The sequence below is a fragment of the Oncorhynchus mykiss genome, chromosome 4 (assembly GCF_057628025.1).
Source record: "Oncorhynchus mykiss isolate SJ-2025 chromosome 4, ASM5762802v1, whole genome shotgun sequence".
NCBI classification, from domain to species: Eukaryota; Metazoa; Chordata; class Actinopteri; order Salmoniformes; family Salmonidae; genus Oncorhynchus; species Oncorhynchus mykiss.
In genome coordinates this window covers 4,062,113-4,134,201 of record NC_143025.1, presented here as the reverse complement: position 1 = coordinate 4,134,201, position 72,089 = coordinate 4,062,113, and the positions used below count along the sequence as shown (strand labels likewise).

Sequence of the window (72,089 nt, the reverse complement as noted above, 5' to 3'; positions counted from 1 at the left end):
ACATACAGTATCTGTATTGATAGTCCATACTGGTCTTTACTATGGTTCTACATACAGTATCTGTATTGATAGTCCATACTGGTCTTTACTATGGTTCTACATACAGTATCTGTATTGATAGTCCATACTGGTCTTTACTATGGTTCTACATACAGTACCTGTATTGATAGTCCATACTGGTCTTTACTATGGTTCTACATACAGTACCTGTATTGATAGTCCATACTGGTCTTTACTATGGTTCTACATACAGTACCTGTATTGATAGTCCATACTGGTCTTTACTATGGTTCTACATACAGTATCTGTATTGATAGTCCATACTGGTCTTTACTATGGTTCTACATACAGTACCTGTATTGATAGTCCATACTGGTCTTTACTATGGTTCTACATACAGTACCTGTATTGATAGTCCATACTGGTCTTTACTATGGTTCTACATACAGTATCTGTATTGATAGTCCATACTGGTCTTTACTATGGTTCTACTACAGTACCTGTATTGATAGTCCATACTGGTCTTTACTATGGTTCTACATACAGTACCTGTATTGATAGTCCATACTGGTCTTTACTATGGTTCTACATACAGTACCTGTATTGATAGTCCATACTGGTCTTTACTATGGTTCTACATACAGTACCTGTATTGATAGTCCATACTGGTCTTTACTATGGTTCTACATACAGTATCTGTATTGATAGTCCATACTGGTCTTTACTATGGTTCTACATACAGTATCTGTATTGATAGTCCATACTGGTCTTTACTATGGTTCTACATACAGTATCTGTATTGATAGTCCATACTGGTCTTTACTATGGTTCTACATACAGTACCTGTATTGATAGTCCATACTGGTCTTTACTATGGTTCTACATACAGTATCTGTATTGATAGTCCATACTGGTCTTTACTATGGTTCTACATACAGTACCTGTATTGATAGTCCATACTGGTCTTTACTATGGTTCTACATACAGTATCTGTATTGATAGTCCATACTGGTCTTTACTATGGTTCTACATACAGTATCTGTATTGATAGTCCATACTGGTCTTTACTATGGTTCTACATACAGTACCTGTATTGATAGTCCATACTGGTCTTTACTATGGTTCTACATACAGTATCTGTATTGATAGTCCATACTGGTCTTTACTATGGTTCTACATACAGTACCTGTATTGATAGTCCATACTGGTCTTTACTATGGTTCTACATACAGTACCTGTATTGATAGTCCATACTGGTCTTTACTATGGTTCTACATACAGTATCTGTATTGATAGTCCATACTGGTCTTTACTATGGTTCTACATACAGTATCTGTATTGATAGTCCATACTGGTCTTTACTATGGTTCTACATACAGTACCTGTATTGATAGTCCATACTGGTCTTTACTATGGTTCTACATACAGTATCTGTATTGATAGTCCATACTGGTCTTTACTATGGTTCTACATACAGTACCTGTATTGATAGTCCATACTGGTCTTTACTATGGTTCTACATACAGTATCTGTATTGATAGTCCATACTGGTCTTTACTATGGTTCTACATACAGTACCTGTATTGATAGTCCATACTGGTCTTTACTATGGTTCTACATACAGTACCTGTATTGATAGTCCATACTGGTCTTTACTATGGTTCTACATACAGTACCTGTATTGATAGTCCATACTGGTCTTTACTATGGTTCTACATACAGTATCTGTATTGATAGTCCATACTGGTCTTTACTATGGTTCTACATACAGTACCTGTATTGATAGTCCATACTGGTCTTTACTATGGTTCTACATACAGTACCTGTATTGATAGTCCATACTGGTCTTTACTATGGTTCTACATACAGTATCTGTATTGATAGTCCATACTGGTCTTTACTATGGTTCTACATACAGTATCTGTATTGATAGTCCATACTGGTCTTTACTATGGTTCTACATACAGTACCTGTATTGATAGTCCATACTGGTCTTTACTATGGTTCTACATACAGTACCTGTATTGATAGTCCATACTGGTCTTTACTATGGTTCTACATACAGTACCTGTATTGATAGTCCATACTGGTCTTTACTATGGTTCTACATACAGTACCTGTATTGATAGTCCATACTGGTCTTTACTATGGTTCTACATACAGTACCTGTATTGATAGTCCATACTGGTCTTTACTATGGTTCTACATACAGTATCTGTATTGATAGTCCATACTGGTCTTTACTATGGTTCTACATACAGTATCTGTATTGATAGTCCATACTGGTCTTTACTATGGTTCTACATACAGTATCTGTATTGATAGTCCATACTGGTCTTTACTATGGTTCTACATACAGTACCTGTATTGATAGTCCATACTGGTCTTTACTATGGTTCTACATACAGTACCTGTATTGATAGTCCATACTGGTCTTTACTATGGTTCTACATACAGTACCTGTATTGATAGTCCATACTGGTCTTTACTATGGTTCTACATACAGTATCTGTATTGATAGTCCATACTGGTCTTTACTATGGTTCTACATACAGTACCTGTATTGATAGTCCATACTGGTCTTTACTATGGTTCTACATACAGTACCTGTATTGATAGTCCATACTGGTCTTTACTATGGTTCTACATACAGTATCTGTATTGATAGTCCATACTGGTCTTTACTATGGTTCTACTACAGTACCTGTATTGATAGTCCATACTGGTCTTTACTATGGTTCTACATACAGTACCTGTATTGATAGTCCATACTGGTCTTTACTATGGTTCTACATACAGTACCTGTATTGATAGTCCATACTGGTCTTTACTATGGTTCTACATACAGTACCTGTATTGATAGTCCATACTGGTCTTTACTATGGTTCTACATACAGTATCTGTATTGATAGTCCATACTGGTCTTTACTATGGTTCTACATACAGTATCTGTATTGATAGTCCATACTGGTCTTTACTATGGTTCTACATACAGTATCTGTATTGATAGTCCATACTGGTCTTTACTATGGTTCTACATACAGTACCTGTATTGATAGTCCATACTGGTCTTTACTATGGTTCTACATACAGTATCTGTATTGATAGTCCATACTGGTCTTTACTATGGTTCTACATACAGTACCTGTATTGATAGTCCATACTGGTCTTTACTATGGTTCTACATACAGTATCTGTATTGATAGTCCATACTGGTCTTTACTATGGTTCTACATACAGTATCTGTATTGATAGTCCATACTGGTCTTTACTATGGTTCTACATACAGTACCTGTATTGATAGTCCATACTGGTCTTTACTATGGTTCTACATACAGTATCTGTATTGATAGTCCATACTGGTCTTTACTATGGTTCTACATACAGTACCTGTATTGATAGTCCATACTGGTCTTTACTATGGTTCTACATACAGTACCTGTATTGATAGTCCATACTGGTCTTTACTATGGTTCTACATACAGTATCTGTATTGATAGTCCATACTGGTCTTTACTATGGTTCTACATACAGTATCTGTATTGATAGTCCATACTGGTCTTTACTATGGTTCTACATACAGTACCTGTATTGATAGTCCATACTGGTCTTTACTATGGTTCTACATACAGTATCTGTATTGATAGTCCATACTGGTCTTTACTATGGTTCTACATACAGTACCTGTATTGATAGTCCATACTGGTCTTTACTATGGTTCTACATACAGTATCTGTATTGATAGTCCATACTGGTCTTTACTATGGTTCTACATACAGTACCTGTATTGATAGTCCATACTGGTCTTTACTATGGTTCTACATACAGTACCTGTATTGATAGTCCATACTGGTCTTTACTATGGTTCTACATACAGTACCTGTATTGATAGTCCATACTGGTCTTTACTATGGTTCTACATACAGTATCTGTATTGATAGTCCATACTGGTCTTTACTATGGTTCTACATACAGTACCTGTATTGATAGTCCATACTGGTCTTTACTATGGTTCTACATACAGTACCTGTATTGATAGTCCATACTGGTCTTTACTATGGTTCTACATACAGTATCTGTATTGATAGTCCATACTGGTCTTTACTATGGTTCTACATACAGTATCTGTATTGATAGTCCATACTGGTCTTTACTATGGTTCTACATACAGTACCTGTATTGATAGTCCATACTGGTCTTTACTATGGTTCTACATACAGTATCTGTATTGATAGTCCATACTGGTCTTTACTATGGTTCTACATACAGTACCTGTATTGATAGTCCATACTGGTCTTTACTATGGTTCTACATACAGTATCTGTATTGATAGTCCATACTGGTCTTTACTATGGTTCTACATACAGTACCTGTATTGATAGTCCATACTGGTCTTTACTATGGTTCTACATACAGTACCTGTATTGATAGTCCATACTGGTCTTTACTATGGTTCTACATACAGTATCTGTATTGATAGTCCATACTGGTCTTTACTATGGTTCTACATACAGTACCTGTATTGATAGTCCATACTGGTCTTTACTATGGTTCTACATACAGTATCTGTATTGATAGTCCATACTGGTCTTTACTATGGTTCTACATACAGTACCTGTATTGATAGTCCATACTGGTCTTTACTATGGTTCTACATACAGTACCTGTATTGATAGTCCATACTGGTCTTTACTATGGTTCTACATACAGTACCTGTATTGATAGTCCATACTGGTCTTTACTATGGTTCTACATACAGTACCTGTATTGATAGTCCATACTGGTCTTTACTATGGTTCTACATACAGTATCTGTATTGATAGTCCATACTGGTCTTTACTATGGTTCTACATACAGTACCTGTATTGATAGTCCATACTGGTCTTTACTATGGTTCTACATACAGTACCTGTATTGATAGTCCATACTGGTCTTTACTATGGTTCTATATACAGTATCTGTATTGATAGTCCATACTGGTCTTTACTATGGTTCTACATACAGTATCTGTATTGATAGTCCATACTGGTCTTTACTATGGTTCTACATACAGTACCTGTATTGATAGTCCATACTGGTCTTTACTATGGTTCTACATACAGTATCTGTATTGATAGTCCATACTGGTCTTTACTATGGTTCTACATACAGTACCTGTATTGATAGTCCATACTGGTCTTTACTATGGTTCTACATACAGTATCTGTATTGATAGTCCATACTGGTCTTTACTATGGTTCTACATACAGTACCTGTATTGATAGTCCATACTGGTCTTTACTATGGTTCTACATACAGTACCTGTATTGATAGTCCATACTGGTCTTCACTATGGTTCTACATACAGTACACCAATTACATATTACATTAAAAACACAAACATCTTGACTAATAACAGCTGGCCTAAAAACAATAACACTCTTCTATGATATATACATCTGTAGTGAAATGCCAAATGGATCTCCCCCTTGCCCCCCTGGCCCCATTGTCCCCTTTACCAATAACCCAATCGGCATCAATGGAACTACCGGATTGGACTCAATCACCAGAAGATGGCGCCATCCAACCATCCACCCCAATAGACTGGTATCAACAAACACCAACCCCGCACACTGAGGATACTCCTGACGAATGGGAGAAGCTGTTAGAAACACTGCTATTAGAGTAAAGCTCTGCCTTAAGCAGAAGCGCTTATATGGACTGTTGTGTCATTGATGTCTTGTGTCTGACAGAGGGAACACTGACGCGATCTGGAGCAGAATCAAAAAGGTATATAAAGAGACATTTGCTTTTGACTTCTTGAATTCTGAATTCATTTAGACAACCATTTGACTTCGGGTAATTGCCACCTGACTCAAATGACTTAAAGATTCTGACTTGCTGGATCTTGGGCCGTTTAGCTATTGAACAGTTGTTCTAGTCGCCATCTGACCCGTTGTTTATCTTGATGCAATAATATCTTAACCGATTGAGCTCAACATGCCGGCCGGGACTTATAGCCACTGACACTGCGGTAGCTCAGCGTCGAATCTCTCGTCCCTCCAGACTAACTTGTTCTCTCTTTCTCTCTGTGTGTGTGTGTGTGTGTGTGTGTGTGTATAGAAAGCAGACAACCTCAATCTGGTTTCATTCCTGTAGTTATCAGAACACATGGGGTGTGTAACAATTATCTCTCCTTTCTAAGTGTGAACTTGTCCACTTCCCTTCATGGATTTAAAGGAAATGACTGGTTTATGTAAACTCCCTCTACCCCATGTCAACACCAATCCAATGCTTTTACATTTGTGAGGAGTAGAGAAGGAAAGCTACATTTCACAACTCTTAGTACAAACTCAAAACATGAAGCCCTCTCTAAGGAGCCCTCAGAGAGGTGGACATCAGAGAGATGGAGGCAGGCGGCAGGGAACTGTTGTATCTAATGAAGTCCGGTCCATCGTCGTTGATCATGTGGTCAACAGAGGTCTTACCATGACAGAGGCCGACACATTAGTTCACCCCAATCTGAAAAGATCAACTGGCAAATTCCATCATGAGAACATTTCACTAAGAAAAGCGGTAAGTCAGCAGGATGTGCACTATGCTTTACCTTTACAGGAAATGACATATTGTAATGCATGTCAACATGTTCCAGGATTGTTCCAGTAGGATCTATTGACAGTAAACTCTGTTCTACCCTCAGAATAGACAGAAGACCCCATGGTGGTGATCGTGTGCTGACTGACCAGCAGGAGAGGACAGTGGAGGAAATGGTGAGGGACAGGAATGATATACTGACCAGCAGGAGAGGACAGTGGAGGAAATGGTGAGGGACAGGAATGATATACTGACCAGCAGGAGAGGACAGTGGAGGAAATTTTGAGGGACAGGAATGATATACTGATCAGCGGGAGAGGACAGTGGAGGAAATGGTGAGGGACAGGAATGATATACTGACCAGCAGGAGAGGACAGTGGAGGAAATGCTGAGGGACAGGAATGATATACTGACCAGCAGGAGAGGACAGTGGAGGAAATGGTGAGGGACAGGAATGATATACTGACCAGCGGGAGAGGACAGTGGAGGAAATGGTGAGGGACAGGAATGACATACAGCTGTCTGAAATAAATCAGGCCAATGAGGAGAACGAAGACACCTTTGCCAACGTGGCGTCCATCAGTCTACCATCATCCTGCCTTTTGAAGAGGCATCAGGTGTCTATGAAACACATTTACCTGGTGCCTCTGAGAAACAACGACCAGGTGAAACAGCCAAGTATTTTATTATTATTGGGGTGGCAGGTAGCGTAGTGGTTAGAGCGTTGGGCAGGTAGCGTAGTGGTTAGAGTGTTGGGCAGGTAGCGTAGTGGTTAGAGCGTTGGGCAGGTAGCGTAGTGGTTAGAGTGTTGGGCAGGTAGCGTAGTGGTTAGAGCGTTGGGCAGGTAGCGTAGTGGTTAGAGTGTTGGGCAGGTAGCGTAGTGGTTAGAGCGTTGGGCCGTGGGGCAGGTAGCGTAGTAGTTAGTGTGTTGGGCAGGTAGCGTGGTGGTTAGAGCGTTGGGCCGTGGGGCAGGTAGCGTAGTGGTTAGAGTGTTGGGCAGGTAGCGTGGTGGTTAGAGCGTTGGGCCGTGCTGCAGGTAGCGTAGTGGTTAGAGTGTTGGGCCGTGTGGCAGGTAGCGTGGTGGTTAGAGCGTTGTTGTTTGATTGAATGTTGTTTGATCGAATCCCCGAGCTGACAAGGTAGACATCTGTTGTTCTTCCCCTGAACAAGGCAGTTAACCCACTGTTCCTCTGAACAAGGCAGTTAACCCACTGTTCCCTGAACAAGGCAGTTAACCCACTGTTCCCCTGAACAAGGCAGTTAACCCACTGTTCCCCTGAACAAGGCAGTTAACCCACTGTTCCCCTGAACAAGGCAGTTAACCCACTGTTCCCCTGAACAAGGCAGTTAACCCACTGTTCCCCTGAACAAGGCAGTTAACCCACTGTTCCTCTGAACAAGGCAGTTAACCCACTGTTCCCTGAACAAGGCAGTTAACCCACTGTTCCCCTGAACAAGGCAGTTAACCCACTGTTCCCCTGAACAAGGCAGTTAACCCACTGTTCCCCTGAACAAGGCAGTTAACCCACTGTTCCCCTGAGCAAGGCAGTTAACCCACTGTTCCCCTGAGCAAGGCAGTTAACCCACTGTTCCCCTGAGCAAGGCAGTTAACCCACTGTTCCCCTGAACAAGGCAGTTAACCCACTGTTCCCCTGAACAAGACAGTTAACCCACTGTTCCCCTGAACAAGGCAGTTAACCCACTGTTCCCCTGAACAAGACAGTTAACCCACTGTTCCCCTGAACAAGACAGTTAACCCACTGTTCCCCTGAACGTCAGACGTCACCGTTACGTCACCATTGTTGAGGGCGTCACCATTGTAGAGGACGTCACCATTGTTGAGGACGTCACCATTGTAGAAGACGTCTCCATTGTAGAAGACGTCACCGTTGTTGAGGACGTCACCGTTGTTGAGGACGTCACCGTTGTTGAGGACGTCACCGTTGTTGAGGACGTCACCGTTGTTGAGGACGTCACCGTTGTTGAGGACGTCACCGTTGATCACACCTTTGCTTCCACATTGGATAGATATTCTATAAATCTGATTACTGTGGGGTCACCGTGATCTGATTACTGTGGGGTCACCGTGATCTGATTACGGTGGGGTCACCGTGATCTGATTACTGTGGGGTCACCGTGGCAGTATTGTGATATTTGGATGAAAAACGTGCCCAAATTAAACTGCATATTTCTCATGCCCAGAAGCTAGAATATGCATATAATTGACAGATTAAGATAGAAAACACACTAAAGTTTCCAAAACTGTCAAAATATTGTCTGTGAGTATAACCCAGATTCCTTTCCCTATGGCTTCCCCAAGGTGTGACCAGTCTTTAGATATAGTTTGACTTTTATTCTGAAAAATAAGCGAGAATGATCACATTGCATCAGTGGTGTCCTTTAATTTTTTTATGCGCTCGCTCTGGGAGGAACACATTTTTCTCTCTAATGAAAAGGCCGGTTGAAATATTATCATTTATTTATTGTAAAAAAACAACCTGAGGATTGATTATAAAAAATGTTTGACATGTTTTTGCGAACTTTATGGATAATATTTAGAATTTTCGTCTGCCCGTCGTGACCTCACGAGCCTGTGGAATTACTGAACAAAACGCGCCAACCAAATGGAGGTTTTTGGATATAAAGACAATCAGAATATACAGAAAGTCTTTATGGAACAAAACAAACATTTATTGTGTAACTGGGAGTCTCGTGAGTGCAAATATACGAAGATTTACGCACTATTTTTATTTTTGGAAAAATAACGTTTCCCAAAGTAAACGGCCTATTTCTCAGGACCAGATGCTAGAATATGCATATAATTGACAGATTAGGATAGAAAACACTCTAAAGTTTCCAAAACTGTCAAAATATTGTCTGTGAGTATAACAGAACTGATATTGCAGGTGAAACCCTGAGGAAAATCCAATCAGGAAGTGCCTCTTATTTTGAAACCGTTGTGCTCCTATGTATCCCTATTGGCCATTGAAAGGGATATCAACCAGATTCCTTTTTCTACGTATTCCATAAGGTGTCTACAGCCTTTAGACGTAGTTTAATTTACGTATTTGAAAAACACCTTGAGGATTGATTATAAAAAACGTTTGCCATGTTTCTGTCGATATTGTGGATATAATTTTGCATTTTTTTCGGCGTTGTCGTGACCGCTATTTCCGGTGGATTTCTCAACATAATGCTACCAACAAACGGAGGTATTTTGGGTATAAAAATTATCTCTAGGAACAAAAGGAACATTTGCTGTCTAACTGGGAGTCTCGTGAGTGAAAACATCCGAAGATCATCAAAGGTAAACAATTAATTTGATTGCTTTTCTGATTTTCGTGACCAAGCTTCCTGCTGCTAGCTGGACATAATGCTATGCTAGGCTATCGATAAACTTACACAAACACTTGTCTTGCTTTGGCTGTAAAGCATAATTTTAAAATCTGAGATGACAGGGTGATTAACAAAAGGCTAAGCTGTGTTTCGCTATATTTCACTTGTGATTTCATGAATATGAATATTTTCTAGTAATATTTTTTGACCGTTGCGCTATGCTAATTAGTGTAGTTGATGACAATTCTCCAAGATCCAAGAGGTTAATGGTTGGTCTCTCACCTTGTTTTACCAAGGCCCAATATCTTTGCAAGAGGTTTGTGTATTTTTGGACCTTTTCATACGGGTTCAAAATATCCTATAAATTCTTTGCATCTTTATTGATCGACACTGTTAGCATATTGCTTCTCTGGGAAAGTTTGCCCCAAAGTGAGTTTAAAATCAACTTCTACAGATTTATTTTGGTTTTGTTGACCTCTATTCTGTCAGGGTCAAGATGTATACCTTCTCTGTCGTGATAGTCCTGAATGTATTTGTCTTTGCTCTCCTGATCTGTGACCGATGCAGGATAGCCTGAAGCCATTTGCTTGCATCTCAAAAAGTTATTGATGTACTATTTTAAAAGAGTGTCTGATTTCCTGGAAAAGTTCCCCACTTCAAAGATTTTGGCCACACGATACCCCTCTCTAGAGCCTTAGAGAATTCAAGTGTGACCCAAACCCCTGTCAGGGCTCTTTCTTGATCTGAATGATCGCAGGGCTGGTTGTTGTTTTCACTGCAGGTATGACAAAGGGCAGAGAAAAGTTTTCCTTGAGCTCCCTTGTAAGGCCACACGGGCAGAAACAAACCCCGGGGAGGGTAAACAGTTGCTTTTATCAGACCAAGATAGTTTTGTGGTAAGTCAAAGTCACAGTGAATAATTTCAGGATGCCCCATAGGATAGCAAAAGGAACTCATTACATAAGGATAAAGGGATGTAAAATCTACATATCCTATTGTCTCGTCGGGTTGCGCTACATACCTAAATGTCAAAGCATTGGTACGGCCTCAATACAAGGCCTGTCGGGGTTCCAAGGGTTCTGGTGTGTCAAAGCTGGAAAGGAAAGCTCAAACATGAGGATCAGACTTTTTGAGTTCGGTCCACTCATGCTCCACATCACATTCCCTTTCAAACCATAAGTAACCTGTAAAGATTCCAATTTGTCTTGGAACTCCTGGTACATTTCCCCAAAAGTCTTCTGGGTTACGACACACATGGCCTGGGACACAAAGCATGATTTACAACCGTGGAAGAAACAACCGTTGTACTCAAACACTGTCTCAACACCGTCAATCTCTGTGTATACATCTACGTGATACGGCCCAAACGCCTTCTCCCCACTATTCAAAGCATGTTGAAAAAAAAATGTTTTTATCCTGGGCCAAGTACTCCAACCATCGAATGGACCCGCTAGAGTATGACTTGAATTGGCGTCGGTAGTTGTCAGGCGAGGGAATTGCTATAGAGGATGTAGGCAGATAGTGTGTACGTTTTCATGCATGCCGATGCAATAGTTGTACAACTCCAGGGGTCAATGCCGGCATCTTTGATTACCTCTTCTCTGAACCTGAAGCTTCCGTCACGAAGTATATCCACATCGTTGTCACAGTATGACTCCATCTCTTTATGGAAAGGTGTTATGATGAACTGTCTCATACCACGTCATGAATCTCTCTCCCTCTTTGGGAGACATTTGATCACACCCATACATTTCTGGGCTGGGATAATATCCGATATAATGTAGATTCTCCTCAGATGTGAAAAAGTGAGGGAACCAACCTTTCACAGAGTTTTCAAAACCCAAGGCCTCTGGCATTTGAGCCAATCTCATGGGTAAGAAACTTAAACTGTCAATGTATCTCTGGTTGAAGGCGGGGTCTAAAAAACACAAGATTTTACTACCTTGAACTATGACCCTGGGTGCAACGCCTTGTTGTATCAAGGGGTTCAGAAGAACATAGGAATCATAGGCTCTAGAATTGTGAGCGATACACGTGAAGTTTCTGTACTGGGGTTTTCTAAAGTGTTTTTAGAGTCATGCACAATTGGGTGCATCTGCTGACCACTTTTCACCCTTGAAAGTCATGGGAGATACAAAAATAGGCAAATTAACACCTGATTGCTGATTATTCTCAAAATGATAAAACACATATTTCTCTGAATGTTCATCTTCAGCCAAGGGCTGAATATAACACTCGTGTGGCACTTTTTGAACCACTTCAGCGACTCTGCTTTTCTCAGGTCCTTTACAGATTGGGCAGTGTATGATTCCACACACGTGAGGTTTAGGGCTGTCTATTTTAAGGTTGTAATTGTGATGGCATTTTGGACATTTCAACTGCTTACAGATTTACATGCCTTGGGGTGCCATGATTCAATTTTGTGTTTTTCACAGCAGTAGGACGAACGCCATGTGCGTTGACAATCTGCACAGGCTGTTAGGTTTAAGGGTTGCATCGGAAAATTTTCATCCTGACATACTCTGAACAGTTATAACGACAAGAGTTCCCCCCCTTTCAGGTGTAGCCGGTATGGCATGATGGACACATAAGGCGCTCCTAAAAACGCTGTGATGTTGGTAATAGCATAATAATGGGTGTTTTGCACATAAAAGTACAGAATCTGAGGATGAGGTTGTGGGCTGTTCTGGACTTTCAAGAGAGCTGAATTAGCTCTACTGTGGTACAAAACAACAATCTTGATGTTCAGAAAGTTTTCAAATATGACAATGTCATAGAAAGCCACAGCCTCCTGTATACCTAGACCCACTGCATTCTGGAGCTCCCTAGCCTTTTGTAAAGCCTCTAGATCAGTCACATCCAGGGTTGAGTAAATGTGATAGGCCTATTGCAAAGCATAACTGATTACCAGGATTGTGAACATTTATGAGATATGTCCTTTTACTGTTTATGATTTCTGATTGCATGAGACTATCAAGTTTCCTTCTCTGACCCCCTCCGCCTCAGGGTTGACGTACAATTTGTGCAACGAGCTCCAGGGTCTTATCAGCTGTGACGCATAAATTAGATTGAACAAGTCGTTCCAGCAGGGCTATAAATTGTTCAAGATCTGCTTCGCCGTTGGGTAAAACAAGAGATAGTGTTTTGCATACTATCTCCACAAATTTCATGTTGTAAGACATCACGAGGTTCTGCAAAATCTGTAGCCCTTTCTAAAAGTTCGCTCAGAGTATCCAATATCATAACATAAAAAACAGCATAATCAAGGATCTGATTCATCCCTGTGAAATTAAAAAACAGCATAATCAAGGTTCTGATTCATCCCTGTGAAATTAAAAAACAGCATAATCAAGGTTCTGATTCATCCCTGTGAAATTAAAAAACAGCATAATCAAGGTTCTGATTCATCCCTGTGAAATTAAAAAACAGCATAATCAAGGTTCTGATTCATCCCTGTGAAATTAAAAAACAGCCGACTCTCTGTATTGCTGTATTTATTTCTGTAAACAACACAAACACTTCTATCAAAACCATCAACACTGATTTATTACACCATTTTCCAATTCCTCAAAAACATTGTGTGGTTGCTCAGACTCCTCGGACATGGGAGTTTAAGGAGGTGTGTGTGTGGCAGGGAGGGTGTTAAGGATGTTGTGCTCTCATTCATTTGGTTAATTAAGGATATGAGTTCTGCCGGTATCTGTGATAGCAGGTTTTCAAGTGTCTGAATTATAGGTGGAGATGTCGGCCCTGTCTCATTCATTTGGTTAATTAAGGATATGAGTTCTGCCGGTATCTGTGATAACAGCTTTTCAAGTGTCTGAATTATAGGTGGAGATGTCGGCCCTGTCTCATTCATTTGGTTAATTAAGGATATGAGTTCTGCCGGTATCTGTGATAGCAGGTTTTCAAGTGTCTGAATTATAGGTGGAGATGTCGGCCCTGTCTCATTCATTTGGTTAATTAAGGATATGAGTTCTGCCGGTATCTGTGATAGCAGGTTTTCAAGTGTCTGAATTATAGGTGGAGATGTCGGCCCTGTCTCATTCATTTGGTTAATTACGGATATGTGTTCTTTTGGTATTCTGGAAGGATCCATGTTACATTTTTGAATCAGATTGTTGTTTAACAAGCTTTTATGCCAGAAGGATCTAGACTCTATTGACACATTAGAAAAGCAACCATTCGTTGGTGTAGCCGAACCTCTCTGGATTTTAAGAGCCATGTAAAAGGCTGTGAGAAACCTCTTGATCTACTTTAGGATCTGTTGTTTCTACCTCAGAATTGGCTGTATCAAGCTGTTTGGCCACCTCATACATCAACAAATCGTCTACCTCAGAATTGTTATTTACTAAAGCCTTGAAACTATCAGACTTCAATATTCACTCATATTTTACTATGTCTGTCCTGGGTGCCGAATTCCTCCTCGACCACGTCCTCTCCACGTATTGGGCATTCTGTGTTGGTGCACGCCTGGGAGGACTCTGAAAGAAAAATATATACAAAATAGGGTATTAAAAATAAAATATATATTATATAAAAATTATATATTAACATATTAACAATATATAGTTAAATGAGCTGTGTTATTTTGACGCTGTTCTGAGGAATCCTGGATACTGCGCCCCTTTCTCGTCTGGCTTTGGAGATTCTGTTTGTATAGATATTGTTGGAGTCTGAAATTAAACATTAGTTGACATTGTTTTAACATATTCTATCAACAAATGTATAATGGGGTCATACCGTATCCATGTTCTTGAATCATTTTCAGACCAGGCGCCCCTCTCGGGCCTTGCTGATTCTGCGATGCACTTGTAACAAAGTAGTGTGATGCGTCTTAGGGGCTAGATTATGTTTGATTGGCTGGATGTTCCAGGGGGGTGTGTCTGTGTGTTAAAGCTGCTTGTGTTGTTTGGAGTTCTGGTAAAGACGTTCGTACAGAATGGTAGAATATCGTCTGTTTCATTACCCTCGTTCAGAGGTAGAGTCCATAATGCTTCAGGTCTTCAAAAGGGTACTGGAGTCCTTAGTTAGTAGGCAGCTGAAGGCCTCCAAGAAAACAACTTCTTTAATGGATGCAGTCAGGCTTTAGGTCTGGCCACAGCACTGTTTCAGCTACATGGAGGGTTTTACATGGATGCAGTCAGGCTTTAGGTCTGGACACAGCACTGTTTCAGCAACATGGAGGGTTTTACATGGATGCAGTCAGGCTTTAGGTCTGGACACAGCACTGTTTCAGCAACATGGAGGGTTTTACATGGATGCAGTCAGGCTTTAGGTCTGGACACAGCACTGTTTCAGCAACATGGAGGGTTTTACATGGATGCAGTCAGGCTTTAGGTCTGGCCACAGCACTGTTTCAGCTACATGGAGGGTTTTACATGGATGCAGTCAGGCTTTAGGTCTGGACACAGCACTGTTTCAGCTACATGGAGGGTTTTACATGGATGCAGTCAGGCTTTAGGTCTGGACACAGCACTGTTTCAGCAACATGGAGGGTTTTACATGACATCCACTGTGCTCTTGACAAGAAGTGTGTCTGTCTTTATTGATTTGTCGAAGGCTTTTGACACTGTGGACCATGCTGTGTTAGTGCAAAGGTTAAAATGTTGTGTAATTACAGGTCATGATCTAGATTAGGTAATTTATTAACCAATCAAATCATACACAATGTGTAATGGTGGATGGTTGTAAATCTGAGTCCATAGAGGTGTGCTCAGGTGTTCCGCAAGGTTCTATTTTGGGACCAATGTTGTTCCTTTTGTATATCAACAACACTGGGGATCTTAATGAAACAGCAGATGTTCATTTTTATACAGATGATAATGTTCTGTATTCAAGTGGTAGTAGTTTATCTTTATCTTTTGAAAATGCCCAAAGAGCATTTAACATCATACAACTGAATCTGTATGATTTGAAGCTGGTTCTGAATTTCAGATGCCAGGCATGTTACTAATCATGTCATTGCTACAAGGGCTGGACATACTATACAGCAAGTCAAAGTGTACAACTATTTGGATGAGTGGGTTGATGACAAGCTGAGCTTCACTGTTCATGTGGAGAACTTGATCACTGGAGGCCAGGAAGGAGCTGGAATGATGTACATTACTGGCATCAGGCTTGTTTTTCTCTGGAGGCCAGGAAGGAGCTGGTATGATGTACATTACTGGAATGAGGCTTGTTTTTCTCTGCAGGCCAGGAAGGAGCTGGTACGATGTACATTACCGGCATCAGGCTTGTTTTTCTCTGGAGGCCAGGAAGGAGCTGGTATGATGTACATTACTGGCGGTTTTAGATTTTTAGATTTTTAGTTTTTAGGCCAGCTGTTATTAGTCAAGATGTTTGTGTTTTTAATGTAATATGTAATTGTTGTACTGTATGTGTGTTTATAGTGTTGTTTAATGTTGTGTTAAATAAAGGCAAAATAAAAACTATAATAAAAAATCAATACAGATACTGTATGTAGAACCATAGTAAAGACCAGTATGGACTATCAATACATATACTGTATGTAGAACCATAGTAAAGACCAGTATGGACTATCAATACAGATACTGTATGTAGAACCATAGTAAAGACCAGTATGGACTATCAATACAGATACTGTATGTAGAACCATAGTAAAGACCAGTATGGACTATCAATACAGATACTGTATGTAGAACCATAGTAAAGACCAGTATGGACTATCAATATAGATACTGTATGTAGAACCATAGTAAAGACCAGTATGGACTATCAATACAGGTACTGTATGTAGAACCATAGTACAGACCAGTATGGACTATCAGTACAGATACTGTATGTAGAACCATAGTAAAGACCAGTATGGACTATCAATACAGATACTGTATGTAGAACCATAGTAAAGACCAGTATGGACTATCAATACAGATACTGTATGTAGAACCATAGTAAAGACCAGTATGGACTATCAATATAGATACTGTATGTAGAACCATAGTAAAGACCAGTATGGACTATCAATACAGGTACTGTATGTAGAACCATAGTACAGACCAGTATGGACTATCAGTACAGATACTGTATGTAGAACCATAGTAAAGACCAGTATGGACTATCAATACAGGTACTGTATGTAGAACCATAGTACAGACCAGTATGGACTATCAATACAGATACTGTATGTAGAACCATAGTACAGACCAGTATGGACTATCAATACAGGTACTGTATGTAGAACCATAGTAAAGACCAGTATGGACTATCAATACAGGTACTGTATGTAGAACCATAGTAAAGACCAGTATGGACTATCAATACAGGTACTGTATGTAGAACCATAGTAAAGACCAGTATGGACTATCAATACAGGTACTGTATGTAGAACCATAGTAAAGACCAGTATGGACTATCAATACAGATACTGTATGTAGAACCATAGTAAAGACCAGTATGGACTATCAATACAGATACTGTATGTAGAACCATAGTAAAGACCAGTATGGACTATCAATACAGATACTGTATGTAGAACCATAGTAAAGACCAGTATGGACTATCAATACAGATACTGTATGTAGAACCATAGTAAAGACCAGTATGGACTATCAATACAGGTACTGTATGTAGAACCATAGTAAAGACCAGTATGGACTATCAATACAGATACTGTATGTAGAACCATAGTAAAGACCAGTATGGACTATCAATACAGATACTGTATGTAGAACCATAGTAAAGACCAGTATGGACTATCAATACAGGTACTGTATGTGGAACCATAGTAAAGACCAGTATGGACTATCAATACAGGTACTGTATGTAGAACCATAGTAAAGACCAGTATGGACTATCAATACAGATACTGTATGTAGAACCATAGTAAAGACCAGTATGGACTATCAATACAGATACTGTATGTAGAACCATAGTAAAGACCAGTATGGACTATCAATACAGGTACTGTATGTGGAACCATAGTAAAGACCAGTATGGACTATCAATACAGATACTGTATGTAGAACCATAGTAAAGACCAGTATGGACCACCAATACAAAGTGACCATTTAGAATGAGGCCCAGTTCAATGAGAGGAAGTCTTAACAGAACTGGGGGATGACAGACAGGAAGTGGGGGGGTGGAGATCTAATATATTGTTGTGCCAAACACTAAAGCATGATATTGTAATAAATCTACACCCTATTCCCTATGTAGAACACTACTTTAGACCTGGTCAGAAGCACCGTAGTGCACTACGTAGGGAATAGGGAACCATTTGGAACAGAGACAGTAATTCCCCTGAACATCTTCCTCTTCCTCATCTGCTTTCTTGAACAGCCCTTCACTCCTCCCCTCTTCCTCCCCTCCTCCCTTTTCATTCTATTCTATCAGCCACACCACTAGCTCACCTCCACACAATACATTTACAAGTTAAAGACACACCTTGGAATAAATAACAAAGGAAAACTATTACTAGATGAAGTTGAGTGTTTTTTATTATTTCCCATCACCATAAATCATATTTAATCACTGAACAGTAGCAGACCTAACTTCATCTGTTCCTGACTCTGGATAGTGGATTAAAAAGACCATCAATCTCCAATGATATTAAAGTACTATTCTGAACATTACTGATATACTGAGTGGCAAGTCAAGATGTCTGCTGGTTTTATTGTTTGGTCAACAGCACCACCTGCTGGACAGGTTTAATGTTGCTGGACTGAGCAGTATGGGAGGATGAAAGATGACACATTTAGGGCCGGTTTCCTGGACATCTACATTGAACATACTGTTTAGTCCAGGACTAGGATTCATCTGTGTCTGGGAAACCAGACCATATAGTTTAGTAGAAAGTAAGTGATACCAGCTTGTAGTGGGCTGACTAGTCCTGAATTGTCCTTTAGTTCCTGGACCATTTTCCATGCAGCTCCAGGTGACAGAGAACACATCAATTAGGACCGAGCCAACAAGCTGATCAATGATACTGAGGAGAATTACATAGAGACAGAGAACCAACTGAGAAAACATATCAATGGTTCTGAATGACAACCAATATACATCAACACCAGACATCATGATTCATGGAAATGTACAAGATTAAAACATTGTATTGAATTTTAATTAATAACAAATCAGTTTACAGTTTAACCAGCTCAGCTATAGACTACACCAGCATGACTAGTATCTATGTGGACCCTACTACAGTTTAACCAGCTCAGGTATAGACTACACCAGCATGACTAGTATCTATGTGGACCCTACTACAGTTTAACCAGCTCAGCTATAGACTACACCAGCATGACTAGTATCTATGTGGACCCTACTACAGTTTAACCAGCTCAGCTATAGACTACACCAGCATGACTAGTATCTATGTGGACCCTACTACAGTTTAACCAGCTCAGCTATAGACTACACCAGCATGACTAGTATCTATGTGGACCCTACTACAGTTTAACCAGCTCAGCTATAGACTACACCAGCATGACTAGTATCTATGTGGACCCTACTACAGTTTAACCAGCTCAGCTATAGACTACACCAGCATGACTAGTATCTATGTGGACCCTACTACAGTTTAACCAGCTCAGCTATAGACTACACCAGCATGACTAGTATCTATGTGGACCCTACTACAGTTTAACCAGCTCAGCTATAGACTACACCAGCATGACTAGTATCTATGTGGACCCTACTACAGTTTAACCAGCTCAGCTATAGACTACACCAGCATGACTAGTATCTATGTGGACCCTACTACAGTTTAACCAGATCAGCTATAGACTACACCAGCATGACTAGTATCTATGTGGACCCTACTACAGTTTAACCAGATCAGCTATAGACTACACCAGCATGACTAGTATCTATGTGGACCCTACTACAGTTTAACCAGCTCAGGTATAGACTACACCAGCATGACTAGTATCTATGTGGACCCTACTACAGTTTAACCAGCTCAGCTATAGACTACACCAGCATGACTAGTATCTATGTGGACCCTACTACAGTTTAACCAGCTCAGCTATAGACTACACCAGCATGACTAGTATCTATGTGGACCCTACTACAGTTTAACCAGATCAGCTATAGACTACACCAGCATGACTAGTATCTATGTGGACCCTACTACAGTTTAACCAGCTCAGCTATAGACTACACCAGCATGACTAGTATCTATGTGGACCCTACTACAGTTTAACCAGCTCAGCTATAGACTACACCAGCATGACTAGTATCTATGTGGACCCTACTACAGTTTAACCAGCTCAGCTATAGACTACACCAGCATGACTAGTATCTATGTGGACCCTACTACAGTTTAACCAGCTCAGCTATAGACTACACCAGCATGACTAGTATCTATGTGGACCCTACTACAGTTTAACCAGCTCAGCAGAACCAGAGACATAAAACCCAGGATAGAGGGGCTGAGTGAATGTGGTCTGGACTCTGTGGAGGAGGGTCATTGTGTCAGAGACACTGTAGAAGGACAGAGTACCTGCCTTGTGATCCAGGTACACTCCTACTCTGGAGGACTGAGGGCCTGATACTTTAGTCACAACATTATTGTGTCTGAAATAATATTCACCGCTATAGTAATATAAACTCCAGGACTTGTTATTGTTTCCAAATCCACTCCCTCTCTCTGTTCTGCTGATGTCTTTATATGAGACTGCTGTAACAACACCACCAGTCCTCTCCACCTCCCAGTAACAGCGTCCAGACAGACCCTCTCTACACAGAACCTGCCTGTAGTTGGTGAATCTGTCTGGATGGTCAGGATATGGTTGGACTTGGCCTGTACTGGTCACCTTTCTGTTCCCTTCAGACAGAGAGAGGTGTGTGTATGCTGTGTTTGGGTCCCGTGTGAGCTGACAGGAATCTGGGAGAAGAGCAGAGACCAATGAGGGGAGTCAGAACAATAAGTTAAGTCAGATACTGTATCTACCCTGTCTTTAATTAGAGCACAGCAGAGATCAAATCAGAGAAATATGAGGAGTCAGATAGATACCCAGTCTTTGATTAGATCTACTATTGCTATATATTTCTAGAGGGATTGTTAGGAGTGTCAGTAAAAAGAGACTGTTAGTTACTTCACAATAAAGAGACTCACATTGTAACAACTGTTCTCTGGTCTTGGGCTCTGGAGGCAGTACAACATCCACTATATTCACTACAGACACACAAACACATTGACAGAGAGAGGGAATGTTATCATCAGACCATATTCCACATGTATATGACTAGTAGGGAACTTTCAATGGTCTAAAGTTGATGTTCTTATTGTTTTCAACACACCTGTAGTGGAGATCTTGGTCCATTCTCCTTTAAGGAAGTCTTCTAGTTTCTCTCTCAGTTCAGACACAGTCTTACTCACATCTCCAAAGTACTGAAGAGGACGGACAACGATGCTGGGTAAGTCTGAAGATACACTGATACTGGAGAGAGACTGATAACTCTGGAGAGAGAGAGAGAGAGGGAGACTGATAACTCTGGAGAGAGAGAGAGACTGATAACTCTGGAGAGAGAGAGAGAGAGAGACTGATAACTCTGGAGAGAGAGAGAGAGAGAGAGAGAGAGAGACTGATAACTGGAGAGAGAGTGGGTTGGACAGTGGGGTGGACAGAGAGAGAGAGAGGGTTGGACAGAGAGAGAGAGGGGTGGACAGAAAGAGAAAGAGACGGAGAGAGAGAGAAAGGGATGGACAGAGAGAGAGACAGAGAGAGAAAGGGACGGACAGAGAGAGAGAGGGGCGGACAGAGAGAGAGAGGGGCGGACCGAGAGAGAGAGGGACGACAGAGAGAGAGAGGGACGACAGAGAGAGAGAGGGACAGACAGAGAGAGGGACGGACACAGAGAGAGAGGGACGGACACAGAGAGAGAGGGACGACAGAGAGAGAGAGGGACGACAGAGAGAGAGAGGGACAGACAGAGAGAGGGACGGACACAGAGAGAGAGGGACGGACACAGAGAGAGAGGGACGACAGAGAGAGAGAGGGACGACAGAGAGAGAGAGGGACGACAGAGAGAGAGAGGGACGACAGAGAGAGAGAGGGACGACAGAGAGAGAGAGGGACGACAGAGAGAGAGAGGGGGACGACAGAGAGAGAGAGGGGGACGACAGAGAGAGAGAGGGGGACGACAGAGAGAGAGAGAGGGACGACAGAGAGAGAGAGAGGGACGACAGAGAGAGAGAGAGGGACGACAGAGAGAGAGAGGGACGACAGAGAGAGAGAGGGACGACAGAGAGAGAGAGGGACGACAGAGAGAGAGAGAGGGACGACAGAGAGAGAGAGAGGGACGACAGAGAGAGAGAGAGACGACAGAGAGAGAGAGAGAGACGACAGAGAGAGAGAGAGAGAGACGACAGAGAGAGAGAGAGAGAGAAGACAGAGAGAGAGAGAGAGAGAGAGAGAGACTGATAACTCTGGAGAGAGAGAGAGAGAGAGACTGATAACTGGAGAGAGAGTGGGTTGGACAGTGGGGTGGACAGAGAGAGAGAGAGGGTTGGACAGAGAGAGAGAGGGGTGGACAGAAAGAGAAAGAGACGGAGAGAGAGAGAAAGGGATGGACAGAGAGAGAGACAGAGAGAGAAAGGGACGGACAGAGAGAGAGAGGGGCGGACAGAGAGAGAGAGGGACAGACAGAGAGAGGGACGGACACAGAGAGAGAGGGATGGACACAGAGAGAGAGGGACGACAGAGAGAGAGAGGGACAGACAGAGAGAGGGACGGACACAGAGAGAGAGGGACGGACACAGAGAGAGAGGGACGGACACAGAGAGAGAGGGACGACAGAGAGAGAGAGGGACGACAGAGAGAGAGAGGGGGACGACAGAGAGAGAGAGGGGGACGACAGAGAGAGAGAGGGGGACGACAGAGAGAGAGAGAGGGACGACAGAGAGAGAGAGAGGGACGACAGAGAGAGAGAGGGACGACAGAGAGAGAGAGAGGGACGACAGAGAGAGAGAGAGGGACGACAGAGAGAGAGAGAGACGACAGAGAGAGAGAGAGAGACGACAGAGAGAGAGAGAGAGAGACGACAGAGAGAGAGAGAGAGAGAAGACAGAGAGAGAGAGAGAGAGAGAGACTGATAACTCTGGAGAGAGAGAGAGAGAGAGTAGAGAGAAGACAGAGAGAGAGAGAGAGCAGAGAGAAGACAGAGAGAGAGAGAGAGAAGAGAGAAGACAGAGAGAGAAGAGAGAAGACAGAGAGAGAGAGAGAGAAGAGAGAAGACAGAGAGAGAGAGAGAGAGAGAGAGAGAAGAGAGAAGACAGAGAGAGAAAGAAAGAGAGAGAGAGAGAGAGAGAGAGAGAGAGAGAGAGAGAGAGAGAGACAGAGAGAGGGACGGACAGAGAGAGAGGGGGGTGGACAGAGAGAGAGAGAGGGTTGGACGGAGAGAGAGAGGGGTGGACAGAAAGAGAAAGAGACGGAGAGAGAGAGAAAGGGATGGACAGAGAGAGAGACAGAGAGAGAAAGGGACGGAGAGAGAGAGAGGGGCGGACAGAGAGAGAGAGAGAGGGACGGACAGAGAGAGAGAGAGAGGCGGACCGAGAGAGAGACAGAGAGAGAGGGATGGACAGAGAGAGAGAGAGGGACGGACAGAGAGAGAGAGGGACAGACAGAGAGAGAGAGAGGGACAGACAGAGAGAGAGAGGGACAGACAGAGAGAGAGAGGGACAGACAGAGAGAGAGAGAGGGACAGACAGAGAGAGGGACGGACAGAGAGAGAGAGAGGGACGGACAGAGAGAGAGAGAGGGACGGACAGAGAGAGAGAGGGACGGACAGAGAGAGAGAGGGACAGACAGAGAGAGAGAGGGACAGACAGAGAGAGAGGGACGGACACAGAGAGAGAGAGGTACGGACAGAGAGAGAGAGAGAGGGACGGACAGAGAGAGAGAGGGACGGACAGAGAGAGAGAGAGGGATGGACAGAGAGAGAGAGAGGGATGGACAGAGAGAGAGAGAGGGACGGACATAGAGAGAGAGAGGAACGGACAGAGAGAGAGAGGGACGGACAGAGAGAGAGCGAGAGGGACGGACAGAGAGAGAAACGGATGGACAGAGAGAGAGACAGAGACAGAGAGAGAAAGGGACGGACAGAGAGAGAGAGGGGCGGACAGAGAGAGAGAGGGGCGGACAGAGAGAGAGAGGGGCGGACAGAGAGAGAGAGGGGCAGACAGAGAGAGAGAGACAGAGAGAGAGGGACGGACAGAGAGAGAGAGAGGGGCGGACCGAGAGAGAGAGACAGAGAGAGAGGGACGGACAGAGAGGGAGAGAAAAGGGCAGACAGAGAGAGAGGGACGGACAGAGAGGGAGAGAGAGAGAGAAAGGGGCGGACAGAGAGAGAGAGGGACGGACAGAGAGAGAGAGGGACGGACAGAGAGAGAGACGGACAGAGAGAGAGAGGGACGGACAGAGAGAGAGAGAGACAGAGAGAGAGGGACGGACAGAGAGGGAGAGAGAGGGACAGACAGAGAGAGAAGGGCGAACAGAGAGAGAGGGGCGGGGGGACAGAGAGAGAGAGGGACGGACAGAGAGAGAGAGAGAGCGAGGGACGGACAGAGAGAGAGGGACGGACAGAGAGAGAGAGGGACAGACAGAGAGAGAGTGGGACGGACAGAGAGAGGGACGGACACAGAGAGAGAGGGACGGACAGAGAGAGAGAGGGACGGACAGAGAGAGAGAGGGACGGACAGAGAGAGAGAGGGACAGACAGAGAGAGGGACGGACAGAGAGAGAGAGAGAGAGGAACGGACAGAGAGAGAGAGAGAGAGAGAGCTCTACTAGACCCGGCCCATCACAACACAGCTCTACTAGACCCGGCCCATCACAACACAGCTCTACTAGACCCGGCCCATCACAACGCAGCTCTACTAGACCCGGCCCATCACAACACAGCTCTACTAGACCTGTCCCATCACAACACAGCTCTACTAGACCCAGCCCATCACAACACAGCTCTGACCACTACTCCAGGGTCGGTCAGAACACTGCCCTTCAGGGAAGTAGACCACATGATGCAGTCCACACCATGTATCAGTCAGATCGTCAGCCTACATATGCTGAGGTAACCTCTGGCAGAAGACCCCTAGAACAATCAGAGATAGGAGAGGTGCGCCAACTACTGCAACTAATATGCAGACTACTGAGCTAGACAGTCCCTTTAATTCACACACGGGCACGCACGCGCACACACACACACACAAACACACAGGGTTGCAGATTGCACATAACATAAGTACAATGCAATCTTATTCCATTCTTATTCATTTGTTTACAAATATTCCTAAATGTATTGACACCGGTATTATAATAATTATTATATGTAATGGTGTGTGTGTGTGTGTGTGTGTGTGTGCGCGTGTGTGTGTATGTATGTATGTATGTGTGTATATGTGTATGTGCATGTATGTGTGTATATATATATATATATATATGTATGTGTATGTGTATGTATATATATGTATATATATATGTATGTATGTATGTGTGTGTGTGTGTATATATATGTATATATATATGTATGTATGTATGTGTGTGTATGTATATATGTATATATATATGTATGTGTATGTATATATGTATGTATATGTGTATGTATGTATGTATATATATGTATATGTGTATGTGTGTATGTATATATATGTATATATACATATTTTATTTTTTTTGTTTTTTTCGATGTACTTTACTCAAACCAGTGAATATCACTTATTATAAATGAGATCATTAACTATCAGCTCTTGGAATATCCAGGGCCTATACTCTTCACATTTTGGTTATAAAACAACTAATCCAGAATTGATTAAAAACATCAAGGGACAGGACATCATAATCCTACTGGAAACATGGTGTCGTGGAGACATAGATACTCAGTGTCCCTCAGGCTATAGAGAAAGTTTACTACCATCAATCAAACATAAAAATGTTAAACGGGGCCGAGACTCAGGTGGAATCATCATTTGGCATAAGCAGGACTTAGCACTGAATGAAATGAAAAAAGGTACCACTCACATTTGGCTAAAACTTAACAAAGGTACAATCTATTGTGACAATGATGTATACATATGTGCAGCTTATGCTCCTCCTTCAGATTCATCATATTATGATGATCAGTTTTTTGACAATCTCCAGACAGAAATCATTACATTTCAGGCGCAGGGTAAAGTGCTTCTTTGTGGAGATTTCAATGCAAGAACAGGTTCTGAGCCTGACTACACTGATGCGGGAGGTAACCACCACATATTTGGACACCCCTCCTTGTACAGTAGCCCTATTATAAATAATAGAAACAGTCCTGACCAAATACTGAACAAAAATGGAAAAGAGTTAGTACATCTCTGTCGAGCCTTAGGCCTGTACATGCTTAATGGTAGAATCAGAGGGGACTCTTTAGGTCAGTTTACTTACTGCTCAGCTCTTGGGACAAGTGTAGTCGATTATGCCATCACTGACATTGACCCCTCCTCCATTAGTGCATTCACTGTCAGACCACAGACACCATTGTCAGATCACAGTCAGATCAACGTGTTTCTGAAGAAATTAACCGGCAATATTCATTCAAAAAAACAGCCCAATAAACTTTACAACATAAACCAATCGTTCAGATGGGCTCCAAACAGTGCAGAGGCATTCATTGAAACATTGAACTCAAATGAAATGATGAACTCTATACAGTTTTTCAATAACTCACAGTACCAAAACAATAAAGATGGTGTCAATTCAGCTACCCAAAACATCAACTGCATATTCCAAAAAGCAGCATCGAAAGCAAATTTGAGAAAACCAAAGCAATGCAACATCAGAAGCAAAAATCAAAATGTTTCTGACAAATGGTTTGATAATGAATGTAAAACAATTAGAAAACACCTAAGACAAATGTCAAACAAAAAACATAAGCAGCAAAACAACCCAGAGCTACGATATGAATACTTTGAAACTCTGAAACAGTATAAACAAACACTGAAATGCAAGAAATTGAATTATACCAACAAGACACTTGATGAAATTGAAAACGCAATTGACCAAAATCAGTTCTGGGACATGTGGAACAATTTAAGCACAACAAAGCCACAAGAATTAGCCATACAAGATGTAGGAATTTGGAAAACTTACTTTGATAATCTATACAAAAACATCCCACAAAAAGACTTAAACCAGAACCAATTAGAAATTAAAGAAAAATTGAACATCCTGGAATCAGTCATTAAAAACAACCAAAATCCATTAGATTACCCAATAACCCAACAAGAACTAAATGAAAAGCTAAAATCTATTAAATCAAAAAAGGCTTGTGGTGTAGACAACATCAGAAATGAAATGCTGAAAAACAGCACACCTGAGTTGCAAAATGCTGTGCTTAAATTGTTCAACATGGTTTTAACTTCTGGCTGCTTCCCTGATGTCTGGAACCAGGGGCTCATCTCCCCTATCCACAAAAGTGGAGACAAATCAGACCCCAATAATTACAGGGGAATTTGCGTCAACAGTAACTTGGGAAAGATTTTCTGTAGCATTTTGAATTCAAGAATTCAAACCTTTCTTCAAGAAAAAAATGTAATAAGTAAATGTCAAATTGGCTTTCTCCCTAACCATCGCACTACTGACCATATATACACCTTACACACACTAATTAATAAACACGTCCACCAAAAAAAAGAGGGCAAAATCTTTGCTTGCTTTATTGACTTTAAAAAAGCATTTGATTCGATTTGGCACGAAGGGCTATTCTACAAAATTCTACAAAGTGGGCTTGGTGGTAAGGTGTATGACTTAATAAAATGTATGTACACAGAAAATAAGTGTGCAATAAAAATCAAAAACCAAAGAACAGAATTTTTTTCACAATGTCGAGGTGTGAGACAAGGCTGCAATTTGAGTCCAAATCTTTTCAACATTTATATCAATGAATTAGCAGACATGTTGGACCAATCTCCAGCCCCAGGACTCACACTATTTGACACAGAGGTGAAATACCTGCTATATGCTGATGACTTGGTACTTCTATCACCAACCAAAGAAGGTCTTCAACAAAACATTAATATTCTGGAGCAATATTGCCATAATTGGGCCCTGGCAGTAAATTTCCAAAAAACTAAAATCATGATTTTCCAAAAAAAACCCAGATGTCAGAAACAAAAATGTAAATTCACCCTGAACAACACCTTAATTGAACACACAAAAAATTACACCTACCTTGGTCTGACCATATCTGCGTCGAGAAACTTTAATATGGCAGTGAAGGCACTCAAAGAAAAAGCCCGCAGAGCAATGTATGCAATAAAAATGAAATTATTCAAAATCAACATCCCAATTAGAATTTGGACTAAAATATTTGACAGTGTAATCCTACCAATAGCACTTTATGGAAGTGAGGTTTGGGGGCCACTCAATAAACTGGATTTTAAAATGTGGGACAAACATCCAATTGAAACCCTACATGCAGAATTCTGTCGGAAAATTCTACAAGTCCAGAGAAATACACCAACTAATGCATGTAGGGCAGAATTGGGCCGTTTTCCAGTAATAATGAAAATACAGAAAAGATCATTAAAATTTTGGCTACATCTAAATTCAAGTCCAAATTCGAGTCTGCAATTTAAAGCACTTCAAGCCCAAGAGCTGAGCCCAGAAACGAGCCCTCTCAGTCAGCTGGTGTTGGACCTCACCAATCAAGCTGACACCAGCACTGCTTCAAAAGAAAGAATTCCAATAAACAAAATCATGAACCAATCAAAGGAATCATACTTACAATACTGGAAAAACGAAACAAAATCCCAAAGCCGACTAAATTGCTATCTGACCCTAAACAGAGAATATGAATTGGCTGATTATCTCTACTCTGTCAGAGATACGAAGCAGAGACAGATCCTTACCAAGTACAGGCTGAGTGACCACCGATTGGCAATAGAAACCGGCAGACATAAAAAGACATGGCTACCCAAAGAAGAGCGTGTATGTGGTCACTGCATGACAGGGGAGGTAGAGACAGAGATGCACTTTCTCCTTTACTGTGATAAATATTCCTCACAAAGAGATTCATTATTCACAGAAATGACTACATATATTCCACATTTTTACAAATTGAACCCAGAGGAAAAACTAAGAATACTCATGGGCGAAGGAGCAATGGCTCCTCTTGCAGCCAAATATGTATTTTCCTGCCATAGCCTGAGGGACACTGAATAATAACATCTGCATAGTAAACAGTAACTTACTTATTATTACTATTATTGTTATTACTATAATTATTAATGTTTACTGTAGACTGTTACCATTTTATTGTTATTATTTTTGTATTTAATTTTGTATTATAATTTACTACCATTTTATATTATTATTTGCTATCATTTATAATTTTGTTACAATGTATATTGCATACATTGTTGCTTTGGCAATATTGACACAATGTTTTTCATGCCAATAAAGCAGCTTGAATTTGAATTTGAATTTGAGAGGGACGGACAGAGAGAGAGAGAGGGGCGGACAGAGAGAGAGAGGGACGGATAGAGAGAGAGAGGGACGGACAGAGAGAGAGGGACGGATAGAGAGAGAGAGGGACGGACAGAGAGAGAGAGGGACGGATAGAGAGAGAGAGGGACGGAAAGAGAGAGGGGCGGACAGAGAGAGAGGGACGGACAGAGAGAGAGAGGGACGGACAGAGAGAGAGAGGGACGGATAGAGAGAGAGAGAGGGACAGACAGAGAGAGAGAGGGACGGACAGAGCGAGGGGGTGGACAGAGAGAGGGAGGGACGGACAGAGAGAGAGAGAGGGACGGACAGAGAGAGAGAGGGGGACGGACAGAGAGAGAGAGAGAGAGAGGGACGGATAGAGAGAGAGAGAGGGACAGACAGAGAGAGAGAGGGACGGACAGAGCGAGGGGGTGGACAGAGAGAGGGAGGGACGGACAGAGAGAGAGAGAGGGACGGACAGAGAGAGAGAGAGGGACGGACAGAGAGAGAGAGAGGGACGGACAGAGAGAGAGAGAGACAGGACAACATAATGATTGAGATGAATAGTTTCACATGAAGTTAATTTCATATCACATATAACAAGACAGTTTAGTTACCTGGAGGAAATGGATGTGATCCTCTGTGTGTGAGAGCTGCTCCAGCTCAGTGCTTCTCTTCCTCAGCTCAGCTATCTCCTGCTTCAGTTGCTCCAGGAGTCCTTCAGCTTGACTCACTTGAGCCTTCTCTTGGGCTCTGATCAGCTCCTTCACCTCAGAGCTCCTTCTCTCAATGGAGCGGATCAGCTCAGTAAAGATCTGATCACTGTCCTCCACTGCTGACTGTGCAGAGCGCTAGAGAGAGAGAGAGAGAGAGAGAGAGAGAGAGAGAGAGAGAGAGAGAGAGAGAGAGAGAGAGAGAGAGAGAGAGAGAGAGAGACAGAGAGAGAGAGTGAGACAGAGAGAGAGAGTGAGACAGAGAGAGAGAGTGAGACAGAGAGAGAGAGAGACAGAGAGAGAGAGACAGTAGGTTCAGTAGCCTCTCTGCACCTCATTGAGTCAGAACTCAGTGCTCTCCAAGTCCACCAGGACTTGTCCTCCCTCCTGGACAGACAGGTACAGAACACCTCTTGGTCCTGCTCTACTCTCCTCCCTCCTGGACAGACAGGTACAGAACACCTCTTGGTCCTGCTCTACTCTCCTCCCTCCTGGACAGACAGGTACAGAACACCTCTTGGTCCTGCTCTACTCTCCTCCCTCCTGAACAGACAGGTACAGAACACCTCTTGGTCCTGCTCTACTCTCCTCCGTCCTGGACAGACAGGTACAGAACACCTCTTGGTCCTGCTCTACTCTCCTCCCTCCTGGACAGACAGGTACAGAACACCTCTTGGTCCTGCTCTACTCTCCTCCCTCCTGGACAGACAGGTACAGAACACCTCTTGGTCCTGCTCTACTCTCCTCCCTCCTGGACAGACAGGTACAGAACACCTCTTGGTCCTGCTCTACTCTTCTCCCTCCTGGACAGACAGGTACAGAACACCTCTTGGTCCTGCTCTACTCTCCTCCCTCCTGGACAGACAGGTACAGAACACCTCTTGGTCCTGCTCTACTCTCCTCCCTCCTGGACAGACAGGTACAGAACACCTCTTGGTCCTGCTCTACTCTCCTCCCTCCTGGACAGACAGGTACAGAACACCTCTTGGTCCTGCTCTACTCTCCTCCCTCCTGGACAGACAGGTACAGAACACCTCTTGGTCCTGCTCTACTCTCCTCCCTCCTGGACAGACAGGTACAGAACACCTCTTGGTCCTGCTCTACTCTCCTCCCTCCTGGACAGACAGGTACAGAACACCTCTTGGTCCTGCTCTACTCTCCTCCCTCCTGGACAGACAGGTACAGAACACCTCTTGGTCCTGCTCTACTCTCCTCCCTAAAACTACATTAAATACAACGTTAACTAGATATTATCTGTGTCATTTATAGCCTGGCACAGATAGTAAAACTACATTAAATACAACGTTAACTAGATATTATCTGTGTCATTTATAGCCTGGCACAGATAGTAAAACTACATTAAATACAACGTTAACTAGATATTATCTGTGTCATTTATAGCCTGGCACAGATAGTAAAACTACATTAAATACAACGTTAACTAGATATTATCTGTGTCATTTATAGCCTGGCACAGATAGTAAAACTACATTAAATACAACGTTAACTAGATATTATCTGTGTCATTTATAGCCTGGCACAGATAGTAAAACTACATTAAATACAACGTTAACTAGATATTATCTGTGTCATTTATAGCCTGGCACAGATAGTAAAACTACTGTAGCGACCCGCACAGACAGCTGTGTGTTATGTGTTCGGCTAGTAGGTGGTTGTGTTGTACTTACCAGTTCCCAGTGTTCGCGGGGTCCGACATGCCAATCAACCTGCTATCTGCCAATCACAGGAATGCCTGGGATGTTCTGATGCCGGGCATCCTGGTGGTTGGCGGAGTGGCGTGGAGGGGGCGGGGCATTGGAAGTTAAGGTTCAGCCTTTGTTCTCTCTCTTACGTCTGGGCTTCACAAGAGAAGGTCCCGATTGGCTTGTGGGGTATCTTTCATTTATTTGGCGTGAGCTAAGGCCAAACAGTAGCCTGTGTAAAGTTGCTAATAAACCGTCAATTCGTAACTCAATCCTCTGTCTGGACAATTGTTCCTTTATGATCTAGTCAGGTCATTACACTACATTAAATACAACGTTAACTAGATATCATCGCCACATAACTTATGTCGAATTTAAAAGACACCGTTACCGTTAGTAACGTCTGTTACACTGTAACTTACAGGCAGCCTCACATAAAAACCTATTGGTTAACAAAGCTTTGATTATGACCAAAGTATATAGTAGTGAAAACTCTCTCTCTCTATTCTAACTTACCACACATTCACATCACTGCCTCGACATGAATGTGTCCTGTCAGAGCCGTTTCCTGTCCGTTAACTGTTAACAGTCTCGAGCCACAGCTTAACCAATGAGCTACAAGGAGGACTGACAGTCACGAGCGGTGCAGCAGCCTCTGCAGCAGCAGCCTCCCCCGGGTCCTAGTGCCCGCCCGGTAAGACGGTTAAGATGCGATGGAACGGTTGACGGAGAGAAAATAAATCACAGAGAAAATATATTGACTGATATATTGAATTGTTTAGGGAAGCTTTAGCTTTGGCTTTAATACATTCTGAAAATACTTGAAAACCAAAAGAGAAAAGAATAGTAGCCCTCCTCAGGAACAACAAAACCCTCACAGACCAACTTCTTCTTCTATGATATAATGGAGGTCCTCAAACCAACGTTAAAGGTGCATGGCGCCACCTACTGTTCTGGAGTGTGTTCAATCACGGTTTACACCACTCTAAATCCTCCTACCTAACTCAGTACTTCTGAGAAAATAAAAGAGTCCTACTAACTTCTAATAGACCCTCCCCCATCCCCCAAATCTCTTCCAAGTGTAATGTTTACTGTTCATTTCTGATTGTTTATTTCACTTTTGTTTATTGTCTATTTCACTTGCTTTGGCAATGTAAACATATATTACCATGCCAATAAAGCCCTATGAATTTAATTCAATTGAGAGAGAGACAGTTCCATTTTAATGTATAGGGGACATGAGTTGTCATGGTTACTCATGGTTATGTGATGAGGCAGCCCAGTCAGTTACATGAACCAGTCTATTCTCTGAAAGGGGTCCAGACAGCCTGTTCCCAACAGTGGGGTCAGTGGGATTGAATAGGTGCCCCTCTCTCTCTCTCTCTCTGACTGGAGGAGAGAAGTGAAATGGTGTGTCTCCTCTGGTCAACAATACTCACCTTGAAAGACTCCACAGCCTGTTGGAGCTCCTTCAGCTTCTTCTCTCTCTCCTGGAATCTCTGCTGGACCTTCTGCTGACTCATCCCCAGCTGCCTCTGTGGAGAATCACTCTTCAATGAGCTATCAAGCTTTATTAGTCCAGTAGATCAATAGTATAGTAATGTGACATAGGACCCATAGAGAGGAAGGTCGACAATCCTGAGGAAGTCCCTTTACAATATTATATTATGTTGCTATGTGAATGATTATAGTTTTTATGGTAGGACTTCATGTATCAAGGGGTTGAGAATGAACTTTGGACTCATAAAAGGCCATTCAGAATTATAATAGTGTTTGACATTAGAAAATGGAGATACATTTGGAGAATCTGGGTTAACATATCTATATACTCAAGGTGTGTGTTCATATTTGTGGATCCATTTCATTTGAATGATCTCATATTCAAACAGATTGAGTTCCTACTGTATCTTTAATTCTTTGTTTATCAGACAGTCACCAACAAGTTGTTCTGGTCTTACCTGTTTCTCAGTCCTCTCTGCTGCAGCTGACACTGTATCATGGCCTTTATGTTCATCCATTGTACACAGATAACAGATACACTGCTGATCAGTACGACAGTAAACCTCCAGCAGTTTGTCATGATGAGAGCAGATCTTCTCCTGTAGTTGTGCCCTGGCTTTGACCAGCTTGTGCTTCTTCAAAGGAGGAAATTCATAGTGAGGTTGGAGGTGAGTCTCACAGTAAGAGGCCAGACACGCCAGACAGGACATGAGGGCTTTCTGCTTTCTGGTCCCAGTGCAGAAATCACACGCCACATCTCCAGGTCCAGCATAGCACAGAGCAGGAGGGGGAGCAGCCTGGAGTCCTGTCTTCCTCAGTTTCTCCACCAGCTCAGCCAACATGTTATTTTTCCTCAGATTAGGCCTTGGAGTGAAGGTCTCTCTGCACTGAGGACAGCTATAGACCCCTTTCAGAACATCCTGATCCCAGCAGCCCTCAATACAGCTCCTACAGTAACTGTGTCCACAGGGAATAGCCACCGGCTCCTTCAGTAGATCCAGACAGACAGAACAACAGAACTGGTCCTGGTCCAGCAGAACTCCCTGCTGAGCCATTTGGACGGTTGTTCACTCTCACACAGACAGACGACAGAGACACTCAGATCAGTTTCGTTTCCTCAGAAGAGAGTTTGTGGGAAGGGGAGGGACTTCCTGGTTCTGCCAGAGGGCTGGGGTTAGAAGGAGGGAGGGGTTAGAGGAATGGAGGAAGAGAGAGAGGTACTGCATGCAACAGCAAGAGGGAGACAAATAGTTTAGTTCCAAGGTTAGAGTCCTTAACATGGAACAAATGACATAATGAATCTTAAAATGTGAGTTGTTAGAATATATGAAGGGTAACAGTTTCTATGAAGTACGTATGTATCATTATTTTAATGACCTTTATAATGCCTTAATACACCTATGTGTAGTAATTAATCAATAAGGACTGAGGAGGTGTGGTATATAGTTAATATACAGTACCACAGATAAGGACTGAGGAGGTGTGGTATATAGTTAATATACAGTACCACAGATAAGGACTGAGGAGGTGTGGTATATAGTTAATATACAGTACCACAGATAAGGACTGAGGAGGTGTGGTATATAGTTAATATACAGTACCACAGATAAGGACTGAGGAGGTGTGGTATATAGTTAATATACAGTACCACAGATAAGGACTGAGGAGGTGTGGTATATAGTTAATATACAGTACCACAGATAAGGACTGTTCTTAGACAAGACACAACGCGGATTGAGAATTATCCAACACTTTCAAAAATATCAAATTTAATTTTATTGGTCGCATACACATACCAATATTTATCAGATGTTATCATGGGTGTATTGAAATGCTTGTGTTTCTAGCTCCAACAGGGCAGTAATATCTAACAATGCTTGTGTTTCTAGCTCCAACAGGGCAGTAATATCTAACAATGATTGTGTTTCTAGCTCCAACAGGGCAGTAATATCTAACAATGCTTGTGTTCCTGACTCCAACAGGGCAGTAATATCTAACAATGCTTGTGTTCCTGACTCCAACAGGGCAGTAATATCTAACAATGCTTGTGTTCCTGACTCCAACAGGGCAGTAATATCTAACAATGCTTGTGTTCCTAGCTCCAACAGGGCAGTAATATCTAACAATGCTTGTGTTTCTAGCTCCAACAGGGCAGTAATATCTAACAATGCTTGTGTTCCTGGCTCCAACAGGGCAGTAATATCTAACAATGCTTGTGTTTCTAGCTCCAACAGGGCAGTAATATCTAACAATGCTTGTGTTCCTGGCTCCAACAGGGCAGTAATATCTAACAATGCTTGTGTTTCTAGCTCCAACAGGGCAGTAATATCTAACAATGCTTGTGTTCCTGGCTCCAACAGGGCAGTAATATCTAACAATGCTTGTGTTTCTAGCTCCAACAGGGCAGTAATATCTAACAATGCTTGTGTTCCTGACTCCAACAGGGCAGTAATATCTAACAATGCTTGTGTTTCTAGCTCCAACAGGGCAGTAATATCTAACAATGCTTGTGTTCCTGGCTCCAACAGGAATATCTAACAATTCACAACAATACACATCTAAAGTAAAATAATAGAATTAAGAAATATATACATTTTGGGATGAGCAATGTCAGAGTGGCATTGACTAAAATACAGTAGAATAGAATACAGATATACAGTTGAAGTCAGAAGTTTAGGTTTAATTATTTATTTACTAAATACCTAACTAATCACACAGAATTACATATACACAGAATGAATCATACCTTGATTACATATTAGGTCATAAAGCAAAATGTCCCTAGTGGGCGGAACAGATATGAGTGTCTGGGCTTCTCTACCTGACCATCTCATTACAACAGGCTGCCCTGGTGGGTCTGATACAGGAGTGTCTGGGCTTCTCTACCTGACCCTCTCATTACAACAGGCTGCCCTGGTGGGTCTGATACAGGAGTGTCTGGGCTTCTCTACCTGACCGTCTCATTACAACAGGCTGCCCTGGTGGGTCTGATACAGGAGTGTCTGGGCTTCCCTACCTGACGGTCTCATTACAACAGGCTGCCCTGGTGGGTCTGATACAGGAGTGTCTGGGCTTCTCTACCTGACCGTCTCATTACAACAGGCTGCCCTGGTGGGTCTGATACAGGAGTGTCTGGGCTTCTCTACCTGACCCTCTCATTACAACAGGCTGCCCTGGTGGGTCTGATACAGGAGTGTCTGGGCTTCTCTACCTGACCGTCTCATTACAACAGGCTGCCCTGGTGGGTCTGATACAGGAGTGTCTGGGCTTCTCTACCTGACCCTCTCATTACAACAGGCTGCCCTGGTGGGTCTGATACAGGAGTGTCTGGGCTTCTCTACCTGACCGTCTCATTACAACAGGCTGCCCTGGTGGGTCTGATACAGGAGTGTCTGGGCTTCTCTACCTGACCGTCTCATTACAACAGGCTGCCCTGGTGGGTCTGATACAGGAGTGTCTGGGCTTCTCTACCTGACCGTCTCATTACAACAGGCTGCCCTGGTGGGTCTGATACAGGAGTGGCTGGGCTTCTCTACCTGACCGTCTCATTACAACAGGCTGCCCTGTTGGGTCTGATACAGGAGTGTCTGGGCTTCTCTACCTGACCCTCTCATTACAACAGGCTGCCCTGGTGGGTCTGATACAAGAGTGTCTGGGCTTCTCTACCTGACCCTCTCATTACAACAGGCTGCCCTGGTGGGTCTGATACAGGAGTGTCTGGGCTTCTCTACCTGACCGTCTCATTACAACAGGCTGCCCTGGTGGGTCTGACACAGGAGTGTCTGGGCTTCTCTACCTGACCCTCTTATTACAACAGGCTGCCCTGGTGGGTCTGATACAGGAGTGTCTGGGCTTCTCTACCTGACCGTCTCATTACAACAGGCTGCCCTGGTGGGTCTGACACAGGAGTGTCTGGGCTTCTCTACCTGACCCTCTCATTACAACAGGCTGCCCTGGTGGGTCTGATACAGGAGTGTCTGGGCTTCTCTACCTGATTGTCTCATTACAACAGGCTGCCCTGGTGGGTCTGACACAGGAGTGTCTGGGCTTCTCTACCTGACGGTCTCATTACAACAGGCTGCCCTGGTGGGTCTGATACAGGAGTGTCTGGGCTTCTCTACCTGACCGTCTCATTACAACAGGCTGCCCTGGTGGGTCTGATACAGGAGTGTCTGGGCTTCTCTACCTGACCCTCTTATTACAACAGGCTGCCCTGGTGGGTCTGATACAGGAGTGTCTGGGCTTCTCTACCTGACCGTCTCATTACAACAGGCTGCCCTGGTGGGTCTGATACAGGAGTGTCTGGGCTTCTCTACCTGACCGTCTCATTACAACAGCCTGCCCTGGTGGGTCTGATACAGGAGTGTCTGGGCTTCTCTACCTGACTGTCTCATTACAACAGGCTGCCCTGGTGGGTCTGATACAGGAGTGGCTTGGCTTCTCTACCTGACCGTCTCATTACAACAGGCTGCCCTGTTGGGTCTGATACAGGAGTGTCTGGGCTTCTCTACCTGACCCTCTCATTACAACAGGCTGCCCTGGAGGGTCTGATACAGGAGTGTCTGGGCTTCTCTACCTGACCGTCTCATTACAACAGGCTGCCCTGGTGGGTCTGATACAGGAGTGTCTGGGCTTCTCTACCTGACCGTCTCATTACAACAGGCTGCCCTGGTGGGTCTGATACAGGAGTGTCTGGGCTTCTCTACCTGACCCTCTCATTACAACAGGCTGCCCTGGTGGGTCTGATACAGGAGTGTCTGGGCTTCTCTACCTGACCGTCTCATTACAACAGGCTGCCCTGGTGGGTCTGATACAGGAGTGTCTGGGCTTCTCTACCTGACCCTCTCATTACAACAGGCTGCCCTGGTGGGTCTGATACAGGAGTGTCTGGGCTTCTCTACCTGACCGTCTCATTACAACAGGCTGCCCTGGTGGGTCTGATACAGGAGTGTCTGGGCTTCTCTACCTGACCGTCTCATTACAACAGGCTGCCCTGGTGGGTCTGATACAGGAGTGTCTGGGCTTCTCTACCTGACCGTCTCATTACAACAGGCTGCCCTGGTGGGTCTGATACAGGAGTGGCTGGGCTTCTCTACCTGACCGTCTCATTACAACAGGCTGCCCTGTTGGGTCTGATACAGGAGTGTCTGGGCTTCTCTACCTGACCCTCTCATTACAACAGGCTGCCCTGGTGGGTCTGATACAAGAGTGTCTGGGCTTCTCTACCTGACCCTCTCATTACAACAGGCTGCCCTGGTGGGTCTGATACAGGAGTGTCTGGGCTTCTCTACCTGACCGTCTCATTACAACAGGCTGCCCTGGTGGGTCTGACACAGGAGTGTCTGGGCTTCTCTACCTGACCCTCTTATTACAACAGGCTGCCCTGGTGGGTCTGATACAGGAGTGTCTGGGCTTCTCTACCTGACCGTCTCATTACAACAGGCTGCCCTGGTGGGTCTGACACAGGAGTGTCTGGGCTTCTCTACCTGACCCTCTCATTACAACAGGCTGCCCTGGTGGGTCTGATACAGGAGTGTCTGGGCTTCTCTACCTGATTGTCTCATTACAACAGGCTGCCCTGGTGGGTCTGACACAGGAGTGTCTGGGCTTCTCTACCTGACGGTCTCATTACAACAGGCTGCCCTGGTGGGTCTGATACAGGAGTGTCTGGGCTTCTCTACCTGACCGTCTCATTACAACAGGCTGCCCTGGTGGGTCTGATACAGGAGTGTCTGGGCTTCTCTACCTGACCCTCTTATTACAACAGGCTGCCCTGGTGGGTCTGATACAGGAGTGTCTGGGCTTCTCTACCTGACCGTCTCATTACAACAGGCTGCCCTGGTGGGTCTGATACAGGAGTGTCTGGGCTTCTCTACCTGACCGTCTCATTACAACAGCCTGCCCTGGTGGGTCTGATACAGGAGTGTCTGGGCTTCTCTACCTGACTGTCTCATTACAACAGGCTGCCCTGGTGGGTCTGATACAGGAGTGGCTTGGCTTCTCTACCTGACCGTCTCATTACAACAGGCTGCCCTGTTGGGTCTGATACAGGAGTGTCTGGGCTTCTCTACCTGACCCTCTCATTACAACAGGCTGCCCTGGAGGGTCTGATACAGGAGTGTCTGGGCTTCTCTACCTGACCGTCTCATTACAACAGGCTGCCCTGGTGGGTCTGATACAGGAGTGTCTGGGCTTCTCTACCTGACCGTCTCATTACAACAGCCTGCCCTGGTGGGTCTGATACAGGAGTGTCTGGGCTTCTCTACCTGACCCTCTCATTACAACAGGCTGCCCTGGAGGGTCTGATACAGGAGTGTCTGGGCTTCTCTACCTGACCGTCTCATTACAACAGGCTGCCCTGGTGGGTCTGATACAGGAGTGTCTGGGCTTCTCTACCTGACCGTCTCATTACAACAGGCTGCCCTGGTGGGTCTGATACAGGAGTGGCTGGGCTTCTCTACCTGACCGTCTCATTACAACAGGCTGCCCTGTTGGGTCTGATACAGGAGTGTCTGGGCTTCTCTACCTGACCCTCTCATTACAACAGGCTGCCCTGGTGGGTCTGATACAAGAGTGTCTGGGCTTCTCTACCTGACCCTCTCATTACAACAGGCTGCCCTGGTGGGTCTGATACAGGAGTGTCTGGGCTTCTCTACCTGATTGTCTCATTACAACAGGCTGCCCTGGTGGGTCTGACACAGGAGTGTCTGGGCTTCTCTACCTGACGGTCTCATTACAACAGGCTGCCCTGGTGGGTCTGATACAGGAGTGTCTGGGCTTCTCTACCTGACCGTCTCATTACAACAGGCTGCCCTGGTGGGTCTGATACAGGAGTGTCTGGGCTTCTCTACCTGACCCTCTTATTACAACAGGCTGCCCTGGTGGGTCTGATACAGGAGTGTCTGGGCTTCTCTACCTGACCGTCTCATTACAACAGGCTGCCCTGGTGGGTCTGATACAGGAGTGTCTGGGCTTCTCTACCTGACCGTCTCATTACAACAGCCTGCCCTGGTGGGTCTGATACAGGAGTGTCTGGGCTTCTCTACCTGACTGTCTCATTACAACAGGCTGCCCTGGTGGGTCTGATACAGGAGTGGCTTGGCTTCTCTACCTGACCGTCTCATTACAACAGGCTGCCCTGTTGGGTCTGATACAGGAGTGTCTGGGCTTCTCTACCTGACCCTCTCATTACAACAGGCTGCCCTGGAGGGTCTGATACAGGAGTGTCTGGGCTTCTCTACCTGACCGTCTCATTACAACAGGCTGCCCTGGTGGGTCTGATACAGGAGTGTCTGGGCTTCTCTACCTGACCGTCTCATTACAACAGCCTGCCCTGGTGGGTCTGATACAGGAGTGTCTGGGCTTCTCTACCTGACCCTCTCATTACAACAGGCTGCCCTGGAGGGTCTGATACAGGAGTGTCTGGGCTTCTCTACCTGACCGTCTCATTACAACAGGCTGCCCTGGTGGGTCTGATACAGGAGTGTCTGGGCTTCTCTACCTGACCGTCTCATTACAACAGGCTGCCCTGGTGGGTCTGATACAGGAGTGGCTGGGCTTCTCTACCTGACCGTCTCATTACAACAGGCTGCCCTGTTGGGTCTGATACAGGAGTGTCTGGGCTTCTCTACCTGACCCTCTCATTACAACAGGCTGCCCTGGTGGGTCTGATACAAGAGTGTCTGGGCTTCTCTACCTGACCCTCTCATTACAACAGGCTGCCCTGGTGGGTCTGATACAGGAGTGTCTGGGCTTCTCTACCTGACCGTCTCATTACAACAGGCTGCCCTGGTGGGTCTGACACAGGAGTGTCTGGGCTTCTCTACCTGACCCTCTTATTACAACAGGCTGCCCTGGTGGGTCTGATACAGGAGTGTCTGGGCTTCTCTACCTGACCGTCTCATTACAACAGGCTGCCCTGGTGGGTCTGATACAGGAGTGTCTGGGCTTCCCTACCTGACCGTCTCATTACAACAGGCTGCCCTGGTGGGTCTGATACAGGAGTGTCTGGGCTTCTCTACCTGATTGTCTCATTACAACAGGCTGCCCTGGTGGGTCTGACACAGGAGTGTCTGGGCTTCTCTACCTGACGGTCTCATTACAACAGGCTGCCCTGGTGGGTCTGATACAGGAGTGTCTGGGCTTCTCTACCTGACCGTCTCATTACAACAGGCTGCCCTGGTGGGTCTGATACAGGAGTGTCTGGGCTTCTCTACCTGACCCTCTTATTACAACAGGCTGCCCTGGTGGGTCTGATACAGGAGTGTCTGGGCTTCTCTACCTGACCGTCTCATTACAACAGGCTGCCCTGGTGGGTCTGATACAGGAGTGTCTGGGCTTCTCTACCTGACCGTCTCATTACAACAGGCTGCCCTGGTGGGTCTGACACAGGAGTGTCTGGGCTTCTCTACCTGACCGTCTCATTACAACAGGCTGCCCTGGTGGGTCTGACACAGGAGTGTCTGGGCTTCTCTACCTGACCGTCTCATTACAACAGGCTGCCCTGGTGGGTCTGATACAGGAGTGTCTGGGCTTCTCTACCTGACCGTCTCATTACAACAGGCTGCCCTGGTGGGTCTGATACAGGAGTGTCTGGGCTTCTCTACCTGACCGTCTCATTACAACAGGCTGCCCTGGTGGGTCTGACACAGGAGTGTCTGGGCTTCTCTACCTGACGGTCTCATTACAACAGGCTGCCCTGGTGGGTCTGATACAGGAGTGTCTGGGCTTCTCTACCTGACCGTCTCATTACAACAGGCTGCCCTGGTGGGTCTGATACAGGAGTGTCTGGGCTTCTCTACCTGACCCTCTCATTACAACAGGCTGCCCTGGTGGGTCTGATGCAGGAGTGTCTGGGCTTCTCTACCTGACCGTCTCATTACAACAGGCTGCCCTGGTGGGTCTGATACAGGAGTGTCTGGGCTTCTCTACCTGACGGTCTCATTACAACAGGCTGCCCTGGTGGGTCTGATACAGGAGTGTCTGGGCTTCTCTACCTGACCGTCTCATTACAACAGGCTGCCCTGGTGGGTCTGATACAGGAGTGGCTGGGCTTCTCTACCTGACCGTCTCATTACAACAGGCTGCCCTGTTGGGTCTGATACAGGAGTGTCTGGGCTTCTCTACCTGACCCTCTCATTACAACAGGCTGCCCTGGTGGGTCTGATACAGGAGTGTCTGGGCTTCTCTACCTGACCCTCTCATTACAACAGGCTGCCCTGGTGGGTCTGATACAGGAGTGTCTGGGCTTCTCTACCTGACGGTCTCATTACAACAGGCTGCCCTGGTGGGTCTGATACAGGAGTGTCTGGGCTTCTCTACCTGACCCTCTCATTACAACAGGCTGCCCTGGTGGGTCTGATACAGGAGTGTCTGGGCTTCTCTACCTGACCGTCTCATTACAACAGGCTGCCCTGGTGGGTCTGATACAGGAGTGTCTGGGCTTCTCTACCTGACGGTCTCATTACAACAGGCTGCCCTGGTGGGTCTGACACAGGAGTGTCTGGGCTTCTCTACCTGACCGTCTCATTACAACAGGCTGCCCTGGTGGGTCTGATACAGGAGTGTCTGGGCTTCTCTACCTGACCGTCTCATTACAACAGGCTGCCCTGGTGGGTCTGATACAGGAGTGTCTGGGCTTCTCTACCTGACCGTCTCATTACAACAGGCTGCCCTGGTGGGTCTGATACAGGAGTGTCTGGGCTTCTCTACCTGACCGTCTCATTACAACAGGCTGCCCTGGTGGGTCTGATACAGGAGTGTCTGGGCTTCCCTACCTGACCGTCTCATTACAACAGGCTGCCCTGGTGGGTCTGATACAGGAGTGTCTGGGCTTCTCTACCTGACCGTCTCATTACAACAGGCTGCCCTGGTGGGTCTGATACAGGAGTGTCTGGGCTTCTCTACCTGACCGTCTCATTACAACAGGCTGCCCTGGTGGGTCTGATACAGGAGTGTCTGGGCTTCTCTACCTGACCGTCTCATTACAACAGGCTGCCCTGGTGGGTCTGATACAGGAGTGTCTGGGCTTCTCTACCTGACCCTCTCATTACAACAGGCTGCCCTGGTGGGTCTGATACAGGAGTGTCTGGGCTTCTCTACCTGACGGTCTCATTACAACAGGCTGCCCTGGTGGGTCTGATACAGGAGTGTCTGGGCTTCTCTACCTGACCCAGTCATTACAACAGGCTGCCCTGGTGGGTCTGATACAGGAGTGTCTGGGCTTCTCTACCTGACCGTCTCATTACAACAGGCTGCCCTGGTGGGTCTGATACAGGAGTGGCTGGGCTTCTCTACCTGACCCTCTCATTACAACAGGCTGCCCTGGTGGGTCTGATACAGGAGTGTCTGGGCTTCTCTACCTGACCCTCTTATTACAACAGGCTGCCCTGGTGGGTCTGATACAGGAGTGTCTGGGCTTCTCTACCTGACCCTCTCATTACAACAGGCTGCCCTGGTGGGTCTGACACAGGAGTGTCTGGGCTTCTCTACCTGACCGTCTCATTACAACAGGCTGCCCTGGTGGGTCTGATACAGGAGTGTCTGGGCTTCTCTACCTGACCGTCTCATTACAACAGGCTGCCCTGGTGGGTCTGATACAGGAGTGTCTGGTCTTCTCTACCTGACCGTCTCATTACAACAGGCTGCCCTGGTGGGTCTGATACAGGAGTGTCTGGGCTTCTCTACCTGACCCAGTCATTACAACAGGCTGCCCTGGTGGGTCTGATACAGGAGTGTCTGGGCTTCTCTACCTGACTGTCTCATTACAACAGGCTGCCCTGGTGGGTCTGATACAGGAGTGGCTGGGCTTCTCTACCTGACCGTCTCATTACAACAGGCTGCCCTGTTGGGTCTGATACAGGAGTGTCTGGGCTTCTCTACCTGAACCTCTCATTACAACAGGCTGCCCTGGTGGGTCTGATACAGGAGTGTCTGGGCTTCTCTACCTGACCCTCTCATTACAACAGGCTGCCCTGGTGGGTCTGATACAGGAGTGTCTGGGCTTCTCTACCTGACGGTCTCATTACAACAGGCTGCCCTGGTGGGTCTGATACAGGAGTGTCTGGGCTTCTCTACCTGACCCTCTCATTACAACAGGCTGCCCTGGTGGGTCTGATACAGGAGTGTCTGGGCTTCTCTACCTGACCCTCTCATTACAACAGGCTGCCCTGGTGGGTCTGATACAGGAGTGTCTGGGCTTCTCTACCTGACCCTCTCATTACAACAGGCTGTCCTGGTGGGTCTGATACAGGAGTGTCTGGGCTTCTCTACCTGACGGTCTCATTACAACAGGCTGCCCTGGTGGGTCTGATACAGGAGTGTCTGGGCTTCTCTACCTGACCCAGTCATTACAACAGGCTGCCCTGGTGGGTCTGATACAGGAGTGTCTGGGCTTCTCTACCTGACCGTCTCATTACAACAGGCTGCCCTGGTGGGTCTGATACAGGAGTGTCTGGTCTTCTCTACCTGACCGTCTCATTACAACAGGCTGCCCTGGTGGGTCTGATACAGGAGTGTCTGGGCTTCTCTACCTGACTGTCTCATTACAACAGGCTGCCCTGGTGGGTCTGATACAGGAGTGGCTGGGCTTCTCTACCTGACCGTCTCATTACAACAGGCTGCCCTGTTGGGTCTGATACAGGAGTGTCTGGGCTTCTCTACCTGACCCTCTCATTACAACAGGCTGCCCTGGTGGGTCTGATACAGGAGTGTCTGGGCTTCTCTACCTGACCCTCTCATTACAACAGGCTGCCCTGGTGGGTCTGATACAGGAGTGTCTGGGCTTCTCTACCTGACGGTCTCATTACAACAGGCTGCCCTGGTGGGTCTGATACAGGAGTGTCTGGGCTTCTCTACCTGACCCTCTCATTACAACAGGCTGCCCTGGTGGGTCTGATACAGGAGTGTCTGGGCTTCTCTACCTGACGGTCTCATTACAACAGGCTGCCCTGGTGGGTCTGATACAGGAGTGTCTGGGCTTCTCTACCTGACCCTCTCATTACAACAGGCTGCCCTGGTGGGTCTGATACAGGAGTGTCTGGGCTTCTCTACCTGACGGTCTCATTACAACAGGCTGCCCTGGTGGGTCTGATACAGGAGTGTCTGGGCTTCTCTACCTGACCCAGTCATTACAACAGGCTGCCCTGGTGGGTCTGATACAGGAGTGTCTGGGCTTCTCTACCTGACCGTCTCATTACAACAGGCTGCCCTGGTGGGTCTGATACAGGAGTGTCTGGTCTTCTCTACCTGACCGTCTCATTACAACAGGCTGCCCTGGTGGGTCTGATACAGGAGTGTCTGGGCTTCTCTACCTGACTGTCTCATTACAACAGGCTGCCCTGGTGGGTCTGATACAGGAGTGGCTGGGCTTCTCTACCTGACCGTCTCATTACAACAGGCTGCCCTGTTGGGTCTGATACAGGAGTGTCTGGGCTTCTCTACCTGACCCTCTCATTACAACAGGCTGCCCTGGTGGGTCTGATACAGGAGTGTCTGGGCTTCTCTACCTGACCGTCTCATTACAACAGGCTGCCCTGGTGGGTCTGATACAGGAGTGTCTGGGCTTCTCTACCTGACGGTCTCATTACAACAGGCTGCCCTGGTGGGTCTGATACAGGAGTGTCTGGGCTTCTCTACCTGACCGTCTCATTACAACAGGCTGCCCTGGTGGGTCTGATACAGGAGTGTCTGGGCTTCTCTACCTGACCGTCTCATTACAACAGGCTGCCCTGGTGGGTCTGATACAGGAGTGTCTGGGCTTCTCTACCTGACCGTCTCATTACAACAGGCTGCCCTGTTGGGTCTGATACAGGAGTGTCTGGGCTTCTCTACCTGACCCTCTCATTACAACAGGCTGCCCTGGTGGGTCTGATACAGGAGTGTCTGGGCTTCTCTACCTGACCCTCTCATTACAACAGGCTGCCCTGGTGGGTCTGAAACAGGAGTGTCTGGGCTTCTCTACCTGACCCTCTCATTACAACAGGCTGCCCTGGTGGGTCTGATACAGGAGTGTCTAGGCTTCTCTACCTGACCCAGTCATTACAACAGGCTGCCCTGGTGGGTCTGATACAGGAGTGTCTGGGCTTCTCTACCTGACGGTCTCATTACAACAGGCTGCCCTGGTGGGTCTGATACAGGAGTGTCTGGGCTTCTCTACCTGACCCAGTCATTACAACAGGCTGCCCTGGTGGGTCTGATACAGGAGTGTCTGGGCTTCTCTACCTGACCGTCTCATTACAACAGGCTGCCCTGGTGGGTCTGATACAGGAGTGTCTGGGCTTCTCTACCTGACGGTCTCATTACAACAGGCTGCCCTGGTCGGTCTGACACAGGAGTGTCTGGGCTTCTCTACCTGACCGTCTCATTACAACAGGCTGCCCTGGTGGGTCTGATACAGGAGTGTCTGGGCTTCTCTACCTGACCCTCTTATTACAACAGGCTGCCCTGGTGGGTCTGACACAGGAGTGTCTGGGCTTCTCTACCTGACCCTCTCATTACAACAGGCTGCCCTGGTGGGTCTGATACAGGAGTGTCTGGGCTTCTCTACCTGACCGTCTCATTACAACAGGCTGCCCTGGTGGGTCTGATACAGGAGTGTCTGGGCTTCTCTACCTGACCGTCTCATTACAACAGGCTGCCCTGGTGGGTCTGATACAGGAGTGTCTGGGCTTCTCTACCTGACCGTCTCATTACAACAGGCTGCCCTGGTGGGTCTGATACAGGAGTGTCTGGGCTTCTCTACCTGACCCTCTCATTACAACAGGCTGCCCTGGTGGGTCTGATACAGGAGTGTCTGGGGTTCTCTACCTGACCGTCTCATTACAACAGGCTGCCCTGTTGGGTCTGATACAGGAGTGTCTGGGCTTCCCTACCTGACCGTCTCATTACAACAGGCTGCCCTGGTGGGTCTGATACAGGAGTGTCTGGGCTTCTCTACCTGACCCTCTCATTACAACAGGCTGCCCTGGTGGGTCTGATACAGGAGTGTCTGGGCTTCTCTACCTGACGGTCTGATTACAACAGGCTGCCCTGGTGGGTCTGATACAGGAGTGTCTGGGCTTCTCTACCTGACCCTCTCATTACAACAGGCTGCCCTGGTGGGTCTGATACAGGAGTGTCTGGGCTTCTCTACCTGACCCTCTCATTACAACAGGCTGCCCTGGTGGGTCTGATACAGGAGTGTCTGGGCTTCTCTACCTGACGGTCTCATTACAACAGGCTGCCTTGGTGGGTCTGATACAGGAGTGTCTGGGCTTCTCTACCTGACCCAGTCATTACAACAGGCTGCCCTGGTGGGTCTGGTACAGGAGTGTCTGGGCTTCTCTACCTGACCGTCTCATTACAACAGGCTGCCCTGGTGGGTCTGATACAGGAGTGTCTGGTCTTCTCTACCTGACCGTCTCATTACAACAGGCTGCCCTGGTGGGTCTGATACAGGAATGTCTGGGCTTCTCTACCTGACTGTCTCATTACAACAGGCTGCCCTGGTGGGTCTGATACAGGAGTGGCTGGGCTTCTCTACCTGACCGTCTCATTACAACAGGCTGCCCTGTTGGGTCTGATACAGGAGTGTCTGGGCTTCTCTACCTGACCGTCTCATTACAACAGGCTGCCCTGGTGGGTCTGATACAGGAGTGTCTGGGCTTCTCTACCTGACCCTCTCATTACAACAGGCTGCCCTGGTGGGTCTGATACAGGAGTGTCTGGGCTTCTCTACCTGACCCAGTCATTACAACAGGCTGCCCTGGTGGGTCTGATACAGGAGTGTCTGGGCTTCTCTACCTGACCGTCTCATTACAACAGGCTGCCCTGGTGGGTCTGATACAGGAGTGTCTGGGCTTCTCTACCTGACCCTCTCATTACAACAGGCTGCCCTGGTGGGTCTGATACAGGAGTGTCTGGGGTTCTCTACCTGACCGTCTCATTACAACAGGCTGCCCTGTTGGGTCTGATACAGGAGTGTCTGGGCTTCCCTACCTGACCGTCTCATTACAACAGGCTGCCCTGGTGGGTCTGATACAGGAGTGTCTGGGCTTCTCTACCTGATCGTCTCATTACAACAGGCTGCCCTGGTGGGTCTGATACAGGAGTGTCTGGTCTTCTCTACCTGACCGTCTCATTACAACAGGCTGCCCTGGTGGGTCTGATACAGGAGTGTCTGGGCTTCTCTACCTGACTGTCTCATTACAACAGGCTGCCCTGGTGGGTCTGATACAGGAGTGGCTGGGCTTCTCTACCTGACCGTCTCATTACAACAGGCTGCCCTGTTGGGTCTGATACAGGAGTGTCTGGGCTTCTCTACCTGACCCTCTCATTACAACAGGCTGCCCTGGTGGGTCTGATACAGGAGTGTCTGGGCTTCTCTACCTGACCCTCTCATTACAACAGGCTGCCCTGTTGGGTCTGATACAGGAGTGTCTGGGCTTCCCTACCTGACCGTCTCATTTCAACAGGCTGCCCTGGTGGGTCTGATACAGGAGTGTCTGGGCTTCTCTACCTGATCGTCTCATTACAACAGGCTGCCCTGGTGGGTCTGACACAGGAGTGTCTGGGCTTCTCTACCTGACGGTCTCATTACAACAGGCTGCCCTGGTGGGTCTGATACAGGAGTGTCTGGGCTTCTCTACCTGACCGTCTCATTACAACAGGCTGCCCTGGTGGGTCTGATACAGGAGTGTCTGGGCTTCTCTACCTGACCCTCTCATTACAACAGGCTGCCCTGGTGGGTCTGATACAGGAGTGGCTGGGCTTCTCTACCTGACCGTCTCATTACAACAGGCTGCCCTGTTGGGTCTGATACAGCAGTGTCTGGGCTTCTCTACCTGACCCTCTCATTACAACAGGCTGCCCTGGTGGGTCTGATACAGGAGTGTCTGGGCTTCTCTACCTGACCCTCTCATTACAACAGGCTGCCCTGGTGGGTCTGATACAGGAGTGTCTGGGCTTCTCTACCTGACCCAGTCATTACAACAGGCTGCCCTGGTGGGTCTGATACAGGAGTGTCTGGGCTTCTCTACCTGACCGTCTCATTACAACAGGCTGCCCTGGTGGGTCTGATACAGGAGTGTCTGGGCTTCTCTACCGGACCCTCTCATTACAACAGGCTGCCCTGGTGGGTCTGATACAGGAGTGTCTGGGGTTCTCTACCTGACCGTCTCATTACAACAGGCTGCCCTGTTGGGTCTGATACAGGAGTGTCTGGGCTTCCCTACCTGACCGTCTCATTACAACAGGCTGCCCTGGTGGGTCTGATACAGGAGTGTCTGGGCTTCTCTACCTGATCGTCTCATTACAACAGGCTGCCCTGGTGGGTCTGACACAGGAGTGTCTGGGCTTCTCTACCTGACGGTCTCATTACAACAGGCTGCCCTGGTGGGTCTGATACAGGAGTGTCTGGGCTTCTCTACCTGACCCTCTCATTACAACAGGCTGCCCTGGTGGGTCTGATACAGGAGTGTCTGGGCTTCTCTACCTGACCGTCTCATTACAACAGGCTGCCCTGGTGGGTCTGATACAGGAGTGTCTGGTCTTCTCTACCTGACCGTCTCATTACAACAGGCTGCCCTGGTGGGTCTGATACAGGAGTGTCTGGGCTTCTCTACCTGACTGTCTCATTACAACAGGCTGCCCTGGTGGGTCTGATACAGGAGTGGCTGGGCTTCTCTACCTGACCGTCTCATTACAACAGGCTGCCCTGTTGGGTCTGATACAGGAGTGTCTGGGCTTCTCTACCTGACCCTCTCATTACAACAGGCTGCCCTGGTGGGTCTGATACAGGAGTGTCTGGGCTTCTCTACCTGACCCTCTCATTACAACAGGCTGCCCTGTTGGGTCTGATACAGGAGTGTCTGGGCTTCCCTACCTGACCGTCTCATTTCAACAGGCTGCCCTGGTGGGTCTGATACAGGAGTGTCTGGGCTTCTCTACCTGATCGTCTCATTACAACAGGCTGCCCTGGTGGGTCTGACACAGGAGTGTCTGGGCTTCTCTACCTGACGGTCTCATTACAACAGGCTGCCCTGGTGGGTCTGATACAGGAGTGTCTGGGCTTCTCTACCTGACCGTCTCATTACAACAGGCTGCCCTGGTGGGTCTGATACAGGAGTGTCTGGGCTTCTCTACCTGACCCTCTCATTACAACAGGCTGCCCTGGTGGGTCTGATACAGGAGTGTCTGGGCTTCTCTACCTGACCGTCTCATTACAACAGGCTGCCCTGGTGGGTCTGATACAGGAGTGTCTGGGCTTCTCTACCTGACCGTCTCATTACAACAGGCTGCCCTGTTGGGTCTGATACAGGAGTGTCTGGGCTTCCCTACCTGACCGTCTCATTACAACAGGCTGCCCTGGTGGGTCTGATACAGGAGTGTCTGGGCTTCTCTACCTGACCCTCTCATTACAACAGGCTGCCCTGGTGGGTCTGATACAGGAGTGTCTGGGCTTCTCTACCTGACGGTCTGATTACAACAGGCTGCCCTGGTGGGTCTGATACAGGAGTGTCTGGGCTTCTCTACCTGACCCTCTCATTACAACAGGCTGCCCTGGTGGGTCTGATACAGGAGTGTCTGGGCTTCTCTACCTGACCCTCTCATTACAACAGGCTGCCCTGGTGGGTCTGATACAGGAGTGTCTGGGCTTCTCTACCTGACGGTCTCATTACAACAGGCTGCCCTGGTGGGTCTGATACAGGAGTGTCTGGGCTTCTCTACCTGACCCAGTCATTACAACAGGCTGCCCTGGTGGGTCTGGTACAGGAGTGTCTGGGCTTCTCTACCTGACCGTCTCATTACAACAGGCTGCCCTGGTGGGTCTGATACAGGAGTGTCTGGTCTTCTCTACCTGACCGTCTCATTACAACAGGCTGCCCTGGTGGGTCTGATACAGGAGTGTCTGGGCTTCTCTACCTGACTGTCTCATTACAACAGGCTGCCCTGGTGGGTCTGATACAGGAGTGGCTGGGCTTCTCTACCTGACCGTCTCATTACAACAGGCTGCCCTGTTGGGTCTGATACAGGAGTGTCTGGGCTTCTCTACCTGACCCTCTCATTACAACAGGCTGCCCTGGTGGGTCTGATACAGGAGTGTCTGGGCTTCTCTACCTGACCCTCTCATTACAACAGGCTGCCCTGGTGGGTCTGATACAGGAGTGTCTGGGCTTCTCTACCTGACCCAGTCATTACAACAGGCTGCCCTGGTGGGTCTGATACAGGAGTGTCTGGGCTTCTCTACCTGACCGTCTCATTACAACAGGCTGCCCTGGTGGGTCTGATACAGGAGTGTCTGGGCTTCTCTACCTGACCCTCTCATTACAACAGGCTGCCCTGGTGGGTCTGATACAGGAGTGTCTGGGGTTCTCTACCTGACCGTCTCATTACAACAGGCTGCCCTGTTGGGTCTGATACAGGAGTGTCTGGGCTTCCCTACCTGACCGTCTCATTACAACAGGCTGCCCTGGTGGGTCTGATACAGGAGTGTCTGGGCTTCTCTACCTGATCGTCTCATTACAACAGGCTGCCCTGGTGGGTCTGACACAGGAGTGTCTGGGCTTCTCTACCTGACGGTCTCATTACAACAGGCTGCCCTGGTGGGTCTGATACAGGAGTGTCTGGGCTTCTCTACCTGACCGTCTCATTACAACAGGCTGCCCTGGTGGGTCTGATACAGGAGTGTCTGGGCTTCTCTACCTGACCCTCTCATTACAACAGGCTGCCCTGGTGGGTCTGATACAGGAGTGTCTGGGCTTCTCTACCTGACCGTCTCATTACAACAGGCTGCCCTGGTGGGTCTGATACAGGAGTGTCTGGTCTTCTCTACCTGACCGTCTCATTACAACAGGCTGCCCTGGTGGGTCTGATACAGGAGTGTCTGGGCTTCTCTACCTGACTGTCTCATTACAACAGGCTGCCCTGGTGGGTCTGATACAGGAGTGGCTGGGCTTCTATACCTGACCGTCTCATTACAACAGGCTGCCCTGTTGGGTCTGATACAGGAGTGTCTGGGCTTCTCTACCTGACCCTCTCATTACAACAGGCTGCCCTGGTGGGTCTGATACAGGAGTGTCTGGGCTTCTCTACCTGACCCTCTCATTACAACAGGCTGCCCTGGTGGGTCTGATACAGGAGTGTCTGGGCTTCTCTACCTGACGGTCTCATTACAACAGGCTGCCCTGGTGGGTCTGATACAGGAGTGTCTGGGCTTCTCTACCTGACGGTCTCATTACAACAGGCTGCCCTGGTGGGTCTGATACAGGAGTGTCTGGGCTTCTCTACCTGACCGTCTCATTACAACAGGCTGCCCTGGTGGGTCTGATACAGGAGTGTCTGGGCTTCTCTACCTGACGGTCTCATTACAACAGGCTGCCCTGGTGGGTCTGATACAGGAGTGTCTGGGCTTCTCTACCTGACCCTCTCATTACAACAGGCTGCCCTGGTGGGTCTGATACAGGAGTGTCTGGGCTTCTCTACCTGACTGTCTCATTACAACAGGCTGCCCTGGTGGGTCTGATACAGGAGTGGCTGGGCTTCTATACCTGACCGTCTCATTACAACAGGCTGCCCTGTTGGGTCTGATACAGGAGTGTCTGGGCTTCTCTACCTGACCCTCTCATTACAACAGGCTGCCCTGGTGGGTCTGATACAGGAGTGTCTGGGCTTCTCTACCTGACCCTCTCATTACAACAGGCTGCCCTGGTGGGTCTGATACAGGAGTGTCTGGGGTTCTCTACCTGACCGTCTCATTACAACAGGCTGCCCTGTTGGGTCTGATACAGGAGTGTCTGGGCTTCCCTACCTGACCGTCTCATTACAACAGGCTGCCCTGGTGGGTCTGATACAGGAGTGTCTGGGCTTCTCTACCTGATCGTCTCATTACAACAGGCTGCCCTGGTGGGTCTGACACAGGAGTGTCTGGGCTTCTCTACCTGACGGTCTCATTACAACAGGCTGCCCTGGTGGGTCTGATACAGGAGTGTCTGGGCTTCTCTACCTGACCGTCTCATTACAACAGGCTGCCCTGGTGGGTCTGATACAGGAGTGTCTGGGCTTCTCTACCTGACCCTCTCATTACAACAGGCTGCCCTGGTGGGTCTGATACAGGAGTGTCTGGGCTTCTCTACCTGACCGTCTCATTACAACAGGCTGCCCTGGTGGGTCTGATACAGGAGTGTCTGGTCTTCTCTACCTGACCGTCTCATTACAACAGGCTGCCCTGGTGGGTCTGATACAGGAGTGTCTGGGCTTCTCTACCTGACTGTCTCATTACAACAGGCTGCCCTGGTGGGTCTGATACAGGAGTGGCTGGGCTTCTATACCTGACCGTCTCATTACAACAGGCTGCCCTGTTGGGTCTGATACAGGAGTGTCTGGGCTTCTCTACCTGACCCTCTCATTACAACAGGCTGCCCTGGTGGGTCTGATACAGGAGTGTCTGGGCTTCTCTACCTGACCCTCTCATTACAACAGGCTGCCCTGGTGGGTCTGATACAGGAGTGTCTGGGCTTCTCTACGTGACGGTCTCATTACAACAGGCTGCCCTGGTGGGTCTGATACAGGAGTGTCTGGGCTTCTCTACCTGACCCTCTCATTACAACAGGCTGCCCTGGTGGGTCTGATACAGGAGTGTCTGGGCTTCTCTACCTGACCGTCTCATTACAACAGGCTGCCCTGGTGGGTCTGATACAGGAGTGTCTGGGCTTCTCTACCTGACGGTCTCATTACAACAGGCTGCCCTGGTGGGTCTGATACAGGAGTGTCTGGGCTTCTCTACCTGACCCTCTCATTACAACAGGCTGCCCTGGTGGGTCTGATACAGGAGTGTCTGGGCTTCTCTACCTGACTGTCTCATTACAACAGGCTGCCCTGGTGGGTCTGATACAGGAGTGGCTGGGCTTCTATACCTGACCGTCTCATTACAACAGGCTGCCCTGTTGGGTCTGATACAGGAGTGTCTGGGCTTCTCTACCTGACCCTCTCATTACAACAGGCTGCCCTGGTGGGTCTGATACAGGAGTGTCTGGGCTTCTCTACCTGACCCTCTCATTACAACAGGCTGCCCTGGTGGGTCTGATACAGGAGTGTCTGGGCTTCTCTACCTGACGGTCTCATTACAACAGGCTGCCCTGGTGGGTCTGATACAGGAGTGTCTGGGCTTCTCTACCTGACCCTCTCATTACAACAGGCTGCCCTGGTGGGTCTGATACAGGAGTGTCTGGGCTTCTCTACCTGACCGTCTCATTACAACAGGCTGCCCTGGTGGGTCTGATACAGGAGTGTCTGGGCTTCTCTACCTGACGGTCTCATTACAACAGGCTGCCCTGGTGGGTTTGATACAGGAGTGTCTGGGCTTCTCTACCTGACCCTCTCATTACAACAGGCTGCCCTGGTGGGTCTGATACAGGAGTGTCTGGGCTTCTCTACCTGACCGTCTCATTACAACAGGCTGCCCTGGTGGGTCTGATACAGGAGTGTCTGGGCTTCTCTACCTGACCCTCTCATTACAACAGGCTGCCCTGGTGGGTCTGATACAGGAGTGTCTGGGCTTCTCTACCTGACGGTCTCATTACAACAGGCTGCCCTGGTGGGTCTGATACAGGAGTGTCTGGGCTTCTCTACCTGACCCTCTCATTACAACAGGCTGCCCTGGTGGGTCTGATGCAGGAGTGTCTGGGCTTCTCTACCTGACCCTCTCATTACAACAGGCTACCCTGGTGGGTCTGATACAGGAGTGTCTGGGCTTCTCTACCTGACGGTCTCATTACAACAGGCTGCCCTGGTGGGTCTGATACAGGAGTGTCTGGGCTTCTCTACCTGACCCAGTCATTACAACAGGCTGCCCTGGTGGGTCTGGTACAGGAGTGTCTGGGCTTCTCTACCTGACCGTCTCATTACAACAGGCTGCCCTGGTGGGTCTGATACAGGAGTGTCTGGTCTTCTCTACCTGACCGTCTCATTACAACAGGCTGCCCTGGTGGGTCTGATACAGGAGTGTCTGGGCTTCTCTACCTGACGGTCTCATTACAACAGGCTGCCCTGGTGGGTCTGATACAGGAGTGTCTGGGCTTCTCTACCTGACCGTCTCATTACAACAGGCTGCCCTGGTGGGTCTGATACAGGAGTGTCTGGGCTTCTCTACCTGACCCTCTCATTACAACAGGCTGCCCTGGTGGGTCTGATACAGGAGTGTCTGGGCTTCTCTACCTGACCGTCTCATTACAACAGGCTGCCCTGGTGGGTCTGATACAGGAGTGTCTGGTCTTCTCTACCTGACCGTCTCATTACAACAGGCTGCCCTGGTGGGTCTGATACAGGAGTGTCTGGGCTTCTCTACCTGACTGTCTCATTACAACAGGCTGCCCTGGTGGGTCTGATACAGGAGTGGCTGGGCTTCTATACCTGACCGTCTCATTACAACAGGCTGCCCTGTTGGGTCTGATACAGGAGTGTCTGGGCTTCTCTACCTGACCCTCTCATTACAACAGGCTGCCCTGGTGGGTCTGATACAGGAGTGTCTGGGCTTCTCTACCTGACCCTCTCATTACAACAGGCTGCCCTGGTGGGTCTGATACAGGAGTGTCTGGGCTTCTCTACGTGACGGTCTCATTACAACAGGCTGCCCTGGTGGGTCTGATACAGGAGTGTCTGGGCTTCTCTACCTGACCCTCTCATTACAACAGGCTGCCCTGGTGGGTCTGATACAGGAGTGTCTGGGCTTCTCTACCTGACCGTCTCATTACAACAGGCTGCCCTGGTGGGTCTGATACAGGAGTGTCTGGGCTTCTCTACCTGACGGTCTCATTACAACAGGCTGCCCTGGTGGGTCTGATACAGGAGTGTCTGGGCTTCTCTACCTGACCCTCTCATTACAACAGGCTGCCCTGGTGGGTCTGATACAGGAGTGTCTGGGCTTCTCTACCTGACTGTCTCATTACAACAGGCTGCCCTGGTGGGTCTGATACAGGAGTGGCTGGGCTTCTATACCTGACCGTCTCATTACAACAGGCTGCCCTGTTGGGTCTGATACAGGAGTGTCTGGGCTTCTCTACCTGACCCTCTCATTACAACAGGCTGCCCTGGTGGGTCTGATACAGGAGTGTCTGGGCTTCTCTACCTGACCCTCTCATTACAACAGGCTGCCCTGGTGGGTCTGATACAGGAGTGTCTGGGCTTCTCTACCTGACGGTCTCATTACAACAGGCTGCCCTGGTGGGTCTGATACAGGAGTGTCTGGGCTTCTCTACCTGACCCTCTCATTACAACAGGCTGCCCTGGTGGGTCTGATACAGGAGTGTCTGGGCTTCTCTACCTGACCGTCTCATTACAACAGGCTGCCCTGGTGGGTCTGATACAGGAGTGTCTGGGCTTCTCTACCTGACGGTCTCATTACAACAGGCTGCCCTGGTGGGTTTGATACAGGAGTGTCTGGGCTTCTCTACCTGACCCTCTCATTACAACAGGCTGCCCTGGTGGGTCTGATACAGGAGTGTCTGGGCTTCTCTACCTGACCGTCTCATTACAACAGGCTGCCCTGGTGGGTCTGATACAGGAGTGTCTGGGCTTCTCTACCTGACCCTCTCATTACAACAGGCTGCCCTGGTGGGTCTGATACAGGAGTGTCTGGGCTTCTCTACCTGACGGTCTCATTACAACAGGCTGCCCTGGTGGGTCTGATACAGGAGTGTCTGGGCTTCTCTACCTGACCCTCTCATTACAACAGGCTGCCCTGGTGGGTCTGATGCAGGAGTGTCTGGGCTTCTCTACCTGACCCTCTCATTACAACAGGCTACCCTGGTGGGTCTGATACAGGAGTGTCTGGGCTTCTCTACCTGACGGTCTCATTACAACAGGCTGCCCTGGTGGGTCTGATACAGGAGTGTCTGGGCTTCTCTACCTGACCCAGTCATTACAACAGGCTGCCCTGGTGGGTCTGGTACAGGAGTGTCTGGGCTTCTCTACCTGACCGTCTCATTACAACAGGCTGCCCTGGTGGGTCTGATACAGGAGTGTCTGGTCTTCTCTACCTGACCGTCTCATTACAACAGGCTGCCCTGGTGGGTCTGATACAGGAGTGTCTGGGCTTCTCTACCTGACTGTCTCATTACAACAGGCTGCCCTGGTGGGTCTGATACAGGAGTGGCTGGGCTTCTCTACCTGACCGTCTCATTACAACAGGCTGCCCTGTTGGGTCTGATACAGGAGTGTCTGGGCTTCTCTACCTGACTGTCTCATTACAACAGGCTGCCCTGGTGGGTCTGATACAGGAGTGTCTGGTCTTCTCTACCTGACCGTCTCATTACAACAGGCTGCCCTGGTGGGTCTGATACAGGAGTGTCTGGGCTTCTCTACCTGACGGTCTCATTACAACAGGCTGCCCTGGTGGGTCTGATACAGGAGTGTCTGGGCTTCTCTACCTGACCGTCTCATTACAACAGGCTGCCCTGGTGGGTCTGATACAGGAGTGTCTGGGCTTCTCTACCTGACCCTCTCATTACAACAGGCTGCCCTGGTGGGTCTGATACAGGAGTGTCTGGGCTTCTCTACCTGACCGTCTCATTACAACAGGCTGCCCTGGTGGGTCTGATACAGGAGTGTCTGGTCTTCTCTACCTGACCGTCTCATTACAACAGGCTGCCCTGGTGGGTCTGATACAGGAGTGTCTGGGCTTCTCTACCTGACTGTCTCATTACAACAGGCTGCCCTGGTGGGTCTGATACAGGAGTGGCTGGGCTTCTATACCTGACCGTCTCATTACAACAGGCTGCCCTGTTGGGTCTGATACAGGAGTGTCTGGGCTTCTCTACCTGACCCTCTCATTACAACAGGCTGCCCTGGTGGGTCTGATACAGGAGTGTCTGGGCTTCTCTACCTGACCCTCTCATTACAACAGGCTGCCCTGGTGGGTCTGATACAGGAGTGTCTGGGCTTCTCTACGTGACGGTCTCATTACAACAGGCTGCCCTGGTGGGTCTGATACAGGAGTGTCTGGGCTTCTCTACCTGACCCTCTCATTACAACAGGCTGCCCTGGTGGGTCTGATACAGGAGTGTCTGGGCTTCTCTACCTGACCGTCTCATTACAACAGGCTGCCCTGGTGGGTCTGATACAGGAGTGTCTGGGCTTCTCTACCTGACGGTCTCATTACAACAGGCTGCCCTGGTGGGTCTGATACAGGAGTGTCTGGGCTTCTCTACCTGACCCTCTCATTACAACAGGCTGCCCTGGTGGGTCTGATACAGGAGTGTCTGGGCTTCTCTACCTGACTGTCTCATTACAACAGGCTGCCCTGGTGGGTCTGATACAGGAGTGGCTGGGCTTCTATACCTGACCGTCTCATTACAACAGGCTGCCCTGTTGGGTCTGATACAGGAGTGTCTGGGCTTCTCTACCTGACCCTCTCATTACAACAGGCTGCCCTGGTGGGTCTGATACAGGAGTGTCTGGGCTTCTCTACCTGACCCTCTCATTACAACAGGCTGCCCTGGTGGGTCTGATACAGGAGTGTCTGGGCTTCTCTACCTGACGGTCTCATTACAACAGGCTGCCCTGGTGGGTCTGATACAGGAGTGTCTGGGCTTCTCTACCTGACCCTCTCATTACAACAGGCTGCCCTGGTGGGTCTGATACAGGAGTGTCTGGGCTTCTCTACCTGACCGTCTCATTACAACAGGCTGCCCTGGTGGGTCTGATACAGGAGTGTCTGGGCTTCTCTACCTGACGGTCTCATTACAACAGGCTGCCCTGGTGGGTTTGATACAGGAGTGTCTGGGCTTCTCTACCTGACCCTCTCATTACAACAGGCTGCCCTGGTGGGTCTGATACAGGAGTGTCTGGGCTTCTCTACCTGACCGTCTCATTACAACAGGCTGCCCTGGTGGGTCTGATACAGGAGTGTCTGGGCTTCTCTACCTGACCCTCTCATTACAACAGGCTGCCCTGGTGGGTCTGATACAGGAGTGTCTGGGCTTCTCTACCTGACGGTCTCATTACAACAGGCTGCCCTGGTGGGTCTGATACAGGAGTGTCTGGGCTTCTCTACCTGACCCTCTCATTACAACAGGCTGCCCTGGTGGGTCTGATGCAGGAGTGTCTGGGCTTCTCTACCTGACCCTCTCATTACAACAGGCTACCCTGGTGGGTCTGATACAGGAGTGTCTGGGCTTCTCTACCTGACGGTCTCATTACAACAGGCTGCCCTGGTGGGTCTGATACAGGAGTGTCTGGGCTTCTCTACCTGACCCAGTCATTACAACAGGCTGCCCTGGTGGGTCTGGTACAGGAGTGTCTGGGCTTCTCTACCTGACCGTCTCATTACAACAGGCTGCCCTGGTGGGTCTGATACAGGAGTGTCTGGTCTTCTCTACCTGACCGTCTCATTACAACAGGCTGCCCTGGTGGGTCTGATACAGGAGTGTCTGGGCTTCTCTACCTGACTGTCTCATTACAACAGGCTGCCCTGGTGGGTCTGATACAGGAGTGGCTGGGCTTCTCTACCTGACCGTCTCATTACAACAGGCTGCCCTGTTGGGTCTGATACAGGAGTGTCTGGGCTTCTCTACCTGACCCTCTCATTACAACAGGCTGCCCTGGTGGGTCTGATACAGGAGTGTCTGGGCTTCTCTACCTGACCCTCTCATTACAACAGGCTGCCCTGGTGGGTCTGATACAGGAGTGTCTGGGCTTCTCTGCCTGACCCAGTCATTACAACAGGCTGCCCTGGTGGGTCTGATACAGGAGTGTCTGGGCTTCTCTACCTGACCGTCTCATTACAACAGGCTGCCCTGGTGGGTCTGATACAGGAGTGTCTGGGCTTCTCTACCTGACGGTCTCATTACAACAGGCTGCCCTGGTGGGTCTGACACAGGAGTGTCTGGGCTTCTCTACCTGACCGTCTCATTACAACAGGCTGCCCTGGTGGGTCTGATACAGGAGTGTCTGGGCTTCTCTACCTGACCCTCTTATTACAACAGGCTGCCCTGGTGGGTCTGACACAGGAGTGTCTGGGCTTCTCTACCTGACCCTCTCATTACAACAGGCTGCCCTGGTGGGTCTGATACAGGAGTGTCTGGGCTTCTCTACCTGACCGTCTCATTACAACAGGCTGCCCTGGTGGGTCTGATACAGGAGTGTCTGGGCTTCTCTACCTGACCGTCTCATTACAACAGGCTGCCCTGGTGGGTCTGACACAGGAGTGTCTGGGCTTCTCTACCTGACCGTCTCATTACAACAGGCTGCCCTGGTGGGTCTGATACAGGAGTGTCTGGGCTTCTCTACCTGACCCTCTCATTACAACAGGCTGCCCTGGTGGGTCTGATACAGGAGTGTCTGGGGTTCTCTACCTGACCGTCTCATTACAACAGGCTGCCCTGTTGGGTCTGATACAGGAGTGTCTGGGCTTCCCTACCTGACCGTCTCATTACAACAGGCTGCCCTGGTGGGTCTGATACAGGAGTGTCTGGGCTTCTCTACCTGATCGTCTCATTACAACAGGCTGCCCTGGTGGGTCTGACACAGGAGTGTCTGGGCTTCTCTACCTGACGGTCTCATTACAACAGGCTGCCCTGGTGGGTCTGATACAGGAGTGTCTGGGCTTCTCTACCTGACCGTCTCATTACAACAGGCTGCCCTGGTGGGTCTGATACAGGAGTGTCTGGGCTTCTCTACCTGACCCTCTCATTACAACAGGCTGCCCTGGTGGGTCTGATACAGGAGTGTCTGGGCTTCTCTACCTGACCGTCTCATTACAACAGGCTGCCCTGGTGGGTCTGATACAGGAGTGTCTGGTCTTCTCTACCTGACCGTCTCATTACAACAGGCTGCCCTGGTGGGTCTGATACAGGAGTGTCTGGGCTTCTCTACCTGACTGTCTCATTACAACAGGCTGCCCTGGTGGGTCTGATACAGGAGTGGCTGGGCTTCTCTACCTGACCGTCTCATTACAACAGGCTGCCCTGTTGGGTCTGATACAGGAGTGTCTGGGCTTCTCTACCTGACCCTCTCATTACAACAGGCTGCCCTGGTGGGTCTGATACAGGAGTGTCTGGGCTTCTCTACCTGACCCTCTCATTACAACAGGCTGCCCTGGTGGGTCTGATACAGGAGTGTCTGGGCTTCTCTACCTGACGGTCTCATTACAACAGGCTGCCCTGGTGGGTCTGATACAGGAGTGTCTGGGCTTCTCTACCTGACCCTCTCATTACAACAGGCTGCCCTGGTGGGTCTGATACAGGAGTGTCTGGGCTTCTCTACCTGACCGTCTCATTACAACAGGCTGCCCTGGTGGGTCTGATACAGGAGTGTCTGGGCTTCTCTACCTGACCGTCTCATTACAACAGGCTGCCCTGGTGGGTCTGATACAGGAGTGTCTGGGCTTCTCTACCTGACCCTCTCATTACAACAGGCTGCCCTGGTGGGTCTGATACAGGAGTGTCTGGGCTTCTCTACCTGACCGTCTCATTACAACAGGCTGCCCTGGTGGGTCTGATACAGGAGTGTCTGGGCTTCTCTACCTGACGGTCTCATTACAACAGGCTGCCCTGGTGGGTCTGACACAGGAGTGTCTGGGCTTCTCTACCTGACGGTCTCATTACAACAGGCTGCCATGGTGGGTCTGATACAGGAGTGTCTGGGCTTCTCTACCTGACCCTCTTATTACAACAGGCTGCCCTGGTGGGTCTGACACAGGAGTGTCTGGGCTTCTCTACCTGACCCTCTCATTACAACAGGCTGCCCTGGTGGGTCTGATACAGGAGTGTCTGGGCTTCTCTACCTGACCGTCTCATTACAACAGGCTGCCCTGGTAGGTCTGATACAGGAGTGTCTGGGCTTCTCTACCTGACCGTCTCATTACAACAGGCTGCCCTGGTGGGTCTGACACAGGAGTGTCTGGGCTTCTCTACCTGACCGTCTTATTACAACAGGCTGCCCTGGTGGGTCTGATACAGGAGTGTCTGGGCTTCTCTACCTGACCGTCTCATTACAACAGGCTGCCCTGGTGGGTCTGATACAGGAGTGTCTGGGCTTCTCTACCTGACCGTCTCATTACAACAGGCTGCCCTGGTGGGTCTGACACAGGAGTGTCTGGGCTTCTCTACCTTGACCGTCTCATTACAACAGGCTGCCCTGGTGGGTCTGATACAGGAGTGTCTGGGCTTCTCTACCTGACCGTCTCATTACAACAGGCTGCCCTGGTGGGTCTGATACAGGAGTGTCTGGGCTTCTCTACCTGACCCTCTCATTACAACAGGCTGCCCTGTTGGGTCTGATACAGGAGTGTCTGGGCTTCTCTACCTGACCGTCTCATTACAACAGGCTGCCCTGGTGGGTCTGACACAGGAGTGTCTGGGCTTCTCTACCTGACCGTCTCATTACAACAGGCTGCCCTGGTGGGTCTGATACAGGAGTGGCTGGGCTTCTCTACCTGACCCTCTCCTTACAACAGGCTGCCCTGGTGGGTCTGATACAGGAGTGTCTGGGCTTCTCTACCTGACCGTCTCATTACAACAGGCTGCCCTGGTGGGTCTGATACAGGAGTGTCTGGGCTTCTCTACCTGACCCTCTCATTACAACAGGCTGCCCTGGTGGGTCTGATACAGGAGTGTCTGGGCTTCTCTACCTGACCGTCTCATTACAACAGGCTGCCCTGGTGGGTCTGATACAGGAGTGTCTGGGCTTCTCTACCTGACGGTCTCATTACAACAGGCTGCCCTGGTGGGTCTGACACAGGAGTGTCTGGGCTTCTCTACCTGACCGTCTCATTACAACAGGCTGCCCTGGTGGGTCTGATACAGGAGTGTCTGGGCTTCTCTACCTGACCGTCTCATTACAACAGGCTGCCCTGGTGGGTCTGATACAGGAGTGTCTGGGCTTCTCTACCTGACCGTCTCATTACAACAGGCTGCCCTGGTGGGTCTGACACAGTTGTGTCTGGGCTTCTCTACCTGACCGTCTCATTACAACAGGCTGCCCTGGTGGGTCTGACACAGGAGTGTCTGGGCTTCTCTACCTGACCCTCTCATTACAACAGGCTGCCCTGGTGGGTCTGACACAGGAGTGTCTGGGCTTCTCTACCTGACCGTCTCATTACAACAGGCTGCCCTGGTGGGTCTGACACAGTTGTGTCTGGGCTTCTCTACCTGACCGTCTCATTACAACAGGCTGCCCTGGTGGGTCTGACACAGGAGTGTCTGGGATTCTCTACCTGACCGTCTCATTACAACAGGCTGCCCTGGTGGGTCTGATACAGGAGTGTCTGGGCTTCTCTACCTGACCGTCTCATTACAACAGGCTGCCCTGGTGGGTCTGATACAGGAGTGTCTGGGCTTCTCTACCTGACCGTCTCATTAAAACAGGCTGCCCTGGTGGGTCTGGACTACCTCTGAGACCTCATGATGAGCAAAGAATGACTCAATGTGAGTTTTCAGCTGACTAGCAGTAGTGTCCTTCAGCAAAGCTGTCTGGGTAATGAGAGTCCATCAGTAGAACATGGTTCTCTCCCTCCAGAGAACAGACATCTAGTTCTACTTGGTCACATGGTCCCAATACCTCTTCTTCCTCAACCCTCATTGGCTCGTTGCTTTGATATGACCTGTATTTCTGGCATGTTCCACAGGCTCTGACTGTCTGCTCCATATCACCATTCAGGTTGTCTGGGTAATGAGAGTCCATCAGCGTCTGTCCTCACACTTTGCTTTGTTATGACCTGTATTTCTGGCACGTTCCACAGGCTCTGACTGTCTGCTCTATATCACCATTCATCTTGGGCCAGAATAACACTGCTTCTGGACGTCGTTTTGACTTTTCCATCCCTAGATGATCCTGGTGTATTTTGATCAGCATGTTTTTCTGTAATTCATGAACCCTGAAACAGACAATCAACCATTGTACAGACCACCTGCATGTTATGGTTCTGAGTACAGATATCAGGGTATAGGTCAACTCCCTCCAGTACAGATATCTCATCCCTGTATTTACCATAATGGTAGGGTATAGGTCAACTCCCTCCAGTACAGACATCTCATCCCTGTATTGACCATAATGGTAGGGTATAGGTCAACTCCCTCCAGTACAGACATCTCATCCCTGTATTGACCGTAATGGTAGGGTATAGGTCAACTCCCTCCAGTACAGACATCTCATCCCTGTATTTACCATAAGGGTACAGCTTGTACAGACCACCTGCATGTTATGGTTCTGAGTACAGATATCAGGGTATAGGTCAACTCCCTCCAGTACAGACATCTCATCCCTGTATTTACCATAAGGATACAGCTTGTACAGACCACCTGCATGTTTTGGTTCTGAGCTGTCAAAAGCTCTGGACAATGTGTCTGCCACTAACAATTCTTTCCCTGGTCTGTACTCCAGTTGCAAGTCATATTTGTGTAGTTTTAGAAACAGTCTCTGTAGCCTTGGTGGTGTGAATGTTAGACCTTCTTTACAATAGTAACCAGAGGTTTATCATCTGTTTCTGCCCACACTGTTTTACCAGAGATAAACACATGGAATTTATCACATGCATATGACAGTGTCAATGCCTCTTTGTCAATCTGATCATAGTTCCACTCAGAAGTTGTCAGAGACCTGGAGTCATATGTGACTGGGCTTCATCTAGTGTCATACTGCTGTAACAACACAGCACCTAAACCTGCTTTAGAGGCATCTGGACACTACCTAGTATCATACTGCTGTAACAACACAGCACCTAAACCTCCTTTAGAGGCATCTGGACACCACCTAGTATCATACTGCTGTAACAACACAGCACCTAAACCTGCTTTAGAGGCATCTGGACACCACCTAGTGTCATACTGCTGTAACAACACAGCACCTAAACCTGCTTTAGAGGCATCTGGACACCACCTAGTGTCATACTGCTGTAACAACACAGCACCTAAACCTGCTTTAGAGGCATCTGGACACCACCTAGCATCATACTGCTGTAACAGCACAGCACCTAAACCTGCTTTAGAGGCATCTGGACACCACCTAGTGTCATACTGCTGTAACAACACAGCACCTAAACCTGCTTTAGAGGCATCTGCTGAGATGTTGGTTTTGAGCATCACAGAACCTCAGTACATCATCAATGGACACTGTGGTGCCTGGCACACTCTCAAATATCTGTTGGACTGTCCTATGAAAGACTTGTGGTGCTGAAGTGAGACCAAACTGGAGCCTTTTAAATGAGAACCTACCAGAAGGAGTATTGAAAGTAGAAAGCCTTGTCCTCTCCTTGTCTAGACTGATCTGACAAAACCCTGATGAGGCGTCTAGCTTTGAGTAGTATTTATCCCCTGTTATGTCCCTGAATATCTCCCCTCTGGTAGGCAGCAGGAAGTGTTCCCTTTTTACATTATAAGTTAAAGACACACCTTGGAATAAATAACAAAGGAAAACTATTACTAGATGAAGTTGAGTGTTTTTTATTATTTCCCATCACCATAAATCATATTTAATCACTGAACAGTAGCAGACCCAAATTCATCTGTTCCTGACTCTGGATAGTGGATTAAAAAGACCATCAATCTCCAATGATATTAAAGTACTATTCTGAACATTACTGATATACTGAGTGGCAAGTCAAGATATCTGCTGGTTTTATTGTTTGGTCAACAGCACCACCTGCTGGACAGGTTTAATGTTGCTGGACTGAGCAGTATGGGAGGATGAAAGATGACACATTTAGGGCCGGTTTCCTGGACATCTACATTGAACATACTGTTTAGTCCAGGACTAGGATTCATCTGTGTCTGGGAAACCAGACCATATAGTTTAGTAGAAAGTAAGTGATACCAGCTTGTAGTGGGCTGACTAGTCCTGAATTGTCCTTTAGTTCCTGGACCATTTTCCATGCAGCTCCAGGTGACAGAGAACACATCAATTAGGACCGAGCCAACAAGCTGATCAATGATACTGAGGAGAATTACATAGAGACAGAGAACCAACTGAGAAAACATATCAATGGTTCTGAATGACAACCAATATACATCAACACCAGACATCATGATTCATGGAAATGTACAAGATTAAAACATTGTATTGAATTTTAATTAATAACAAATCAGTTTACAGTTTAACCAGCTCAGCAGTATCATTATAATAATAGATCCTAAACCCAGGATAGAGGGGCTGAGTGAATGTGGTCTGGACTCTGTGGAGGAGGGTCATTGTGTCAGAGACACTGTAGAAGGACAGAGTACCTGCCTTGTGATCCAGGTACACTCCTACTCTGGAGGACTGAGGGCCTGATACTTTAGTCTCAACATTATTGTGTCTGAAACAATAATCACCTCTATAGCACACTAATCTCCAGGACTTGTTATTGTGTCCAAATCCACCATCATTACCTCTCTCTGTTCTGCTGATGTCTTTATATGAGACTGCTGTATCAACATAACCACTCCACTCCACCTCCCAGTAACAGCGTCCAGACAGACCCTCTCTACACAGAACCTGCCTGTAGTTGGTGAATCTGTCTGGATGGTCAGGATATGGTTGGACTTGGCGTGTACAGGTCACCTTTCTGTTCCCTTCAGACAGAGAGAGGTGTGTGTGTGCTGTGTTTGGGTCCAGTGTGAGCTGACAGGAATCTGGGAGAAGAGCAGAGACCAATGAGGGGAGTCAGAACAATAAGTTAAGTTAGATACTGTATCTACCCTGTCTTTGATTAGAGCACAGCAGAGATCAAATCAGAGAAATATGAGGAGTCAGATAGATACCCAGTCTTTGATTAGATCTACTATTGCTATATATTTCTAGAGGGATTGTTAGGAGTGTCAGTAAAAAGAGACTGTTAGTTACTTCACAATAAAGAGACTCACATTGTAACAACTGTTCTCTGGTCTTGGGCTCTGGAGGCAGTACAACATCCACTATATTCACTACAGACACACAAACACATTGACAGAGAGAGGGAATGTTATCATCAGACCATATTTCACATGTATATGACTAGTAGGGAACTTTCAATGGTCTAAAGTTGATGTTCTTATTGTTTTCAACACACCTGTAGTGGAGATCTTGGTCCATTCTCCTTTAAGGAAGTCTTCTAGTTTCTCTCTCAGTTCAGACACAGTCTTACTCACATCTCCAAAGGACTGAAGAGGAGGGACAACGATGCTGGGTAAGTCTGAAGATACACTGATACTGGAGAGAGACTGATACCTCTGGAGAGAGAGAGAGAGAGACTGATAACTCTGGAGAGAGAGAGAGAGAGAGAGAGAGAGAGAGAGAGAGACTGATACCTCTGGAGAGAGAGAGAGAGAGAGAGAGAGACTGATAACTCTGGAGAGAGAGAGAGAGACTGATAACTCTGGAGAGAGACTGATACCTCTGGAGAGAGACTGATACCTCTGGAGAGAGAGAGAGAGAGACTGATAACTCTGGAGAGAGATAGACTGATACCTCTGGAGAGAGAGAGAGAGAGACAGGGACAGAGAGAGGGAAAGACAGGGACAGAGAGAGGGAGAGACCGACAGAGAGAGGGAGAGACAGGGACGGAGAGAGGAAGAGACAGAAACAGAGAGAGGGAGAGACAGGGACAGAGAGAGGGAGAGACCGACAGAGAGAGGGAGAGACAGGGACGGAGAGAGGGAGAGACAGAGAGGGAGAGACAGGGACAGAGAGAGGGAGAGACCGACAGAGAGAGGGAGAGACAGGGACGGAGAGAGGAAGAGACAGGGACAGAGAGAGGAAGAGACAGGGACAGAGAGAGGGAAAGACAGGGACAGAGAGAGGGAGAGACAGGGACAGAGAGAGGGAGAGACAGGGAAAGAGAGAGGAAGAGACAGAGACAGGGACAGAGAGAGGGAGAGACAGAGAGAGACAGGGAGAGAGACAGAGAGAGAGACAGAGAGAGAGAGAGACCGACAGAGAGAGGGAGAGAAAGGGACGGAGAGAGGGAGAGACAGAGAGAGGGAGAGACCGACAGAGAGAGGGAGAGACCGACATAGAGAGGGAGAGACCGACATAGAGAGGGAGAGACAGGGAGAGACAGGGACAGAGAGAGAGACAGAGAGAGAGAGAGAGACAGGGACAGAGAGAGGGAGAGACAGAGAGAGGGAGAGACAGGGACAGAGAGAGGGAGAGACAGAGACAGAGAGAGAGAGGGTCGGACAGAGAGAGAGAGGGTCGGACAGAGTGAGAGAGGGTCGGACAGAGAGAGAGAGGGTCAGACAGAGAGAGAGAGGGTCAGACAGAGAGAGAGGGTCGGACAGAGAGAGAGAGGGTTGGACAGAGAGAGAGAGGGACGACAGAGAGAGAGAGGGACGACAGAGAGAGAGAGGGACGACAGAGAGAGAGAGAGGGACGACAGAGAGAGAGAGAGGGACGACAGAGAGAGAGAGTGACGACAGAGAGAGAGACGACAGAGAGAGAGAGAGGGACGACAGAGAGAGAGAGAGAGGGACGGACAGAGAGAGAGAGAGGGACGGACAGAGAGAGAGAGAGGGACGGACAGAGAGAGAGAGAGAGGAGTGGACAGAGAGAGAGAGAGAGAGGGGCGGACAGAGAGAGAGAGAGGGGTGGACAGAGAGAGAGAGGGGTGGACAGAAAGAGAGAGAGAGAGAAAGGGACGGACAGAGAGAGAGAGGGTCGGACAGAGAGAGAGAGGGTCGGACAGAGAGAGAGAGGGTCGGACAGAGAGAGAGAGGGATGGACAGAGAGAGAGAGAAGGACGGACAGAGAGAGAGGAACGGACAGACAGAGAGAGAGGGACGACAGAGAGAGAGTGACACACAGAGAGAGAGGGAGAGGGACGGACAGACAGAGAGAGGGACAGACAGGGAGAGAGAGACAGACAGGACAACATAATGATTGAGATGAATAGTTTCACATTAAGTTAATTTCATATCACATGTAACAAGACAGTTTAGTTACCTGGAGGAAATGGATGTGATCCTCTGTGTGTGAGAGCTGCTCCAGCTCAGTGCTTCTCTTCCTCAGCTCAGCTATCTCCTGCTTCAGTTGCTCCAGGAGTCCTTCAGCTTGACTCACTTGAGCCTTCTCTTGGGCTCTGATCAGCTCCTTCACCTCAGAGCTCCTTCTCTCAATGGAGCGGATCAGCTCAGTAAAGATCTGATCACTGTCCTCCACTGCTGACTGTGCAGAGCGCTGGAGAGAGAGAGAGAGACAGAGAGAGAGAGAGAGAGAGAGAGAGAGAGACAGAGAGACAGAGAGACAGAGAGACAGAGAGACAGAGAGAGAGAAAGACAGAGTGAGACAGTAGGTTCAGTAGCCTCTCTGCACCTCATTGAGTCAGACCTCTGCCACCCTGCTCTCCAGGTCCACCAGGCCTTGTCCTCCCTCCTGGACAGACAGGTACAGAACACCTCTTGGTCCTGCTCTACTCTCCTCCCTCCTGGACAGACAGGTACAGAACACCTCTTGGTCCTGCTCTACTCTCCTCCCTCCTGGACAGACAGGTACAGAACACCTCTTGGTCCTGCTCTACTCTCCTCCCTCCTGGACAGACAGGTACAGAACACCAGTCTCTCTTTTCCGGGCAATAAAGTTTCTGTCAACCAACATCTCTTCTGTTTTGACATCAATACCGTAGTTCTTGGTAAACTCAGTTCAGCATGATGTATCTAGGAAGTTGTTTGAGTTTTATTTTAGTTTTACTATTGAGAGTTCCCTCTATTTGTGTTTTCACTAGATTCATCATTGGCACGGAAAGAGAGTCCCTGTCTTCCTAACATTGATGTGACCACAACAATTCTCCTCAGATACTCCCTTCTCTCTGCAATATCACCAGCATGGTCAGATGTTCAAATCTGAGCAATGTTCCCATGATTGATAGTTTCCTGGTAGCTTTGACACAACACTGTCTCTGTGTGTTTCTGTCATCTCATGTTTGACAAAGATAAACTAAGATTTTTTCAAATTTTTTGCAATATCATTTATAGCCTGGCACAGATAGTAAAACTACATTAAATACAACGTTAACTAGATATTATCTGTGTCATTTATAGCCTGGCACAGATAGTAAAACTACATTAAATACAACGTTAACTAGATATTATCTGTGTCATTTATAGCCTGGCACAGATAGTAAAACTACTGTAGCGACCCGCAGAGACAGCTGTGTGTTATGTGTTCGGCTAGTAGGTGGTTGTGTTGTACTTACCAGTTCCCAGTGTTCGCGGGGTCCGACATGCCAATCAACCTGCTATCTGCCAATCACAGGAATGCCTGGGATGTTCTGATGCCGGGCATCCTGGTGGTTGGCGGAGTGGCGTGGAGGGGGCGGGGCATTGGAAGTTAAGGTTCAGCCTTTGTTCTCTCTCTTACGTCTGGGCTTCACAAGAGAAGGTCCCGATTGGCTTGTGGGGTATCTTTCATTTATTTGGCGTGAGCTAAGGCCAAACAGTAGCCTGTGTAAAGTTGCTAATAAACCGTCAATTCGTAACTCAATCCTCTGTCTGGACAATTGTTCCTTTATGATCTAGTCAGGTCATTACACTACATTAAATACAACGTTAACTAGATATCATCGCCACATAACTTATGTCGAATTTAAAAGACACCGTTACCGTTAGTAACGTCTGTTACACTGTAACTTACAGGCAGCCTCACATAAAAACCTATTGGTTAACAAAGCTTTGATTATGACCAAAGTCTATAGTAGTGAAAACTCTCTCTCTCTCTATTCTAACTTACCACACATTCACATCACTGCCTCGACATGAATGTGTCCTGTCAGAGCCGTTTCCTGTCCGTTAACTGTTAACAGTCTCGAGCCACAGCTTAACCAATGAGCTACAAGGAGGACTGACAGTCACGAGCGGTGCAGCAGCCTCTGCAGCAGCAGCCTCCCCCGGGTCCTAGTGCCCGCCCGGTAAGACGGTTAAGATGCGATGGAACGGTTGACGGAGAGAAAATAAATCACAGAGAAATTATATTGACTGATATATTGAATTGTTTAGGGAAGCTTTAGCTTTGGCTTTAATACATTCTGAAAATACTTGAAAACCAAAAGAGAAAAGAATAGTAGCCCTCCTCAGGAACAACAAAACCCTCACAGACCAACTTCTTCTTCTATGATATAATGGAGGTCCTCAAACCAACGTTAAAGGTGCATGGCGCCACCTACTGTTCTGGAGTGTGTTCCATCACGGTTTACACCACTCTAAATCCTCCTACCTAACTCAGTACTTCTGAGAAAATAAAAGAGTCCTACTAACTTCTAATAGACCCTCCACCATCCCCCAAATCACTTCCAAGTGTAATGTTTACTGTTCATTTCTGATTGTTAATTTCACTTTTGTTTATTGTCTATTTCACTTGCTTTGGCAATGTAAAGATATATTTCCATGCCAATAAAGCCCTATGAATTTAATTCAATTGAGAGAGAGACAGTTCCATATTAATGTATAGGGGACATGAGTCGTCATGGTTACTCATGGTTATGTGATGAGGCAGCCCAGTCAGTTACATGAACCAGTCTATTCTCTGATAGGGGTCCAGACAGCCTGTTCCCAACAGTGGGGTCAGTGGGATTGGATAGGGGCCCCTCTATCTCTCTGACTGGAGGAGAGAAGTGAAATGGTGTGTCTCCTCTGGTCAACAATACTCACCTTGAGAGACTCCACAGCCTGTTGGAGCTCCTTCAGCTTCTTCTCTCTCTCCTGGAATCTCTGCTGGACCTTCTGCTGACTCATCCCCAGCTGCCTCTGTGGAGAATCACTCTTCAATGAGCTATCAAGCTTTATTAGTCCAGTAGATCAATAGTATAGTAATGTGACATAGGACCCATAGAGAGGAAGGTCTACAATCCTGAGGAAGTCCCTTTACAATATTATATTATGTTGCTATGTGAATAATTATAGTCTTTATGGTAGGACTTCATGTATCAA

The 72,089-nt window shown here is 47.6% G+C and overlaps 2 protein-coding genes and 1 long non-coding RNA gene across 4 annotated transcripts in view; 1 reads left to right on the top strand and 2 right to left on the bottom strand.

Moving 5' to 3' along the window:
- The first annotated feature begins 5,681 nt into the window (after positions 1-5,681).
- Positions 5,682-6,854, top strand: LOC118947101 (uncharacterized). Its single transcript, XR_016495030.1, has 3 exons — positions 5,682-5,769; positions 6,103-6,555; positions 6,680-6,854. It is a non-coding gene; the product is annotated as an uncharacterized LOC118947101 (long non-coding RNA).
- A 6,532-nt stretch (positions 6,855-13,386) lies between these two features.
- LOC110512767 (E3 ubiquitin-protein ligase TRIM16) lies at positions 13,387-34,671 on the bottom strand. Of its 2 annotated transcripts, XM_090230892.1 has the most exons (7): positions 33,705-34,671; positions 33,186-33,281; positions 29,948-30,181; positions 21,175-21,334; positions 20,990-21,049; positions 20,626-20,758; positions 13,387-14,393 (listed from the first exon to the last, which is right to left on the bottom strand). In XM_090230892.1, the coding sequence occupies exons 1-7, from the start codon at positions 34,299-34,301 to the stop codon at positions 14,306-14,308; spliced, it is 1,368 nt and encodes a 455-aa protein (XP_090087018.1). In that variant the 5' UTR covers positions 34,302-34,671; the 3' UTR covers positions 13,387-14,305. The 2 variants fall into 2 exon arrangements, with proteins under 2 accessions (XP_090087018.1, XP_090087017.1); XM_090230891.1 differs by lacking the exon at positions 13,387-14,393 and having other exon boundaries at positions 18,351-20,758.
- Positions 34,672-65,647: 30,976 nt separating this feature from the next.
- Positions 65,648-72,089, bottom strand: part of LOC149983659 (E3 ubiquitin-protein ligase TRIM16-like) — a 7,821-nt gene continuing 1,379 nt past the window's right edge. Inside the window, exons 2-6 of the mRNA XM_090230893.1 lie at positions 71,811-71,906; positions 69,112-69,345; positions 67,241-67,400; positions 67,056-67,115; positions 65,648-66,824 (exon numbers count right to left, since the gene is read on the bottom strand). Coding sequence (XP_090087019.1) covers positions 66,301-66,824; positions 67,056-67,115; positions 67,241-67,400; positions 69,112-69,345; positions 71,811-71,906 — 1,074 coding nt within the window. The 3' untranslated portion in view covers positions 65,648-66,300. The remainder of the gene's footprint in view (positions 66,825-67,055; positions 67,116-67,240; positions 67,401-69,111; positions 69,346-71,810; positions 71,907-72,089) is intronic.

What these genes read in the sequence shown, in the direction of transcription:
- LOC110512767 (XM_090230891.1), bottom strand. Translation starts at nt 34,301, where the DNA reads ATGGCTCAGCAGGGAGTTCTGCTGGACCAGGACCAGTTCTGTTGTTCT. An exon ending in CAGAGAGGACTGAGAAACAG is followed by an intron (nt 33,282 to 33,704) that starts GTAAGACCAGAA and finishes GATTCTCCACAG; the next exon opens with AGGCAGCTGGGGATGAGTCA. An exon ending in GACCAAGATCTCCACTACAG is followed by an intron (nt 21,050 to 21,174) that starts GTGTGTTGAAAA and finishes GTGTGTCTGTAG; the next exon opens with TGAATATAGTGGATGTTGTA.